The 72,089-nt window shown below is 38.6% G+C and overlaps 1 protein-coding gene across 4 annotated transcripts; it reads right to left on the reverse strand.

Moving 5' to 3' along the window:
- Positions 1-24,691: 24,691 nt before the first annotated feature.
- On the reverse strand, positions 24,692-46,852 carry Hnmt (histamine N-methyltransferase). Of its 4 annotated transcripts, none has more exons than XM_075985312.1 (7): positions 46,798-46,852; positions 46,392-46,538; positions 42,374-42,426; positions 34,059-34,166; positions 32,973-33,100; positions 29,958-30,051; positions 24,692-25,697 (listed from the first exon to the last, which is right to left on the reverse strand). In XM_075985312.1, exons 2-7 carry the CDS (start codon positions 46,526-46,528, stop codon positions 25,342-25,344), a joined length of 876 nt encoding a protein of 291 aa, XP_075841427.1. In that variant the 5' UTR covers positions 46,529-46,538; positions 46,798-46,852; the 3' UTR covers positions 24,692-25,341. The 4 variants fall into 4 exon arrangements, with proteins under 4 accessions (XP_075841427.1, XP_075841429.1, XP_075841428.1 ...); XM_075985314.1 differs by having other exon boundaries at positions 46,712-46,830; XM_075985313.1 differs by having other exon boundaries at positions 46,723-46,811.
- Positions 46,853-72,089: the final 25,237 nt, after the last annotated feature.

Here is a 72,089-nt window from a genome sequence, read left to right on the forward strand (position 1 = left end):
ATAGCCAAGAGGGTAACTATATGTTTTTCCTTTGGTTCACCTTCTTATTTGCTTCTTTAGGATCACCAATTGTAGACTCCGTGACCCTTATTTATGGCTAGAAACCAATTATGAGTGAGTACATCCCATATTCATCTTTTTGGGTCTGGGTTACCTCACTCAGAATAGCGTTTTCTATTTCCATCCATTTGCAAGCAAAATTTGAGAAGTCATTGTTTTTTACCGCAGCGTAGTACTCTAATGTGTAGATATTCCACACTTTCTTCATCCATTCTTCCATTGAGGGGCATCTAGGTTGTTTCCAGGTTCTGGCTATTACAAATAATACTGCTATGAACATCAGTCAGAACACATTGAACCTAATAGAAGAGAAAGTGGGAAGTACCCTACAACAGATGGGCACAGGAGATCGCTTCCTATGTGTAACCCCAACAGCACAGACATTAAGGGCAACATTGAATAAATGGGATCTACTGAAACTGAGAAGCTTCTGTAAAGCAAAGGACACTGTCACTAAGACAAAAAGGCAACCTACTGACTGGGAGAAGATCTTCACCAACCCTGCAACAGACAAAGGTCTGATCTCCAAAATATATAGAGAACTCAGGAAACTAGACTTTAAAATGCTAATTAACCCAATTAAAAAATGGGGCACTGAACTGAACAGAGAATTCTCAGCAGAGGAAGTTCAAATGGCCAAAAGACACTTAAGGTCGTGCTCAACCTCCTTAGCGATCAGGGAAATGCAAATCAAAACAACTTTGAGATATCATCTTACACCTGTCAGAATGGCTAAAATCAAAAACACCAATGATAGCCTTTGCTGGAGAGGCTGTGGAGGAAGGGGTACCCTCATCCATTGCTGGTGGGAATGCAATCTTGTGCAACCACTTTGGAAATCAGTGTTTCGGTTTCTCAGGAAATTCGGGATCAACCTACCCCTGGACCCACTCCTGGGAATATACCCAAGAGATGCCCTATCATATGACAAGAGCATTTGTAGGACTTCTTTTGAAGAGAAGGGGCTTAGTAGTATTGGTGATTGAACAAAAGCCTTGTACATGATAGACATGTGCTCTTTCACTGAGCTACAAATTATATCCCATCCCTTTGCTTGATTTTTATTTTTAAAATTATTTTATTTTCTTATTTTTTTTTTTTTTGAGACAGGGTCTCATGAAGTAGCTCCAGGTTAGCTTGGAACTTACTGTGTAGCCCAGGCCTGGACCTTGCAATTCACCTGCCTCAGTCTTGTAGTAATAGGGGCAGCGGCGGGGCTGCTGCTCCGGAGAGAAGAGCTGCGGAGTCTGACCTCACTTCCTCTTCCTCCCGGCATTCTGTTCTGTTTACTCCACCCACCTAAGGGTGGGCCTATCCAATGGGCCTAGCAGTTTCTTTATTGCTTAACCAATGAAATCAACAGATTGATATATGACACTCCCACATCACAGTCTCTTGAATAACTGAGATTATAGGTTTATGACACCAGGCCCAGCATTGACTTTTAACAAATGTTTATCCAGGACAACGCTATGGAACCTGACTTTTTTTCTGGTGAGTATTCACCTGTTTTCCCTGGTGAACTTGACCTGAATTACTGAGATTTGGAACTACGTCTTTTCTCCCAGTATACAGAGGACTCAGATACTTGGTGGTATACTTTCCTAGGAAGGACTTTGATAAAAATAGGCATGTAAGAATGTCCAGTCTACTGCATGTACTGGCTTTGTGGGAGCCTAGGCAGTTTGGATGCTCACCTTACTAGACCTGGATGGAGGTGGGTGGTCCTTGGACTTCCCACAGGGCAGGGAACCCTGATTGCTCTTTGGGCTGATGAGGGAGGGGGACTTGATTGGGGGAGGGGGAGGGAAATGGGAGGCGGTGGTGGGGAAGAGACAGAAATCTTTAATAAATAAATAAATTAAAAAAAAAAGAATTTCCAGTCTATGAGTACGTGTAATTGCTTTTCCACTAATATACAAGTCTTGTAAGCTCTGTCTAGACTGTGTTACTTACATGCAAAGTCAGTCTTCCAGGAATATTTCTAGCTTAAATATTTGCTTAAATACTATTTAAGATGGGGGACATGATAGCGACTTAGCTAACAATAGTAGTTTACTCATTTTTGTTTTCTTTAGCATTTTCAAAATGAGATCACATTGTATAGCCCAGGACTCTCTCCTTGGAGGGTCTTCGTTAATTCATCTTGAACTTGCTTTTGTCCCTAAAATGTAGAAATGGCACTTCTCTTTGTCTTCAAGCATACTTCAGAAATTTATTTCTCTAAGGAACTTACAGAAAGGTAGATGTTCATAATGAAAACATAAATACCTGAAATTCCAAAAGTCAACATAAAATATTAATATAGCAAGATATTTTTACTAGGCAATGTCTATAGTTTAGATTTTAGTGGTGGGTAGGTGTCAATACTTAACTTTTCTCTGTCTATTTGTAGCCTCATTTTCTGTAAGACTTGTGGTAATTAAGGAAAACAGTACCTCGATTCTGGCCACAGGAGATGGATATAGAGTTTAAATTTTTTCCTGATGGGCCCACCTCCTTATAGACTTATTGTCCATGGTACCTTCCATTCAGAAAATCTTTAGTATCTACTTTCTAACTTGTTTCTTCTTTACGTTAGGATTCTCAGTTCTTCCATGAACTTTAATCTCTTATATGTTACTTGATGGTTACGAAGATTTAAATGAAAGCACAGTCATTTTCTGAAATCTGTTTCTAAATAAATATGTAAAATCCAAACCTTTCATTCCCTTTTGGAAATAAACCAATATAGATAGAACTTTCTAGCATCTAGCGTTTAAACTAGCTTGAGATCATTAAACTCATTTTCATGGATGACCTCTACTTGAACTCATTTCTCTGGAAATAAAAGTTTAGTGGATTACTAATTCTACTTAGAAAGTAATTGGAAGACTTCAGCAAATGAGGAAAATTCTCATTTTATAGGGACTTGGGACTAATTCAAATGAAAAGAGCTCCATTGATGACATGAGTTAATTATGCAGCTAACATGAAATAACCTTACCTAGAATTGCAAAGACTCTTAAGACACCCTTTTGCAGGTATCAATGATTAAAAGATTCTTTAACAGAAAAACACATTTTTTGTACGTTCTCCAAGTTATATAATATAGAGACAATCAGGTCAAATACTTTATATAACCACATTTAGTAGAACCATGTTATAATCTCCAATGCTAGACATAAAGATGGGATTTCTTCAGATTTCAATCTGTCCCTTTATCTCACTCTTTTGATAATTCCTCTCTCTATTTTTACCAAATTATTACTTTATATCTTGAGAGCTCAGAGATCCCAAAGTTCCTATGAATCTACCTTATCCAGTTGCATATCTCCTTGGAGATTCTATCTGCCCCTCTTACTGCTAGTTGCATTCCTGTGCTACTGATACCCAAATTCTCCACCTCTCATGCACATCAGCATGACTGCTTACCATTACCACTTAGGTGTTTGCTTTCTCAAAAGAAAGAAAATAAGCAAACGAGAGATCTGGGGAAAGACCCAACTGTCTATATTAACATGGCTACACTAGAAATTATGGAATGCAAGTTGCATACCAAGTTGTCCCCATCTTGAGGACAGGTGGTTAGCTTTGTGTTTCCCTGTCAGACTTCTCTTTTCCAGGAGTGAAAAGTTTGAGGACATTCATCTTGGGCACTCCGAACCATTGCCCTATTGGTAAAATTCTCTATGGAAGATGGCTCTAGTGAGTAATTATAATTTATTTTCACACAGTTTGGAGAACATAAAATGACTAGATTAGTCAACAGAGAGGTGAGAAAAAGGCAACGATAAAATAAATCATAGAGTATTTAAAAGAAAAATAATTTTTACTCATACTTATTTTGAGGGTGGGCATGAAGGAAGCGTGAGTGATAAGACATGCCCATGGAGTTTAGAGGAAAAGTTACAGAAATTGGTTCTTGTAGGCAGAAACTGCTAGTTCGTTTCACAGTGAAAAAATTCAAAGAAAACACAATAATATACATAATCCAGACTCTCTGTGTATAGTCTATCTTAACATGGCTCATTTTTTACTCTATTTTTACCAGTTTAATACTTATTTTATTATCTTTACTCCTTTAATCTATGACTGTACTCTTTTCTACTATACCTGTCTATACTCCTTATTATAACTGTCTATACTCCTTTCTCTCTCTCTCTCTCTCTCTCTCTCTCTCTTTCTCTCTCTCAAGCTTATGTACATTTATCCAACACAGTGACCAATTTAGAGGTCGTTTTCATCTGAATTTGCCTTTTTTGTGTACCTATCTGTAATTATTTTCTGACCAGGAGTGCTTTTTTTTAAATGTTAAGTGGGCATTGCTAGGACCAACTCCATGGCCCTGCCTGTTGGCTCTTCCCAATCCAACATGGCAGATGCATGTTCACTGCCTATGAGAGCCATGCACATTGCCCCAGCTCCAAGGTCACAGTGGGTCTATGTCACCATTAAGCAATTTGTATCATGCTGCTCACAGACCCCATTTAAGTGTTTGGCCTCCTGAAAGAGACAGAGCTGTTTGTGCAGCTAGCATGAACCAGGAAACTCTCCCCTAGAGAAGCTGCACAGCCTTTGCTGCCAATGTTGAGTCAGGAAGCTCTCTCTTACAGGAGCTGGCAACCCTGCTTACTGCCAGCAAATAGAGCCCATCAGGAAAAAAAATGTAGCTACCAAGAAGCTGCGCTAAACTCTGTTCTTTTGTGTCTAGACTTTCTTTCCAAGCTCTCTCAGGTTTTATATGGACATAGTCACCCGATGTTGGCATGCCAATGTGTAGGCATAGGCTGCTTGTTTGTTTCCCAGTCACCCAGACCCAAAATAATCACACAGAAACTATATTAATTAAAACACTCTTGATCTATTAGCTTAGGCTTCTTATTAACTCTTACATATTAAATTAACTTATTTCAATTATTCTGTGTGTTGCCACAAGGTTGTAGCTTACCAGATAAAGTTGTAGTATCTGCCTTCTTCGGCAGCTACATGGTGTCTCTCTGACTCCACTTACTCTCTCTATATATATATTTTTCCAGTCTGACTATATGCTGCTCTGCTATAGGCCGAAGCAGTTTCTTTTATGAACCAATGGTAGTAAAACATATTCATGAGATACAGAGGGTAAACTCACATCAGATTCCTGCAGTGGTATTGGTAACCAGCAGGAAGCCAGAAACAAACTGACTGTCCATCCACCAAGAATGAAGTGAACCCCTTTTATTCATGCAAAAAGATGTGTGGGTGCTATTCAAAGAAACAGATCAGGGACAAAACAAACAAACACTTGATGGCCCTAATTCCTGTAAAAAGAAAGTTTTTACTCAGAATGACCTTTCCAATACTAAAATCTTCATGTTGTACTGTCACTATGAGAATTTTTCTTTAATAGTTACAGCACTTTCTATTTCGATTTGTGGTCTTTGATACACTGTAGTAATAAGGGGCGGTGGGGCTGCGTCCCCAACACCCCAGCCGCCTGCTCAGCTAGCTTATGCCCCGAAATAATTACACAGACACTGTATTCTTTTAATCACTGCTTGGCCCTTAGCTCTAGCCCTTACTGGCTAATTCTGATATCCCAATCAACCCATCTCTAACAATCTGTGAGCACCGGTCTTACCGGGAAGATTCTAGTTCAGAACTTCATCGCGTGTGTCTGCCCAGGAGCCTGGAGCATGGCGACTCTCCTGAGGCATCTGCTCCAGAGGAGAGCTGTCGAGTCTGAGCTCACTTCCTCTTCCTCCCAGCATTCTGTTCTGTTTACTCCGCCTACCTCTATGTTCTAACCAATGAGAGCCAAGCAGTTTCTTTATATTCAACCAATGACCTTCCTCCATCAATACACTTGGAGTCTTTTTTTATTTTTGCGGGGCCCAAGATGTAGGTCCAATTTTATTCTCCTATGAATGGACATCACCCAGTTTTCCAAGCACTATTTACGTGACTGATCTTTTCTAGTGTGTGCACATTTATTAATTATTGTGTTCTTTTGGGTCCTCTATTTCTTTGGTTAACTAGGTTGGTCTTGTTTGTCTGCCAGTCTTCTTTATCTTCTCTGTATTGTTTTCTTTGTTTCTATTTAATTAATTTCTAATTTTAGTGTTATTTCTTGACATCAGCTGAGTTTGGGTTTGGTTTGTTCTTGTTTTCCCAATTTCTTGAGCTTCATTATTGTATTAATTTGTGTTCTTTCTGATCTTTTATTGTAGGCACCTATGACTTTAAATGTCCCTCTTCAAACTGCTTTTACTGTACTCCAGATGTTCAATGTGTGTGTATGTGTGTGATTGTCTATGCATGAGTTTGCATGTGTGTGTGTGTGTTGTGTATTGTGTTTTCATTTTCACTTAACTACAGGAATATTTTTATTCCTTTCTTAACTTCATTGGCCCATTCATCATCCAGTGACGAGTTGTTTACTCTCTACATTTTTATGCAGTTACTAGAATTTTTATCATCCTTGATACTAAGTTTTATTACTAAATGATCAGATGTGATACATAGGATAATTCAACTTTTCTGTATGTTAAGGTTTTCTTTGTGTCCCAGCATGTTTTCTATTTTAAAGAAGTTTCCATATTCTGCATTTTCTGTATCTTTTGGTTGCAATATTATGTGTTGTGTGTGTGTGTGTGTGTGTGTGTCCAGTTGATATAAGGTGTTATTTAGCTCTGAGGTTTTTCTAATTATTTTTATCCAAATGAGTTAGCATTAATCTGGATCTTTACTTCCATTAGTGTTTGTGTGTGTGTGTGTGTACATGTGTGTGTAATTGAATACACCAGAGCTTGGCATATACATGTTTGTTATTGTGATAGTTCCTTGACTGATTGATTTTTTTATTAGTATGAAACACCTTTCTTGGTATTTTTCTGATTAACTTCAGTTTAAAGTCTATTTTGTCAGATAATAGGATGGAGCACCTGCTTGCTTCCTAATCCTGTTTGCATGGAATCATTTTTTTCCATTCTTTCACTTTAAAGCAATGTCTATCTTTAAGATAAGATATATTTAATGTAGAAAACAGATATATGGATTTTAATTTCGTATTTATGAGTCAGCTTTTGTCTTTTGATTAGATAATTGAAATTATTAATATTTGGAATTATTATTGAAAAGTGTGTATAGATTAAAATTGGTTTGTGTTGTTCCTGTGCTTTGCTTTTCATTAAATTATGACATTGTTAGTTTTCTTTCTAGAGTCTCTTGACTTGCTTATTCTTGTCTTCAGCTTAAAGCTTTGTCCCAGACATTCTTTTCCAGATTTTTATTTTATTTCTCATGTAAAATGTCTTTCTTCTTCAAGTATGGCAGATGATTCTGCCGAGTACACTAGTCTAGGTTGGTAATTCTGTTTTAATTTTAATGCCTTACTCCATGTTCTTCTTGTTTTCAGTTTCCATTGAGAAATCAGGTTTAATCTCGTGGGATTTCTCTTGCATGTGGCTTGTGTTTTTCTTCTCTTGCAGTTTTCAATATTTTTTTCTCTGGTCTGTATAATTAGTGTTTTAACTATGATGTGCTGTGGGGATTTTATTCCTTGGTCTTGTCTAGATAGGGTCCTATACACTTCTTGTATCTCTTATGGTTACATTATTCCTTAGCATTTGGGAAGTTACTTCTAAGATCTTATTAAAGATTTGATATATGTCATTGACCTTGGATTTTTTTCTCCGTTCTATGCTTGTGATTTAAATACTTGATCTTCTGGTGGTACACCACATTTCCTGAGTGTTCCTTGCCTCAACTTCTAAATTTTTCATATTCTTTGCTCATTTTATCTAGATCATCTACTTTCCCTTCAAATTCTGACATTCTATCTTTTCTTGATTCATTCTACTTTTAGGACTTTCCCTGAATTTTCTAATCTGAATACTGGCTTTTTCAATTCCATTTTCATTTTACTTGTGTTCTGTTATCATCAATGTTTTCATCTCTATCAAATTCCATTTTCAAATCCAAAATTATCTTTTCAGTCAAGTGTGTGTGTCTAGTTTTCTTGGATGTCGGTCACATGTTTATTGTCCTATTGAAGTTCAATGAAGTGTTCGTTCCTGTTATTTTTTAATTCCTTGAATTCTTTGGTAAAGCTTAGTGTTTCTTTTAAATTCTGTGTCCTGGAGTTCATCTAGGTTGTTCTTCTTAGGCACACACCTATAGTAACTAGTGGGTTTGTTGGGTGACATACTGACTTAGACATCCATATGTATTTTGCTATATTTTATTTTTTATGATTTAACTTAGACATGTTAATTTCTTTCTTTGGTTGGGTGTCTAATCTGATAATCTGGCCTCCCTTAGACTGAACATGAGATATGTGACGTAAGGTAAACCAGGTAAAATTGGTGAGCCAGCTGTTTAAGTGGATCAGGCAGAGATAGCTCCCAAACCAGAGGTCTGGAGACAAGCCTATGGGTGCATAGATGCCAGAGAAGGACAATAAAGGCGTAGAATGTCTCATCAGTCAAATGTGACTCTTGATTGTAGCAAGTTCAAAAGCCACCAATAAGGTGTGTAGAGACGATAGCAGGCAGAAGGAGGTTGGGAGAAATTGAGAAGGGATGAGAAAGGAAAGATGCAGCTTCCAGAGGTGGCTTGCAAATAGGAGAGTTATTGAGCAGGTGGCTTGAAACTAGATTTGTGAGGCTACAGATGGAGATAGTGAAGGGAGGAAAAGCCGATCTTGTGAGGCAGCCTTCTTGTCTACTTCTAAGTGGAGACAAGCTCTGCCTTCTGGGTCCTATTTCCTCTGGTGAGACTATTCTTGCCAGATCTCTGTGTGCTTGGCTCTTTCTTAGGCTCACATCTGTGGTTCAAGAGTATTTCTTAGAGAAGCCTCTTCTCCCTGATTTAGCTCGGTATCTTTAGCTTATTCTATTTACAACTGTAAGATTATTTTTTTTCCTTCGAAAAGCTACCAAATCATCCCAATTTGATGCATGAAAGCAGAATATCAGCATTCCATTAGCCCTGATATCTTGAATCATTTCCTTCCACAAGGAATAATCCTATAACTTCTCCAGCTCCTCTCAAGTGTTTAAGTTCTAATCCAGTAAACACTCTTACATTTTTTTAAATTTCTTTTACTTACACGCTTTGAAACATTTTAGCTCCCCAGCATGGCAGTTCTTTGGGTCAGAAGACTATATTAGACATTGAGAGAATGATCTTTGTAACTCCTTTTAGTTTCACTTGCTCTCCCGGCCACATGCAACTGCCCAAGCTTCACTTCTTGTCCCTTAGCCTGGAGCGAGGGCAGAAGAGGGTGACTGTAAACTGGCCGGTGCCTTCATAGGCTTAAAGCCCAAACTGCTCATTCTCTTTCAAGCAAGAAGATAGCCAACGTTCTGTTTTCTCACACAGCAATGTGTTATATGTGGGGTGATTACACGCTCTTACGTTGCACTCTTTTCTCCCACACGTGGTTTTGGGGATCACATCATCTAGGTACTAATGTGTATTCCTGAGATTGCATCTGGAACAGAGAAAATCATCCACCCTCTCACTGGTCACCTGGAGCACACAAGATCTGCTTGTGATATCTCTTGTGGCAGAGGTTTGGGAAGCTGTCAGCTATGAGAAAGATTATCAGTTCTTGGGTCTCCCAGACTTCTGCTCTCCATGGTTCAAATTTCTAAGCATGAAACAACTTGTTCCATGGTAATGGGATGCTCGTTGACAAAGTTCTGCCCATCATTCTTTTTTAAAAAATATTTATTTATTCTGTATACAATATTCTGTCTGTATGTCTGCAGGCCAGAAGAGGGCACCAGACCTCATTACAGATGGTTGTGAGCCACCATGTGGTTGCTGGGATTGAACTCAGGACCTTTGGAAGAGCAGGCAATGTTCTTTTTTTTTTTTGAAGTTTGCCTTGTTTTTTATTTATTTATTTATTTATTTATTTATTTATTTATTTATTAAGGATTTCTGCCTCCTCCCCGCAACCGCCTCCCATTTCCCTCCTCCTCCCCCGATCAAGTCCCCTCTCTCATCTGCTCCAAGAGCAATCAGGGTTCCCTGACCTGTGGGAAGCCCAAGGACCGCCCACCTCTATCCAGGTCTCCTAAGGTGAGCATCCAAACTGCCTAGGCTCCCCCAAAGCCAGTACGTGCAGTAGGATCAAAAACCCACTGCGATTGTTCTTGAGTTCTCAGTATTCCTCATTGTCCGCTATGTTCAGCTAGTCCAGATTTATCCCATGCTTTTTCAGACCCAGGCCAGCTGGCCTTGGTGAGTTCCCGATAGAACATCCCCATTGTCTCAGTGTGTGGGTAACCACTGAGCCATCTCTCCAGCCCCCTGCCCATCATTCTTTATCCCCACACCTGGCTTGATTTGCACACTTTATAGCTGCGGGTGGGGGGGGGGTACTTTGACATAAATGTCAAGAATAATTTTATTTTGTTTTCTTCCTTGTCTGATATAGAAGATCTCATACTCTCAAATTCAGAGCCACTTTATATCAACTGTTCTCATCTTTAGGGTCTCTGGTAAAATACAAAGACAATCAAATAAGAAAAGTGATTAACACCTTGTTATTCATTCCTTTTTTATATTTGCCTTACTAAAACACAATCTATGAAAGCTCTGATCTTTCCAGCTGGTTATTACAGCACACAGGATGACCTTGATAACTATTCACTGATAAATTATTGGTAGTATTTATGTAACTACTTTCATGTTTGTGTAACCCTGTGCTTGTAAGTTAGACTACTTTCCATCAGTAAGATAAGAGAAAATATTCAGCCTACAGAGAAAGGAATAGTGGACTTATATTTATGTAGCAATCTTTATGTAGGATCTGAAAAAATCTTAGAATCTAGTCACTTGAGAGATTCACAGCTCCAACCACTCATATTGATGACTCGTGGGGATTTTGTTTAAAATCTAGTAAACGTTTTAGTTACTTTATGTCATTCCAGGTCATGGCAAACCCATCTCAATTCATTCATCTCCCTTTATTTCTCATAAATATATCTACATAACATGGTATGTTTACACAGGGCCAGAAGAAACCATTTTTCAGACCAACTATAAATAGACTAGTCTATTCATTAGGCAGAAAACTAAGAGTTTTCTAAAAAAAAAAAATATGTATTACATGTAAGGATGACTATTGCATTCTTAGCTTCTCTGTATGGGGACAATCATTGTTGGACTAGTGAGATACTAGCCTCTAATCCCACTAATAAAGTATCTAATTAAGTACCTGGAACACACTCTCTAATTTGCTAACATCCACAGTTACTAAAGGTTCTTCTGTAAACATAGAGAGAACTATAAAGTCATGATATGAGCTATTCAGAACTTACTAAAATGAACGCATTTGGTTATCTGTTCCACCTCTTGTGGGGAACAAGGAATTCAGTGACTCTATACATAAGTTTTTGACAATTTGTGGGAAATAAGAAAAATAACAATAATATCTGGTTGCTTCTAGCATTTCTGGATAAACTGTTAAATGAGAAGTTGATACAGAGCAAAACGATACAGGGTGAAAGGAAAAAATAGGCTTGGTGATATTATCAACTGGCTCTGGATTCACATAATCTAAAGTGTGCCCCAGAAGGGAATCTTCTCTTCTGCAGCCACAGAGCTCAAACTGAGGGAAATCAAACCAAGTCCTCAGTATAATTTTAACTAAATTACAATGAAAGTTGAAGTCTGTTTCAGAGGACATCAGCTATAAAAACAAGGCCACTGATGTACAATAATAATTGATTTTAAAGAGAGACCTTAAATTTGAAGGAGAGTAGGGAACTGTAGGGCCCTGGTCTCCCTTATTCCTGTGGTGCATTTGTGGGGACAGTTTATGATCAACTTACTAAGCTTCCTGTGTGTTTCTGTGCTATGCCTGCCCCGCCTGGTGGTTAGCTGCAGGGCATTCACTCCATTGATAATATGGTAATTTCCCACCTGCCTGGGCGGAGATCCTTGTGCTGCAGTCAGGTAGATAAAAACTCCCCCAACGCTGAATAAAGTGGCATTCGGCTGATCTCCTTCCGAATGACCCTGGTCTCTCTGTGTCTTCTTTTCAATCTCCAGGCCCTTGCCCGACTCGCGTTCGGTACAGTGGCGCGCGAACTGTACCGAGGGTGTAACACCAAATCGGGTGTTACAGGGAACATTACATGCGACAGTCTGGAAGAAAGAGACACAATCTCTAAAACAAGTGAAAGTAAGGGTACTGATTGGTAAGGGTGAAATCCTGTAACTTGCAATGGTGATGGGTGGGAGGATCCCTCAGATTCTGAAGGGCTTATCTCACCTGAGGAAATAGGAAATGCATACACATCCTTACCTCTTACAATACTGTCCCCTCTCTCTTTGTGTATTTGTCATTCATTGTCTGACAAACTGGCAGTAACGTTCTCTGAAGGAAATGCCAAGAAAGAAATAGTGTTGCTTCTCAGGGCCCACCAATAGCTGCCCCTACATTTATTACCAAACTAAAACTGAGAATGTTCCTAGAGGGGAAGCCAAAAATGTAGGTCACGAGGAGGCACACTACATCATTAAAGAACTTAAGGAATTCACTAGCTCGTTCAAGCAGAACTCTGGGAGATAGGTGTGATAATGGATTTTAGGGGTTTGTAAGAACAGTGGAAAGAAAATAAAACTGGGTCAGGCTGAGTTTATCAATATGAGGTCACTGAATGGAGATCCTGTTTATGTAGACGCTCACACAGTTAGAAATGATATCAAAGTTTCATTGGTTGGATAAAACGTTTGTCAAAAGATCTCCTACCAAAACGGAACTGGAGGTACCTGATGTTGTTGAAGGAATTTTAAGGTTCATGGAAATTGAAAAGCTAGAATGAATATGCTGGGTAAAATCTTACTTCCAGTAGTGGTGCACGCCTTTAATCCCAGCACTTAGCAGTCAGAGACAAGCAGATCTCTATGAGTTCGAGGCCAGCCTGATCTACAGTGTGAGTTCCAGGATGGACCTAGCTGTCCTACACAGAGAAGCCCTGTCTCAAATAAAATAAAATAAACATCCACAATGGGAGCTCAAAAGACAAGCTGTTCACTAATCCTATAAGGCAGAAAGTGGTGAAAAGGTCACAAACCCAGAACAAACTCTGCCAGAGGGGAGAGTTTCTGTTCCTCTGTGGCTTGCTGAAATCCTCTGCGCTGTGTTGAAATTCTAGGCACTTCCCCTACCCTTCCCCTCACTGCCACTGCCTAACTCTATTGCCCACTATGACTGGCATCCTGACAGCTGGGACAAGGCAGTTTCTAAAGATATAATGGCCTTGTCTGGTCAAACGACTCCAAGAGGTAGTAGAGATTGCGTACTGCCCTGTAGCCCCCTGCAGCTGCATTTCACTTCTCCATTCGTTCCCCATCCCCTGTAGAAACTTCCTGTATCCCCTTCCATCCTCAGGCACTACCCTGGTCCCTCCAGAGTGTCTGCTCCCACTGTTTGAAATAAACAGCTTCTTCTGCCGCCGTGAGACTGGTCTCTTCATGCCTCTTGTCTCTCAACACTACCTCAGAAACCTAAATCACCAGCACATCTGGAGGCCTCTGTCATTTCTCTTTTCCTTGAGCCAGACCTTAGGGTTGGAAACACAGCTGCTCCATTGGATGAATCAATTGTGATGGGTTAAACTGGGCCCTAGGGTAGGAGGGCAGGTGGTAACAGTGAATCGCCAAGTTTGCCATAACTGTCATCATGGGTAGCACGAACAAGGAAATGTCTACAATGGTCTGACCCATAGCAGGTAGCACAGGAAAGGGAGTTTTATGGAGGAAGGACTGCTATAGACCTTTGGTACTGGCTAATCAATCACAGCATTTCCAGGAATGAAACAGACAAGCCTACTACGTTTTTGTTCAATTTGCATATGCAGAAAAAGAATCTCAAAGAGTGAAAGAGATATTACCTTTGGGGGATCTCAGGCCCTGAACCAATTTCCAGACATGACCCAGTTTTCAGACACAGAATCCCCTGAATGTAGGAGTGACCTCGTGGAAAAGGACCAAATGGTTTTAATGCAGATCTTTCTTGCATTTTCCCCAGGGGAACGTATTGCCTTTTCCAAGGGTGACCATGCACTGAGATAAAGGAAACAATCAGACTCTCCAGGGTCTATCGGATTCTGGTTCTGAACTGACATTGATTCTGGGTAACCCCAAGAAGCATCATGGCCCTTTAGTTAAAACAGGGGCTTATCGAGAGCTGGTGTTTAGTGGGTTTTTGACAGAAGTCTGACTCACAGTGCCTCCAGTGGATCTCTGAACGCATTCTCTAATTATTTACCTAGTTCCAGAATGCATAACTGGAATAAATATACAAAGAAATTGGCAAAATTTCCACATTGTTTCTCTAATGTGTGGAGTGTGAGAAATATTGGAAGCTTTTAGAATTTTTCTCTACCAGGGAAAATAGTGAACTAAAATCAGTAGTATATCCTTGGTTGGTTGCAGAAATTAGTTTCATCATCAAGGACTTGAAAGATGCAAACACTACCTTTCCTTTTAACTCTTCTATCTGGCCAATGTAGAAGACTGATGGATCATGGAAAATGCAAATTTACTGTCAAGAACTTAATCTTCCCTACCAGATGTGGTGTTCTTACTTGAGCAAATTAACATATCACCCAGTACATTTTATATACAGCAATCAATCTAGCAAATTTCTTTTCTTAGTACCTGTCCAGAAGAACCACCAGAAGCAATTTGCTTTCAGGTAGCAAGGCCAACAGTGCACCTTTACTGTTTTACCTCAAAATTGCACTAACTCCCCAGTCCTGTCTTATAATTTAATTCCAATGATCATCTATTTCCCACAAAATATCACACTGGTTCACACCATTGATGACTTTATGTTGATTGGGCGAAGAGAGAGGAGGCAGCAATCACCTCAGCCATACTGATAAGGGCATGTGATCATCAAATGGTGGGAAATAAATGCAACAAGAATTTAAAGATCTTTTACTCCTACCTCAGTAAAGTTTCTAACAGTCAAGTGCTATGAGGCAAGCAGAGATAGTCCTTCAAAGGTGAGGGATACATATTGCACATGGATGCTCCCACCACCAAGAAAGAAGCACAGTGCTTAGAGGCCATATTTGGATTCTGGAGACAGCACATTCCTGACTCAGAAGACCTCAAGCTTTGAGTGAAGCCTGGAGCAGGAAAAAGCTCTTCGATATGTGCATCTGGTATGCAGGCTGTTTTACCACTTGGACCACATGATCTAGCAGATCCAATAGTACTTGAGATGTCAGTGGCAGATTGGGATGCTGTTTGGAGCCTTTAGCCATCCCCTGTAGGTGAATCATAGAGGAAATGTTTGGGATTTTGGAGCAAGGTTCTAACATCATCTGCAGACAACAATTCTCCCTTTAAGAGACAGCTCTTAGACTGCTATGTGGGCCTTAATAGAAATGAATGTTTGACAATGGGCCACCAAATTACCTTGTTACTTAAGCTACCCATCATTAGCTAGGTATTATCTGACATGCACAGCAGCAATCCATTGTGAAATGAAAGTGGTATAGACATCATAGGGCATACACAGGTCCTGAGTGCACCAGTGAGTTACTTGAAGAAGTAAATTACCCAGATTTCTATGATTTCTACTCCTTGACAATTCCTTATGGTCCCAAGCATATATCTATAGCCTCTTGGTGAGTGTCTTAGTTAGAGTTGTCATGGTTATGATGAAACACCACAACCAAAGAAAGTTGGAGAAGAATGGGTTTATTTGACTTATACTTCCAAATTATTATTCATCATTGAAAGAAATCATGATAGGAACTCAAATGGGGCAGAAACCTAGAGGTCAGAGCTGATGTAGAAGCCAGGGGGGAGTGCTGCTCACTGGTTTGCTCCTCATGGCTTGCTCAGCCTGCTTTGTTATAGCACCCAACACAAACAGCCCAGGGATGACCCCACACACTAAGGACTGGACCCTCCCACACAAATCACTAATTAATATAATGTTCTACAGGCTTGCCTACAGCCTGATATCATGGAGGCATTTTCTCAAGGATACCCCCTTCTCTCTGATGATTCTATGTTGTATTAACTTGTCATAAAACTAGCCAGCCCAGTGAGTGTTCTAAAACTTGCTGGCTCAGGAAGAGATGACTTGGGCATGGTTTTCTGGTGTTTGTGCATGCTATTCAGGTACCACTAAGATGTGGCTGTTCCAGCATTACAGGGATAATCCAGAAAGACAGGAGATAAAGGCAAGTCTTCAAATTTGGTAGAACTTGAGCTATACACATGTTTGTATATTTGGCTTGGAAGGAGAAATGGTCAGCCATGATATTGTTTTCTGACTAATAGCCTGTAGCTAATGGACTGGCTGAATTGTCAGCGACTGGGAAAGGACATGATTGGAAAATAGTTGAGAAAGACTATTTGGGGAAGAAATGTGTGCGTAGATCTCTCTAAATGGGCAAAGGATGTGAAGATACTTGTGTTCCTTGTAAATGTTCACACAAAGATAACTTGAGCAGAGGAGGAGTTTATTTATCAAGGAAATAAAATGATCTATTCTGTAGCAGCCAGTTTCTTTCCCCAGCCATCTCTACCATTCCTCTAGTGGGCTCATGAACAAAAAGGTTATGGTGACAGAGCTGGGGGTTATGCATGAGCTCAATAACTCTGTTCCTCAAAAGAATCCTAACAACTCCACTTGGGTTGTGGCCATTCTGAGCATCGAAACCATTCTTTTTTTTTTTTTTTTTTTGGTTTTTCGAGACAGGGTTTCTCTGTGGCTTTGGAGCCTGTCCTGGAACTAGCTCTGTAGACCAGGCTGGTCTCGAACTCACAGAGATCCGCCTACCTCTGCCTCCCGAGTGCTGGGATTAAAGGCGTGAGCCACCACCGCCTGGCTATCAAAACCATTCTTATTCTTCTTTTTAATTTCCCTGAACTTGATATCTGACAGTCTGTCTAACCTGTGTTCAAAGAAATTTAGCTTCTTATCATTAAATTCCCTTGAGAGAAACCTGGGCGTTCTCATCATTTTTAATATCTGTATATAAATGTACATCCTTAATGCGGCAACTGGGGAGGCTATTTGTAACTGTTATTATTTACAACTCTATTTAGAGGTATGTAAGTAGGACTAAAGAATGTGGAATCAGCTTGCCACAAAAAGCTGAAAGGACATTTTAACTCTTTCACACACACACACACACAAATCACAGATTGCTGAAGTTTGCTTCCAAGCCAAAGGCACTTCTATGCACACAGTTGAGGCTATTTCTATTTCAAAACGACATGGCTTCTCAAACATTCCTTTTCTTTCGCTGTAATATTTCCTCACTTCTCCGCAAATTCAGGAAATTGTCATGGTATTCCCTACATACAATGGGGTGGGGGGAACACTTGACAGATATAGTTACCTTTAATGCCTGACATTTATATCAAGTTCTCATTCTGAACATTAAATTTGAAGGCACAAAAATGAGACTGCTGCAAACCCTGGTTGTACGTGGTTGCTCTGGTCTATACCTAAATATATTTTGTTCTTAGTGGAGACTAATTATATCTCACAGATCCCTCCAATATGACTTAAGATATCAGACTTTTGTTATTCCTTGGTGGAAATGTAAATCATACTTAGAAGGGGTTTGTTGTTTATTGGTTGATAATTTTGTTTTTGTCCTTGGGAACAAAGATGCAGCTCAAAATTGTTGAGGTATTAGAAAGAAAGAAAAAGAAAGAAAGAAAGAAAAAAAGAAAGAAAAAAGAAAGAAAGAAAGAAAGAAAGAAAGAAAGAAAGAAAGAAAGAAAGGAAAAAAGCAGGAATTGAAGATGGAAGCCCTGACAAATGGAGCCAGAGCAGCACAAAGGGTACCCTGGTAATTTATAGTCTACAAGCGGCCCTGGAGTTCATTATCATGGTGACAAATGCATTGTCATTGTTAATAGAATATTTCCTGGAGAGGACTTCTTGTTATGCAAGTCAGGTTTGGCATGCCATACAGCATTATAGCAATAAAGTCTACAAGAATTTTCAGTGAACTTCAATTAGTAATACATCACAGTTAATGGGAAATATGTGCACTAAAGATATGGGTTTTTATATGTGCCTTCTGGTATTCTATGAGTCAATGATTTATACTATTATTTATGTTAACATTTTTCAGCATGAAATAGCATGGTTTGGTAGAAAACCACTTCATTGATAATATGTATTTAAGGTAGCTTTGCATACAATAAAAAATAAAGATACAGCATTAGATATTAATCTATTTATAGTATTTTATTTTTATTGAACACAATAGTACTCTTGGTTAAAAATTTTTACTATAAAACAATATTATAAAAGATAATGTCTTTAAATTGAATCTAAAATCTTTTGTGTTCATTTGTTTGTTTAACTCCATTCTGTTATTAAGAATCCCATTAACATTTGCTGTATATTGATGTCTTGTTTGCTTTCAAGTATTATTAAATTAAGAAAATGGATAAGCATATTTACTAAATTAAGATGAGCTTGTAATTCACAACCTTTTGCTATAAAGACCAAAGCTGAGTGACCTGTGCGTCAGACACTCAAATGTCATATTGTGATGGTTAGTTCTTGTTAATCTGACAGAAACTAGAATCATTTTGGAAAAGGGAACCTTTATTGAAGAACTGCCTGCCTCGTAGTGTCTATGGGGAGTTTTCTTGATTGCTGTAAAAGAACACATCCCACTGATGAAGGCACTATCCCTGGGAGGGTGAGCCAAACCTGTTTAAGAAAGGTAGCAAGTCAGTAAGATTCCATCTGTGATCTCTGCTTCAGTGCTGTTGCAGGGTATTCATTAGAAAACAGTGCTCAAACATGGGTTTAAGTCAATAGAAAATCTTAATTAACCAGTCAGTGCTTACACTGGGTGTTTGGGATCCTAGTATATCCCTGAGTAAAGGGTGAGCTCTTTTATTTATTTATTTATTTATTTATTTTATTTATTTATTTATTAAGGATTTCTGCCCCCCCCTCATCCGCCTCCCATTTCCCTCCCCCTCCCCCGATCAAGTCACCCTCCCTCATCTGCTCGAAGAGCAATCAGGGTTCCCTGACCTGTGGGAAGCCCAAGGACCGCCCACCTCTATCCAGGTCTCCAAAGGTGAGCATCCAAACTGCCTAGGCTCCCCCAAAGCCAGTACGTGCAGTAGGATCAAAAACCCACTGTGAATGTTCCTGAGTTCAACCCAAAGACAAACACATAGTCATCCTCATGAATATTAACCTTCATCAGGTGATGAAAGGAGACAGAGACAGAGGAGCACGGGACAGAAATCTCAAGGTCCAAATCAGGAGCAGAAGGAGACGGAGCACGAGCAAGGTCCTCAGGACCTCGAGGGGCGCACCCACACACTGAGACAATGGGGATGTTCTATCGGGAACTCACCAAGGGTGAGCTCTTAAGCACAAAAACTATGTTCTGGGCTGACATCCTTCAGTTAACAAGAACAGTTAGCCAGAAGCATAACTACAGAAGCTAAAAAGAAAGGTTAATACATTTTGAGATTTTCCCGACTTTGACGGATTAGGCTTTTGTTTTGGTTTTGGCAGGCACTGCCCAGTACAGTTCAAATTATTTATTATTTTTATAATCTTAGCATTTATTTTCTATGTTTGTTTTCTAAATTTTTCAAAGGCAAACTCTCACTCTGTAGTTCAAGCCAATCTGGAACTCACTATGTAGCCCCAGGTTACACACTCATGGGGAGTCTCCAACCTCAGTCTCCTAAGTACTTAGATTATAGGTCCAAACTATTGAATTTAACTTCATATTTCTTATTATTAAAATTTACTTACAATACTCCACAATAGTATTGTTCAATAATGATACTCTGTTAGGTTTGATCCAGAAACAAATCTTCTGATTTATATGTAAAAATAAGTTTCTAAAGTCTATACATGTAGCAATAGGATATTATGTTCTTTGGACTCTTTTGGGGGGCCCACCACCCAACTCCCAAATCAATCACACATGGAGTCATATTCTCATTTATAAACATCTAGCCTTAACTTGGCTTGTTTCTTGCCTGCTTTTTTTTTTAAACTTATACACCCTGTCTACCCTTTGGCCTCTGTGTTTTTCCCATTCTCTTACTTCTTTAAATCTTATTCTTTCTCCGTGGATTGCTGTGTAGCTGGATGGCTGCCCCCTGATGCCATCCTCCTTTTCTGGCTACTTCTCCAGAAACCCTTCTCCCAGTTTTCTCTTCTATATAATCTTTCTGCCTGCCATCCCCAGTTTTCCTTTCTCCTGCCTCACTATTGGCCATTTGGATCATCAGGTGGTTGAGATGGGCAAAGTATTACAGCTTCACAGTGTTAAACAAATGCAACATAAACAAAAGCAACACACCTTAAAATAATATTCCCAACGTAGACATGCTTTAAATTTCAGATGGAACTAGACAATCTGCACCTCTTCCGTATCGTTTATTTTAAGAGAAGTTAAATGAATACCTCAAAAGCACTAGACGGACAATGTTTACAGAATCTCTCAATGGTAATATCTCTCTGATTTAAAATGGAACTAAAGACCATGATGAATAACTATGTCTTCTATTCAGTGGCTATTCACCATTATACAAATTAAGCATATGCAATAATCCAGGTAAGTGATAAAACAGCTGTACTTCTTATCCAAAACTTGTGACCCTATTTTAACAAAAAAAAAGTTTCTACTCAACAAACAGTAAGAAACAGTAGTCAACTATCCCAGCCACACTGCAACCTGTATTTAATTTTCCAATGTTTTATTTCAGCAATTAATGTTTATTATATTGTTTTATTTGAGAAATTCTTATGTTATTATACTGTATTTTGATCAGATCCACCTGATTGCCCAACCCTCCTATTCCTATTCTGTCTCCTCACCATGTATAAAGTCAGTTCTTTTCAAGTAGTTTCCCTCCAGATTTCATGTACTGCCTTTAAAAATAAAATAAAAACAAAGTCTACTTAGTGCTACGTATATTTATGTGGACATACGACTCTCTACTAGAGCATTCAGTCTACAGCTCTGAAGAAAACTTACTCTTGCTTCCCTAGCAGCCATGACCTGCTAATAGCTTCTTAGCTAGATGAGCTCCTCATTTATCCATGCTAAAATTTCAGCTGACGTGATCATATGGAGGTCTAAGGTGTGCAGTCCCAGCCTCTGTCAGCTCACCTTTGCAGGACTAACAGGACTATATATAAAAATTGTTTAAATAACAATTTATTATGCAGTAATATAATAATATTATTATCATACTTATTATAATAATAATATTAAACATTTAAAAGTATTAAATTGAATTGTTAATCCCACCGATCAAGAAGAAGACCACTGCCACAATTTAAAGCCAAATTTGAATCAAGCTTTTATTAAATACTGGCCAGGTTAAGGACTCTAACCAGAAAGGAAATGGCCCCAACACATTTAAGTTTGCAGAGGCTTGAAAAGGCCAAACCCACAATTCACTGTATTTCCCACCAGATCCAATCAGGGGCAAGCATTTGTCCTGATGGATTTCCTGCCTCCTGCCCATATGTGATCAAACATATCTGGTGTAGCTAGCCAAACAAACTAGTTTAGGGAAGTGAAAACTTGTGGCTTGTTATCTCCCATAAACAACAGACTCCAGCATTTCACGAAATATTGATCCTTGGGCAAGGAGATTACAGGTTAGATTCACTCTTGTTTCATGAATCTCTTCCATATGCTTTTAATTCAGCATTCAGGAGGCAGGAGGATCTCTGTGAGTTCAAGGCCAACCTGATCTACAGAGCCAGTTTCAAGACTGTCTCCATGACTACTGAGAAACTATCTCAAAAAACAAACCAAAAAAATTAAATATAATTTTGGCTCTCACAGGTTCTGCATGGTTTATTTTAGACTATGAACATTAATTCTCCATGAATTTTCCATCTCATTTTATGAATGTGGGAATCATTTAATTTTCCTTGGTTCAGGGTAAAAGTGTCAATTATTGGCTGCAAATTTTTATAAGAAATTATCAGGCCTTCAAATACTGTGTAGCACACTATATTTTCTCTTGCATTCGACAATAACCTCTAAGAGCAAGTACCTGAGAGAGTCTGTAGTTTAAATTTATGCTAATTCTAGGGGAAATGACTCAATTTGGGTAGAGGGTATTATTTCTTTTTAAAATATTTCTATTTTTCTTGTTTCTTTTTTGGTTTGCTGTTTGTTTGTTTGTTTGTTTGTTTGTTTGTGTTAGGGATCAAACTCGGGGCCTCAAGTATGCCTTGCAATTGTTCTAGCATCTGCTTAATATCTTGAGCCATATTTCCAATAATAACTAGACACATAAAATATAAGCAGAGGGTTCAAAAGAAAAGGATTTGTCAGCCATCCTGTATCATCTACCGTTTGCAAGGCATAACACTACACTAAGAGATTTATAATGATGCACAAAATAGTATTCCTATTTTATCTTGTGCTGTTTTTTCATCTTAATCATAAAAGCAAACTTGGAAAGTCAATATATGACTACCCCATATCCTTTGTAATATCAGGTGATACAGGAAGAAGTCAATACTTGCGTCCACTGAAACTGTATGGCCTATTGTGACTCGGCAAGACAATACAAGGGTTGTTCCATATTCTATTTTTGTTAAGGCCATTTCAGGTATAACTAGAATTTGATCTCCTTGATGGAGAATCCCATAAAAAATTTCCCGACTCCATTCTAGTTCAGGATGTCCTAGCTAATTTGTCTTAAGCCTGTTTGTGCTTAAGAATCCCCTATAGCTGGTGACTTAATTTAGCTGCTTCTGCAAAGTCAAACCCTCAAACCCTTTGTAGCTACTGACTGAGGTGTCAAGATATGGTCTTTACCTTTAAAAAATTTGTGCTCAGGACACTCGGAGCCAAACCCAGGACACCCAAATGCCAGAGTGCAACCCCAGCCAGCTGGTATAAAGACTTTCAATTGGCTGTGAACTTTGTCTGAGAGGCCATCTCTGGTGGCTACCTGTAACCCTGACACTAAGTTATATCCATGTATGGAGATGGTTTTCTGTTTAAAACAGTATCTAGTAAGCCAGGCATGATGGCTTACCCTTCTAATCTCAGGAGGCTGATACGTCAGGTTTACACAGTTAAAGACAGTCTGGTTTATAAAATGAGTGTCTTATAAACACAAAATAATACAATTTTTTAAAAAAAAAAAGGAAACAAAGAAGGCTTGTATAAAAGTTACAAATCACCATGCTTTACTTTATTTATTTACTTGTTTGTTTGTTTACTTAATGTGCACTGGTATTTGGTCTGTATGTGTGTCCCAGTGAAGGCATCGGATCCTTGGAACTGGAGTTTTACAGACAGTTGTGAACTGTCATGTGGGTGCTAGAAATTGAACACAGATCCTCTAGAAGAGCAGCCAGTGAGTACCCTTAACCTCCTAGCCATTTCACCATGCTTTATTAAGCGTATCAAGAGTTTATTGAGTCCCCTGAGTTGTCTAGCCAGCTGGCCAAAAGCAGGCCAGGGTGTCTTTACAAATGTAATCTTTGATTTGTACAATGTGTCAAAAAGCCAAGCCTCCAGAGGAATTGGGTGTTTTTATATCTCAGGACCTTTTCTCAGCAGGGAAGGAGGGCCCTTTGGGTGTCGTCAAACACTTTGTAAGATGAATGAAAAGTCATTCGTTTTATTTGAAAGCAAATGGGGCTCCCAAAGGGAGAAGGGATGGTCAGGGCAATTTGACCTTTCAGAAGCTATTTCACCGTATATTGTCATTATATTAAACTAAAGTAGATAAAAATTTATTTATCCTTGCATTTTCTAGGAAAGGCCTACAGGAATGAGAAAATAGTCATATTTATACAACACAATCTGTGAGCATATCCATTTCTATCATTAAATAGCATGCCCATACTTTTTCTACAAAAGGCCAGACGTTCTACAGTCTTGAATTCTACCTGTCTGTTGAAGTTGCCCCACCCCCATCAATCATCTGTAAATCACTGATTTACTATGATCATTCAGTGGTCTGTTTCAGGAATCTGACTAGGTAACTATCATTTATTTATTGTATTTTATAATTTAAAAAAATTGATGGAGCTGTCCAAGAAAATACATCACTGTATGTCAGTTTTATGATTACAAACAAAGCTTGATTATTTGTCAATAAAAACATGTTCCAAGCCACAGAGAAAAGACGGGGCACAAATTCTTCAAAGCTGTCTATCGTACAACATAAAGTGCTAATGCTCTCACGAGAATGACAAAACACCACCCATGAATTAAGGCTTCTACACTGTAAAAGTCACAGTTCCCCAAGCTAGTAAGATTCATCTTTTACTCTGCTTTAATTGCAAGTATCATTTTCTTATTATAGAAAGTACTTATGAATTATTACTTATTTACTAACTTAAGATATATTTTTCTTTTAAGAATAACAGAGGATTACCTAAAACAATACCTAATAAGTCTCCCCAAATTCTCTAAAATCCATCCAAAGGTAACTTTGGAACAAAGTCATGAAATTAGTATAAAATATTAGAAGATCTCTTAAAATGTTTCAGAAACTAAAACTTAAGAAATGAAAAAGTAAACTAAATTGATTTGCACAAAATAAAAGCTTCAGTATATCAGAAAGGAAAAAGATGATTATATCTTAGATAATGTAGAAGAGTCACATGACAAAAAGACAATTTTGTAATCTTTTTAAAGATTTATTTAATTCTTAATTATGTGTGTGGGAGGGGTATGTGCACACAATTGTTGATGCCTCCAGAGATCAGAATACAGCATCAGATTCTCTAAAGCTGGCCTTACAGTCGGTTGTGAGGCGTAAGACATGCATGCTGAACACTGATCCCAGGTCCTCTGGAGCAACCATCCACCAACCTCTAACTTTGTGATGATATTAATAAAAGGCAGGATAAAAACCACAATAGAAAAAATTAGCAAGACAAACCCGTCTTTAAAAGTGGAGACATATCTACTTTCTGTGGTGAAATAATCAATAAATGTCACTTTGCTATTATTCAAAGTATAGAGGCACATTTTTATTACTATTCCAAGAATTTCCAGAACAATGAGAAAATGAAAAGAATTTTATTAGTAATAATCCAATGAAACTCAAGCCATATCTTTCCAGTTAGGTAGCTGTGCAGCCTGAATGTTATCTTTCAAGGACAAGATATAACTCGAAGTAGCCCACATGATTCTGGTGGAAACCAAGAATGTCTCCAAAATTTGTAGATTTCATTTATAAGAGATAAGATTATATTCTTATTGTAAGATTAGTTTGAACCAATAATTACGCAAAATGTAAATTCTGAATACTCGTGATTTATAGTTATGCCTCAACCACTATAAAACTCAGATTATTATTAAAAAGTACCTTCCCCTCTTTCTTAACACTAAATTCAGGTTCTTGAAGATCTTTCATAATTTCTGCTCTGAGATCCGGTGGTGCTGTTTTGCTAAAGTTGCAAGTTTCTGTCAAAAAATCCCATAGCAGGTCTCCATTTTCGTTACCATCAGTAAAACAGTCTGTGATGTCCATGGTGGACAAAAGGTCATAACACTCATACTTAATCCCCAGGCCATCCAGTATCTGAGTGAGATCAGAGGATGTGACGTACTGGCAGAGGTCATCCCTGGGTAGGCGGGATCCATACTTTTTCCATAGCTTGTCCCAGCCACTAGTTCCTATAGGAAAGAACAAAGTTCATGTTTTCTTTCTTTTCTCTTTCTTTTAGCTTCTTCCAGTCATTATACTATACATGTAGAATATAGCAGTCAACAAAATAATATTCAGATCCTTTGTGGAGCTTAATTCAAGTAGCATAACAAAAGTTGGGAGAAAATTAAAATAAATAACTAAGTGTGTATCTATGATGTAACGAGTACATGAGAAGCAATCAGAGTAAGGGATGAGGATGGTCAGAGACATTAAGGCACCTCTGTTTTACCTATGGTGATCACGGAGTCTGTTTAGTATGGTGACATTTGAGCAACCATAGCTAGACATCACAGGGAAGATTACTCCAGAGGGAGGGAGCAGCTACAAAGGCTGTAAAGCCAAGGCAAGGTCGGCTCAGTTAAGAACTGACCAGGAAGCCAAGAAAATTGGAGTTGAATGAGCAACGAGGAGAAGCAAAAACACATTAATGAAATATTTTAGTATGCAATACTCTTCATTTAAAACAAAATTCACATATTTTGTACTTATTTCTCTTCTTTTGCATTTCATTTTTCATATTGAAAATCAAAGAGTTCTGTTAGTTACCACTAAGTGAATACTTACTGAGTTGGAATTGCTCTGTAACAGAAGCATAGCAACGCAGAAGAAAATATAAGATCAATTATAGTATTCTGACCAGTAAATGACCCGACTTTATTCTGATTTCAACCTTTCTTGTCCTAATTTTACTTGTTTATCGTATATAATTTTGTCTGAATATCAGCATATCCAGCATATATGCCCATAAGAATGTATGTTTGTATTTCACCGAGCCTTTTATTTCAGCATAAATACATGTGCAAACAGAGTTTCTGTGTTTTATTCGTAGACATTCTTAGATGAATCATATTCTCCTTTTTTTGGGTGGACTTTTAGAACCTTGTAGTTCTGTCATCACAAAACACAAATAACAACTGCTCCACTGAATCCAAACGTTTGTTGAGCATTTTCTGTGCACCCAACGTTTCCCAACGGTGCAGCAATAGACTGAGAGGCAAAGGTACTGATCTTCACTCTCCTGAGTTCCTAAGGGTTTCTGACGTGAAACAGCAGGAGAGCGCCAAGGCAGTGATGGGAGATGGGCTACACAAGACGCTTGGGGTAAAAACTATAGCCATTTACTCTGCATTTGTCATCGTTATGTGTGAGAGAGTGTAACTTGAAAAACTAGAAACAACCTAGTTGACTAACTGAACTGATAGAAAAATGACTAACATATTTGGCAGTACTATTTCTTCAGGTTGAATATCTTATTTAACTGCAAACCAAACTATTAGAAAAGGTGTAAAGTATTTCAATTTCTATTTAATTAATCTATTTAATATTTCTGACAAATTTAGGCAAATTTCTGGAATATCTTTTCTTACTTTACTCAGTGCTTTAAGAAGAAATTAATGTGATCTTTCTTCTCTGTGGTAAAACCTCCTCCAAGAAGTAGCCTCTATGGTAACAGGAGGACCTCACCCGAGTTCCAGGTTAATAAACTGAACACTCTTAGGCATTCATTCTCGGTTCTAGGAACTATATTGATTATAAACGCTTACCTCTTTCAGACAACACCCTCCTATTCTTCAGTCAGGATAAGAGCGTGTAAACTACTTATTAAAAAAAAAAAGTGAAAACCATTTCCACCATCTGGCGCTCACTTATGAAATAATTTCCGGTTCAAAATTAATCTTTTTTTAAAAAAAAAAGTTAATTGTCTTTACTGTCTTTTTGGTTCCATATAAAGATATACAGTTGCTCACCTGGATCCCATGCATGGATACATGGGCCTGGCTACCCAGCAAATAGACTAAAATTAACTAAGGCTACACATGTAGAAAGCACACTAGCATTCATGCCCCATGTGTCCTCATACCTTTCCCTGGGCCTGTTTTGTCCTCACATTTCTTGATGTCAATAAGCATGGGTTATAATAACTCTCCATGTTGCAGCCATCAGACTACTGTATCTATAAAGGTGCTAGGCCAACTCTAAATTGCACACAGAATACTTATATCACATTTTAAAAGATATAATGCCTTTTTCTTATTGGCAAATACATAGCATTCAAATATTGATCTGCTCAAAATGTCAGATCCACTAGTAGAACGGTTATTAATATGAAGCATGACAATTCCAGATAAATTTCTGTTCAGAACAATGTTTCTGTTTTATTGATGCAGATCATAAAAGTAAGTTTCCACAACATGGAAAACCAAGTTCCCTTTTGTAATACAAAGCACTTCTTAGTAAGTGTCCTAATTTAGACATAGGTTGGCAAAAAGATTCAATTTACATAATCCCTTCAAAATGAAAAACAAGACCTTTCCCACATAAATGAGTCATTTTAACTAACTAGAGGTAAAAATGGTATATCAGAATGTTTGCTTGGTGGTATGGGAAGTCCTTCTGTATATGTGTTGCTTTTATTAGTTAATGAATAAAGCTGTTTTGGCCAATGACTTAGCAGAATAGAGCTAGGCAGAAAAACCAACTGAATGCTGGGAGAAAGAAGGCAGTGTCAATGAGAAGCCATGTAGCCACTGCAGAAGACAGCCACCCCCAGGAGCTCGCAGGAACATTGCCAGTAGGCTATGACCTTGTGGTAATACATTAATGGAGCTGTGTTAGTTTATGATATAAGAACTAGCTAGAAGTATGCTTAAGCTATTGGCCAAGCAGCGATTTAATTAATACAGTTTCTGAGTGATTACTTCAGGTCTGAACAGGAATGAATGAACAGGCTCCGCTTACAGCTTGGGGAGTCAGTTATATGCAAGAGTTCCTGGCTCTTAACCCTTACAGGAAGTAAAGCCCAGGGTTATAACTGCATCTGCCATTTTAAAATTTATTCCTCATATGTGAAGACAAATTTTGTGGCACAGTTTCAGTGCGTGGAACTGTTGTCTGGTGATGCTGATAAGGACTGCGGTGTATTTAGAAACCGCCACCTAACAACAAGTAAACAACACATGAGATCCAACAAAGAACTACTAAAGAAAGAGATAGGGCATGGTGGCAGGTGCCCATAATACTCCAGTAATTCTGAATCCAATCTACGCTACTTAGCAAAATCTTATGAATGACCTTAATGTCAATGTTTTCTAGGTAAAACTATGTGGCATGATCCTGGAAGCAACACACTAATCAAATGCCCTCTCTGAAAAATAAAACTAAACCACAAAGTAAAACAAATGGATCATTTTAACAGTTTATAAAGGAAGCTATAATGAACTGTGTTACTGGTGGCTTTAGAAATGCAAAGTAATTGCATCCAAATATTCAAAATTTTATTTACTTATTAGCAAATCTCAAAGAAGGGAGAAAGCCATTCAAGTGATATAAGATTGGTAAACGTAATCACTGTATTTATTTGTTCTCATGCTAAAAATACTATCCCTTGGACTTTCTGTTCTATAAAACAGATGCAGTGCCGCTCGGTTTCAGACAGCTTGACACAAGTCTGGACACACCTTCGGAGAGGGATTCCCAACTGAGGAATTTCCTTCATGAGGTGAGCCTGTGGGCATGTCCACAGGGCACATTTTTTTTATTGTGAATAAAGTAGGCGGGTCCAGTGTGAACAGTGCCTTCAGTAGGAGGGGGGACCTGGAAGCAAGCCAGTAAGCAGCATTCCTCCACCGTCCCTGCTTCATTTCCTACTTCTTGCTTTGAGTTCTTGCTTTGACTTCCCTCAATGATGGGCTGTAAACTGTGAGCCAAATAACCCCTTTTCTCCCCACGTTGGTTTGGATCAATGCTTTATCACAGTCACAGAAAATAACCAGAGCAGATGCATATGCATAAGGCAAAAAATTTTTCTTCTTTTCTTTTTCGTAAGGTTCTATTAGAGTTTATTTTAAATTGTGTGTGTGCGTGTACGTGTGCGCGTGCATGTGCACATGCATTAAGCTAGAATTACAGGTGGTCGTGAGCTGCCTGAAGTAGGTGCTAGAAAGCAAATTCCAGTCCTCTACAAAAATAATGTGTGCTCTTAACCATTGAGCCATCTCTCTAATCTCTATAAGGATATTATTCCGAATAGATGGAAACAAAAATATTTTGATTCCACTAGGTTCTTTAAATTGAGCATTGTTGTGAATGACATTTCTACTAGTCTAAAAATTAATTTAAAATTAAATTCATAACAAACACAAAATATACTAACTTTATCTAAACACATGAATCCATGTATATGTTCAAACTGCTATTTTAAAACCCAGCTGACTGAAATAGCTTACCTGAGACAAGGATAATAAGAATCTTAGCGTTGGCAGCTAAGAGACCATGGAAGAATCTCAGAGTAGCTGGGATATCCTTTACATAATACAGCATCTAGGTGGGAGGGGAGAAAGAAATGAGATGTTTCTCTATGCTGCTTTGGACTACACAGTTTGTATGTTTGAACTACATACTCAGTGGAAGCTTTGATTTTTCACACTAAGTAAATTTTTACCAGGAAAAAAATCTTTAAATGTTTAAAGGTCAGAGAGTCAAAGGTCAGAGAGTTAGAATAATAAGACATTTAGGGAAGGGCAAATATGCCATCTGCCCACCTATAGGCAAACAGCTTTTGTTGCTTTTTTCCTCCACTCCTGGGGGTAGAACCTAGGGCCTTGCACATACCAGGCATGCACTTTGCACCCACGCTTCATCCTCAGTCAGCAAAACATCTTTAAACTTACTTTCATCTTTCCATAACACAGACCTTACACACCTGTAACTAAAGGTGTTTCAAATTTATTCTTACAAGTGGAAAACAGAACTGTGCCTATTCTCGTTTTGTGAGTTTTGCACTTATATGAGAAAACGGTGTTAGCAAAAAGAAAGCAAACCCCGTTTCTAGAATATTGCTTTAAAATCCAGCCTTTGGACAAGATTCTCCATAACCTCACATACACATTTTCTTTTTCTTAATCACATGCACACACACACACACACACACACACACACACACACACACAAAGTGACAAGCTATGACATGGACAGAACCTCTAGGACAGTGGAAAATATAAAGCATAAAATTATGGTTATCATCACAGGATATTAGGGACTAGCCAAACCAGTTTTAAAAATTCTAGACCATTCCTAGTCAAGCGCAGCTTATTCTAGCCTTAACGACATGTATCCTTTAGCCACTATAGAATCTACCTAACAGAAACCTTTTATATCTCATGCTTATCTCTCTTGGACATGTGGTATGACCAGAATAGAATTCACAGAAAAATAAGGGTCAAATAATTTAGCTATGACTTTTCCCACAAGAATGAATGAAATAAAATGACCCTTCATATGGCCCATAAACTTCAGGAGCCATGATTCAAGTCTCTCCATGTAGTTTACCGTAGACACCCAGATCACCAAATTCATGGCTATTGGTCACAACAGATGTTTTATCTAAAACACACTGGGACTTTTTAGGTTGACAGTAAATGCCAAACTGAAAGCAAGTCATCAGAATGTTTGGATAAATATACGCTAAATAGCAATGAAGAGACATAACCTAGACACATGTAAAGTACATAAGAAGGGAAAAGAGAATAGACTTTTGCTTTAAGAAAGAAAGAAAACAAATGTGGAAGTTCTAAGAGAAATATGTAAATCTCCAGGGCTATAGCACTGTACACTAGGGAGGAGAGTAGGCTATAAGGCCGAAGCAGAAGAAATGGCTTTTGATAAGCAGTGAAGAGACACAGGGACAAAGTGCACAGGTACTGGGTTGTAAATTCAGAGGGTGTGGTGGTTTCCGACAAGAATGGCCCCATAGACTGATAGGTTTGAATGCTTAGGGAGTGGCAATATTTGTTCCAGTAGATATGGTCCTGTTGGAGGAAATGTCACTGGTGCTGGGCTTTAAGGCCAAGTGTCTTTCTGCTGCCTGAGGATCCAGATATAGAACTATCAAGCTATTTCTCTCCACCATGTCTGCTTGCATGCCACCATACTTCCCACCGTGATAATGGACCAAACCTCTGAGACTGACAGCTAGCCCCAGTTAAATGCTCCCCTTTATAGAAGTTGTAATGGTCATGGTGTCTTTTCACAGCAAGTGAACTAAGACAGAAGTTGGTACCAGGAAATGGGTAATGCTATGGCAGGACTGAGCATGCTGCTTGTTGAAAGAATGTGAACTCAGGGACTCTGGATTAGGAAAGCAGTTGAATGCTTTAGCGTGACTTAATGGGCCAAACTAGTAGAAGCATGGAAGACAGTGGTACTGAAATCAATGTAGATTATGAGAGCTCGGGTCAAGAAGCTTCAGAGGAGATGAATATTAAGTGGCCAAGACTGTTCTTGTGATATGTTTGGTAATGAATGTGGCCAAATAATCTGTCCAAGGCTAAATTGAAGTGTTTTGGATTAACAGCATTGGCAGAGGAGATTTCAAGACAACCTGGTATTGATCAATTAGGAGTGACTGACTGGTCAGGGCAGGTTGCAGGACAAGTAAGGGAAGAAGACTAGGAAACAGTTTCCTGAAGATGGAACACACATCTAGAGAAATATCATATGATTTCTGGACATGCTAAATACTTTGACAGATAAGAGATTTGTTTTCTAAGGAATTAAAAGCTTGGACTGCTTAAATACATTAACTTTAGACTCAACATTTTCTTTGGCTTCTTATTATTGTACATCTTTGAAAGTCACTGTGATTATGGACCACAAGAAGAAAGAGTTCTGTTGTCAATTAAGCGCTCTACACAAAATAAAAGCATTGCCTAATACTAACCAACTTCCAATACGGATATATTCTTTACTATCCAGAAGTTTCAGTGATGCCTAGAACTGACATCTTATGCCATGTATGCAATCATCATTGCTTATCAGTCCATTGCTGTTGAAACATGAAAATAAAGACCTCCTAAATGACTGGCTAATATGAGTAACACACTGTTGATCTAATATTATAAAACATGTCCCTTCTATTATATACATACTATCGAAGATGCCTACCAACAGAAAAACCGAGAGGATTCAGAAAAAAGTCTGGAACATTTACATATATGCTAGTCATCTAAACCAAGAGAGCCATTGAAAACTCGCTAGAATATATAATCACTCTGCAGTTCTAAACAACTTTATCTGTCAAAGAGAGTCTCTGTATTTAACAACACCTTTTTAAGGCAGAAAGTGTTCGCCTCTAAAACGAGAAACCAAAAGATTTCATTTTAAACATTAAAATAAAGTGTATTTTATACGAAATTGTGAAAAATATCTTTTTGGCAGCATCTTATTATAAGACTATTTTTTACCTGAATCATATGAATAAAGTCCCACTTTTGAGGTTCTTCTTCCAACATCCGTTTTTGATATTCAGATGATGTCTCCTTGTGCCAAGCAAATTTTACATTCTCCATGTTTGATGTGTTGGCTACACGCTCTAAAATACCCAGAAAAAGTAGCCTATTATCAATTTTAATTTAATTATATATGGAACCCATTTTTATTTAGAATTTTAATGCAATAAATATTATAGGACAGTGATAACTAACTTGGTTTCCAGCTTGACTACTTCTGGAATCAACTAACACCCAAGAAGCTAGGCACACCTGTTGGGGTGGGGGGTTGAAGATTAGCCCTAGATTTGAACCATTTGATGTCAGAAGACATCAACGTATGGGACATTCATTCTGGTGGCAGTTCACATAAACAGATGTGGAAAAGGGAGCTTTTTTCTTTCTGCCTCTTTTGTCTTCACTCCTGCTTCTAAAGAATTCCTTTACTTTTATAGCTTTATAAGTATTATAACATATTTTGTTGGGATTCCAGCACAGACTGAAGACCATCTGAGCCATTCAGTCTTATGAACTGAACAACTATTGAATTATTGGCCTTTGCATTCAGAAGTCATTGTTGAACTAGCAAGACCACAGCCTGTTGGTTCTGTTCTATTAGAGACCCTAATACAGGAGAACAAAAATAAAAGACACATATTTTTCTTTATTATCTAGCTCAGAAAATCAGAAGGTTTGTCCAGATATTTGTTTTCTAGTACTTAAAAAAAATTGGAGGAAAAAGAAGGAAATTTGAAAATATAGTTAAATATAGGCTATACTATCTTAGTATAAAGATTAAACAAACTGCAGAATTTTATGAATAGAAATTTAATATAAAACAGATTAATACATGAAGTCAATAAAGGAATTCAAGTATTCACTCTTAGTAGTTTCGAGTGTTTATCCTTGCCTGCCAAGAATTAATTAGGTTTTTCTCCAAATAAACTTACCAAATACATAGTAGTCAGTGTGCTATTAACCAACTGAAGCACACAAAAGAAACCCACAAGCAAACAAACAAAACGGGAAGATAAGCTTCTGGAGGTAGAATTTAGTACATACCTTTGTACTTGACAATTTGCTCAGCACTTGGCTCAACAACTTCATTACTGATACAGATTCCTGGGTATTGAGCCTGGACTTTGGAGAGAATCTGCAGGTCAATCTCACCTAGAAGAGAAATAAATAGAGCAGGTTACACTGAATGCAGTAATTAAGAACAACTTGGACTGATTTACTTTCTGACTTACATTTAAAAAGACTTGCAAGAAGATTAACGCTCAACTGTTGCATTGCCTAAATATCCCTGAAGCACAAACATTATATTCAGAGTAGAAATAATAATTTGATATGAAGAGGGGTGTGAATAAAGTTCATTTATTAATTCTTTCATTCACACAATCTTCATTCATATGTCTACTGCTGTGCTTTGACTTACAAAGTTGTCACGAACTATAGAAGCAATCAGTAAGTTTTGTTGTAGTCAAGTACGATTTTAATTATTTATCATTTGAAAGACATACTTAACCCAAAGTTGTTAAAATATGAGGAAAACACAATTTAGAACTAATAACTAATCTAGTCCAGAAGAATACTTAAAAACTTTTTAAAGTAAAAAGGTAAGTCATGTACATACATACAGAATACAACATGTCAGATATTTCTTTTTAACGTGCATCTTTCTCAGCAAAATGAAAAGAGATAGTTCAAATCTTCCCTTGTACTGTAGGTTTGATGGGGCTGGAGAGATGGTGCATCCGTTAAGATCCTTTGCACTGGTTTTTTCAGGCTCTAAAATTTGGCCTGACATTCTGTAGTGTTCAATGTACAGAATTAAATTTGTTAGGCAAATGCAAGTGTGTGGTTCCTCTTGAGGCTCCACACAGCCAGCGTCTGTACTGGGCGCTGGACTCAGACTCCTCTATGTCTCTAGCTATAGACTGCAGACCAGTCACTGTCATCACCACGTGAATGGACCTGCTATTTCTTTACATATGAATTCTGGCAATTCTCTTACTAGGACACTTTCACTAGTATGCCTTTACATCACAAGCCTGCAAAAACTGAAACTTTAACAAAATGGGTCCAGATTGATTAGGGTTCTTTTTTATATTCACATGTCTACCCTAAAGCAGGTAAAACCAGATGGAACAGCTAATATTAAGAAGTTAGTGTTCAATTTAATGACACTATTTACATCCCCATATTGATGACCTTTTAAATACTAGAACTGCTAAAGGTAACTGAGCTCAACGAGAAGAAAAATTCCCCCAACCTACTTTTTTGTTGTTGTTTTCCTAATGCCCAGTTATAAATTATTCCTTGTTAGAAACAGCTCTAGGAATCTACAAACAAAGCTTGCAGATCATTTCTGCCCATACACTTGCCTCTCCATTCTTTTTCCCAGCCTTGAAAGCCCAAAACTACTTCCTTCCTTTGTTCTCTCATCTCCTTACGAATCAACTGTCCTTTGTTGAAGATTCTTTACACACAGAAATATCAAGCCACAGCTTTGAGCTACTTCTCAATGGAAGTTTCTCTTCTCTTATTAATCTGTCTTTCTCTATGAGGGTCCACACAGCTAAGAACTCAAGGGAGGTAAAGGAAGGCAATATTTACATTCCCTACAATGCAGTATCACATAAAATACACAACAGTATTTTTTAAAAAATATGTACAAATGGGCAATGGGACACTTTCACACATCAAATGCAATAAATTATTACAACACCTTACAAAGTTCTGCAGGGCCAATGATGAAAGTACAAAGGCTCAGTTATAACCAATAAGGAAGCGAGCAAGCATGCAGAGGGGTGCAGGGAACACTGTGGAAGAGAAGACCCTTGGCACAACCTATGTTTTAATGTTAACTCTCTTCTGGGTTTTAAACCGCTGCACTAGAAGTCCGACATTATTCTGAAGAACTGGTAGGATTCTACATGATGCTTACGGCTGAGATTCCCTTTAATAAACAGAATTACTAAAGGCAATTAAGGCTTTAAGGAAAATTAGACTTGAGTTTGTATTTCAGCCCTCAACTCTGCCACCTCCTACTGGATGATAAATATCTTAAACCCTTGAAGATCACAGGCATCTGACCATGAGCTTCTTCAGTTTGAAATGAAGCCCCCCAAGAGATATCAGAAGAGTAGTAACACCTGGCAAGTGTCGGGTCACGTTCTGACAGAATGACAAACCTCTAAGAGTTCAACTCCCTGTCATTTCTCTTCTGAAAATAAAGTGCATATACAACCACTACAGAATATGAAGAAGGAGAAAACATCTAAGAATGTCTTGGTTACTAGTCAAGATGCTGAGGCACCAGGATCATGAGTTCAAGACCAGACTGAACTACAGAATGACATCTCATCCAAAACAAAAACAGAAACAAAGAAAAAACTCAAGATAGCAACTGCATCGAAAAAATCTGAAAAGCTGCCTTGCTATAACAAGTCCAAAAGCATATTTGTTGATCTTCTATATCATATTTCATATCTACAAATTAGGCCCAATATAGCCTATGTTAAAGGATTACTATAAATATTACAATATATAAAGATAAATGTTTATACTTAAATATATACAATAGTTATTGAATAAATTATAGCTATTATATATTAATTCAATAATTTAACATTTTTAAGACTTATTTGTTTGCCTTTACTTTTGTGAGCACACATTCATACATGTGCCTGTGCGTACCATCTGTAGACAAGTGGCCACAGAGGCCAGAAGAGCACATTGGATCCTTTGGAGCTGGAGTTATGGGATGCTATAAGCGCCCTGACAATGGATACATTTAACTAAATGCCAGTCTTCAGCAAGAACAAGAAATGCTCTTTACCTGAGCCATTTCCCCTCCCTAGTGTCTGTGTTCTAAAGTATACTGTATTATTTAATAGCAAAAGTCATGCAGAACCCCATTCTCCAATGAAGAGACTACATCACAACAGAGCCAAAAATCTGTAAGATGCAAATCTATATTTCAGGAAAATTGCAAAACCACATCATGACATACTGTGTGTGTGTGTGTGTGTGTGTGTGTGTGTGTGTGTGTGTGTGTGTGTATCAGACCATTGTTCAATTCTCATTAATTCTATGGCTACACTATTGAACATATATGCATTTCAAAGTATATAATCTTTTTAATTTTTAAAATTAGTTTGTGTAGGTGTGCCTGTCTGTATATCTATGAAGCATATATGTACCATGCCCTCAGAGGCCAAAATAGGACACTGGATCCCGTGGGACTGGAGATACTGATGATTGTGAGCTTCCATGTGGGTGCTAGGAATCCAGCCAAATCAGCTGGAAGAGCAGCAGTGGTTCATAGCCACTAAACCAACACTACATCTCATAAATAGTCTTTCAATTTACAAATGATAGTACTTTTGTCTGCACTTTGCAAATTATCACATTTTACTCTTTCAATGTAGTAATAGGAGCAGCGGGGCTGCGTCTCCAGCACCCTGGCTGCCTCGCTAGCTTATGCCCCAAAATAACAACACACAGATTGTATTCATTTAAACACTGCTTGGCCCATTAGCTCTAGCCTTTACTGGCTAGTCCTGATATCCTGATCAACCCATTTCTAATAAACTGTGTAGCACCAGTCTTACCGGGAAGATTCTAGCCTACGTCCATCCTGGGTCGGAGCTTCATCAATCACATCTGCCTCAGAGAGCAGAGCTATCGCATTTGCCCGGGAGAGGGGAGCATGGCGTCTCTGCTCCAGAGAGCAGAGCTGTCCAGTCTGAGCTCACTTCCTCTTCCTTCCAGCATTCTGTTCTGTTTACTCCACCCACCTATGTTCTAACCTATCAGGGCAAGCAGTTTCTTTATTTAATTAACCAATGACCTTCCTCCATCATTTCAATATTTTTTAAATGATCTCAATGAATCCTGTCCGCTCTGCTTTTACAATAGCTCCAATGTCATGTACCCCTGTGTTTCATCTCCAATGTCCTGTACTCCTGTGTTCCATCTCTAATGCCCTATGCCCTGTGTTCCATCATCTCTTTCCTTCACATAATATAATAACTGCTATTTTGCCATATATTAATAATTCAAAATTTAGCCATTTTAAGTTACAAGTAGTTAAGACCTTGACTAAAGTTTCAGTGCATATCTAGAAGACCACGGAAGAAGAAAAAAATATGATCTAAATGTATTAAATGGAAAAAAAAGTTAAATTTTTTACATTTTCAACAGAACCAAACACTGTGACAGCCCTGTGAATCTCGGAGAGCCAATTTTCTAGAAGGGTACACACAAAGCCATAGAATTTTAGACTATAAGTAATTCTAATGGCCCACACATTCAAAATACTAGTGCTTACGCCCTTTTCTAACACATCTGGAACTAACAGTCCGGTAACTAGCTCTTGTAGATCAAGCTGGCCTCAAACTCACAAAGATCTGCCTTCCTCTGCCTCCTGAGTACTGGGATTAAAGGCGTGCACCATCACCGCCCCACTGGCAAATTCTTATAAGTAAACTAAAAATTCACTCTCTTGGGCTTTCAATTTCTGAGAACAAATATTTTGTGGGTTTTTCAACAGTAACTATCTTGAGACAGCAATAAGTATATTCAACTTAATTTCTCTTGCTCTCTCATCCCCAAATCTCTGTTTCCCATCATTCTCAATTTATTGATCCTGATAGCTAAACATTTCTTTCCTGCCGTCTCCTAGTGAAGGAAGAAACGGAAGTAATACACTGATGTTACAAAGGATTTACCAATAAACTTGCTTTCAAAACTAAGTTATACAAAAGTAAAATTTAGCTAAAAGAGCATGCCTCAGCCAGGCAGTTTAAGAGGTCACAAGTTTGGCCAGCAGCCACTAATTAGGTCCTATGCGTCTTTTAGAAAAAAAACTATTACACCAGGCAGGCAGGCATGATGACCCTGGTTAACAGGCATTCAGGAAAAGCAACCACGCTCTGTCTAAAGATAACTATACCAGTATTATTAAATTGTAAATCCACCCATGTATTCAAACAACCAAACTTTGGGGTTTCTATCTCTCTAAAACAATTGCCCAAAGGGTAACCTAGCACCATGAGCCTGTACAATCTAGGGTTTCTTCTGCTTAGGGCTGGTCCCCTGTTGCTGCATTAGTCGGAACAGGTCACACACTATTATTCCTTGAAAGGCACAGGGCCACCATTACACTGCTTTCTAAGCTTAAAAGACACTCAGCTCATTTGTCCCCACTCTAATTATATTTGTCCTGCCGCTATCCTAAATTACGAGACATGCCGGCCCACTTGCTTACCTAACAGCTAGAACCAATAAACATCTGTGTTCTCTTAACATTTTATTTGAGAAAGGAGCTGAAAATAAAATTTGCTAGGATCATATTTTCTCTTTTGCAACCTTATAACAAATGTACTTTTTATTTCATGTGCATTGGTGTTTTGCCTGCATGTATGTCTGTGTGAAGGTGTCAAATCCCTTAGAACTGGAGTTATAGACAGTGATGATCGGTGATGTGGGTGCTGGGAATTGAACATAGATCCTTTGGAAAAGCAGCCATCTCTTAACCGCTGAGCCATCTCTCCAGCCCCAAGGATCATATTTTCAAATATTTGGCCACTTATAAATTTCATTATTATCAAGTTAATAATTTTATATCCATTTTGTTGGACCCTTGGCTTTCTTCTACCTAATAATGCTCAAGTTACTTATTTGTAAAATGAGAGTGAATTAAAAGTTTTCCCATTTTTTATCCTGTATAGAAATACTGGTGTCTATGTGTTTCATAACAAAAATTCATTTAACCCAAGTGCTCTCAACTGATAACAGTTAAAATTACTACCAAAATATTATGAAACAGTTCATACCACCTGCACATAACAGAATAGGTTAATGGGAATTCAAATAAAAAGCTGGATAGGATTAGATTATTGAATTTAGTTCTGTCTAACTTTTGTATTACTCATGGTAAGTAGCAATTTATTTATGGAGTTTTTTAGTTTGTTTGCTTTGGGTATGTGTTGCTCAGTTGTGCTGGGAGAAACGGTGTCACTGCTATGAATGGAAAGAACTTGTTCACCAGAGGGACGTAGATGATCAGCTGGAGTTGCCTACGCGTCTGAGAACAGAACACACAGATGATGAAAGCAGAGCCCAGTCCGGTGAGCTAAGACTGCTGAGATGCTGTGAAGCATTGTGGGAACTGAACACAAAGTACAGATCAGGATCAAAGGCTGTACTTGCAAGAGATTAGAGTTCAGAGACCGATTCAGAAGTACAATCAAGCTCAAGGATGATATAAACCTCCTAACTGAAGACGGTAAAAATATGACAGGTCCTGATTCTCTAAGGTAAGGATATGAGTCCTCAATGGACGGAGCTTGCCTTTAGGTTGCCAGATGCATTCCCTAGCTGCAATACGAAAATTCAAATGACATGAAATACCGTTCATTCATAACAAGAGCACTTTGTCCAAGCAGCTATTAAATGTACTATTTGTTTATTTCATTTGGTTAATGAAAGCTAAGTAAAGAATTTGAATTTTTCTTCAAGTTCTTCTTCAGTTTGTTAGGAAGAATGATCTTAAAGGTATTTCATATTCTCTCCAAGGTAGAGCCTGATATCAATACAATGTTCAGCCTCCAGTGAAAGGACTCAAAGTATTCTCCCCTTTATTTTGATGAATCCTATTAGCACCTATGTGCATGTTAATGTAAACAGTCAGTGTATAGGCTGGATATTCTTTATAAGATAGCTCATAAGAATGTGGATACATAGATAGGCATAGTAGTGCCTGCCTTTAAACCCAGCACTCACTTGGGAGGCAGAGGCAGGCAGGTCTCTGAATTTCAGGCCAGCCTGGTCTACAGAGTGAATTCCAGGACAGCCAGGGTACACAGAGAAGCCCTGTCTCTAAAAAACAAAAACAAACAAATAACACCAAAAGAGAAAGTATGTGGATACATTTGTATTAGAAATTCAATTAACTTTATATTAAAAGACAATTAACTAAAGGGTGATAGAGATTGTTTTTAATTATTGTCGTGTAGTGCTTTTCATATCTCTGAGCGCATTTGACACTATGAAGTTACAGTCCTCCTACTTAGAGACTAACTAAACTCATACGCAAAGACACTGAAAATTATTCTACCAGTAAGTGAATTAACAGGGACACCCGTTGAGTAATCCATCACCATTCCAATCCTTGTCCTTTAGTATCAGTAGGCAAAACCACAGTATCATAGCTTAAACATTCTCTAGAGCGTGATGAACAACAGTACTCTTCTTGATTTGTCTTTGCTACTCTCTCGGTCTGTGCGGTTAAAGATAACAGAGCAAATGGATTTTTAGGATTAGCCCTAATTACATTATAGCACACTGAATTTTATGAAAACAGGACAAATAATGCCACCATAAACTAGCTATTCTTCTTCACTGAAGGGCTCTTGATTTCCTTTGTGTTTATATGGGCTCCAATCCATCTCATTCACGTGGCACCGTACATTTGTATTTAACAGAATCAAAGATACCAAGTAATAAGTGCCAGCATAGTTCCACTTGGTCAGCATGTTTCATGTTAACATATTAAGTCAAAGATATCTAATACCATAAAAATAAAGTTTTAAGACAAAACTTGTTATTTTAGTGTTTTGGAGACAAAAAACCTTTGTCTTACAGGGCGAATAGCATATGTTAAGCTCCTTATAAATGCTTTCTTATTATAATCCTATAGATAAGACACAGGGCTTCCATTTTACTGATGAGAAAAATCTCAGCTGACATTATCAGTCAAAGCTATACAATTCACTCGGGGTAGTTACCAATGATACCTTCATCAATCTGCTTTCCCAGAGTTAGGATTTTTCTCCTAGAATAAAAACTCTTCAGAATAATAAAACCAAGTGATGCTAATAAACCACAGATAAGGAAGTGCTTTGAATGATTAAAAACCACTTTTAGAATTAATTCAGAAGAAGAGAGTAGCGAGGCCCAATTCATTTTAGAAAGCGTATACAATAATGTAAATTAACTACGATATTAAGTACATGAACAACTCCTTAAAGGGCTCAAGTGCAAGAGCTTCTGAAACTTCCTTCTACTATATGTATGTAAATAACTTTGGATAAGAAATAATCTTCAAAGTTATCCCAGTTTTTCCACTTACAAAAACAATAAGAAAATTTTATTTCTTATCTGTCCTACAAACTATAATGAAGGCTAATGCCTAAAGCCTATAATCTATTGTGGGCAATTAATTAGAATTGAATGATGTTGTTAGTATTATAAGGTGATCTTTTACAAAAGTAAAACACAGTGGCTTTCTAGAGTATGAACAATGTGGCTATCAAATACCATGATGCCCACAGCAGAATATTAAATTTTACATGTATTATTCATACCTGCACCTCCACCTATGCTCAGAATCTTAATTTCTTCTTTGGTTTCTCCAATCCTGAAAGGCAAACAAACAAACAAAGTTATAAAATTTAAGAAAAACATAAAAGGTGCTTTGCCAATTCTTCCTGTCAAGTCCACTGAAGAGCAAAGACTAAATCGATGATCGAACAAGAAGCCGACATGAAAGTGGCCAGTCAGGTCTGTGATTTTTTTATTTTTATTGCTCTTTTTAGAGTATCTGAAAACATGGGCTCTATTCCTTTCTTGAACTCAGGGACACAGAAACATTACTATAAACACCTCACATGTAAAACGTGGCATTTCTCTGGAGACTAGAACACAAGGACCCATAGTTCTGTGGGCCTCTGTGGGCCTTTAACACTGATGATAGAAAGCCTGGGCCTGGGCCTGGGCCTGGGCCTGGGCAGGCACTTGGTAGTCCGGCTACCTCTAAGTCTTTTTCCTCTTCTTTCCCCCTTTTTGTCCTTTAGTAAACACATACTTATGTGTTTTTGTTATGTGTTTATTGTATCCTTATCCTAGGAACCAACATTTCAAAAAACTGAGTAAGACAGTACTTTCAACTTAAAATCAGAGTGCATTGCCCCACGGCACGGGGAGGAAATTCTTAGGGCTTCTTTCAGATGCAGTTTTAGGAAGGGTCAGGAAGATGTCTGAGTGCACAACCGCTGCCCTGGATGAAGGGGCGAAGAGAAGGTTTTAAAAAGAGGCAGCAAGGTAGACTGACAAAAGTTTGCATTTAATTTATCAAGGTTTTTTTTTAAAAAAAAAATTAATTCAACAAATATCTGTAAAAGAAGAATTTAAGAAAAACATCCTGTTCAAGGATGAATTCCTGACAGTTATCATAGTAAGTTCAATATTCTAAAACTTTCAAAACTGAGTAAACAAAGCAAAAAAGACAAACAAGAAAACAAAAAAATCGCACCTCAAGAATGTAGCAAAATTGAAGGAAACATGTAATTATTCAGCTACAAATAAGGTTGTACTTCCGGGTTCTAGAGCAATGCACGTGCAGACAAGCCCTCAGGCAGAAGTGCCTGAATGTTAAAGGGCTCATGAGGCCCACGCGTGAGCATGTGTGGTTACACCCACGTATGACTCAGCTAAGACCTTGCGTGCATGTGTGAGCCCTGCCATCTGCGTATGACGTAGTCACGCCAACCCCCTGTGCGCATGCCCTAAGCAGCTTTTAAAAGCTGGACCACCATCTTTCTCTCTCTCTCTCTGCACACTGATTCCCCAAGCCAGTTCATGCCCCCTCTAATAAACTCCTAAGCGGGTTTGTTGCGAGTTTTGTGGTTCCTTCTCACTAGCTTCAGGTAATTTCAAAACATACCTTTTTAAAGTTATAGGAAAAAAACAACTTTATAAGAAACTAAAGATTTTGATATAGACAAAAAATTAGTTAAAGTAGCTACCTTTAGAGAGTGGAATTCATAGACAAAGTATTCGGGACAATGAATCACTCACTGTTTGCTGTTGTTATCTGCTTTTTAAAATCATTTGGATTTTTAAAATACAAACACATTTTATTTTTTAAAAAATTACATATGCAATTGCCATACCCAACCTCCCACTTCAGCAACTCTCCCTTAAAGACACAGGGAGGTTTGGAAGTATTTTGTAGCACCACACAGCTCTTAAAACTACTTCAAGCAAAAAGGTTCAGAGCTCCTGAAGCAGAATCTAATTTCAGGAAGAAAATATATTAAATATGTCCTATTTTTCTTTTTCTCTTTCTTCCTTCCTTCCTTTCTTTTTCTTTTTTTTTCCTTTGTTTTCTTTTTTTGAAACAGAGTCTCACATTTTGGCCCATCCTGGTCTGGAACTCATGGCAACTATGTCTCCTAAATGCTGGAATTAAAGCATAAGTCCCATGTCTAGAAAACTTGCTTCCTTAATAATGACATTTGGAGTCAGATATTCATAACTGTCTATATTACCATCACAGCATGAATTTTGTTATGACAACAATCTCCTGAGTCACATATTCTACAGTCAACAGTCCATCTAGACTGGACACATTCAAAAGACAGGGAAGGGTCATTGTTGCTTAAAACACATCCATCTTCAGAGTAAGCTGTGAGGATGAAGAAAATCAAGGATCTGGTTAAGCTAAGGGATGAGTGTGCATTCTCCAAACTGAGAAAGCATTGAGGAAGTAACCCATAACCTGTATTTTTAGGAATGAGTAGAAAGTACCAAAGAAGTAAATTATAATTTCAGATAAAATCTGCCTACTTTAATACTCCAAATTTTTTCAGCTTGAAAATGTCATACATATACATAATAGGTTTTGATCAAATTCATCCAGTGTTCCTTCTGAAGGGGCACTAGCCTATGCTAGTCTGTGGCTCTGGCAGGCTTGCCCTTCTCCCCAGTTCCCTCTGCCTTGCTAAAAACTGTGAGATTACTTTCCTAAAGCTGGCCCACGAGGTCTACTCCCTTGTTTGGCCACTTCCTCCTCCTGAGGCTGACTACCAAGGTCCAGCTATCAAAGTATTGAAGTCCAACAATCAAAAGCCCCGTTTGGTTCGCCTAATTAACATGCCCAATCAAAACATACCACCACATCTTAGCCCATCCTAACACAGGCCTCCTTTTGTACTCCCCGCAAAAATCACACCTGCAAGGTCATTTGCTGATGTTTTTCTGGCTGAGCAGCCACTTCAACTTTTCTTCTTAGCTCAATAAAGGAAGTTTCTGTAGAAACAGGTGTTGGGGTATCGTTTGTGCCTACTCTGGGGTCTCACAGGAAGCCTCCACTCTGTGGGGAATCTCCTTTATCTTCCCCTCCAATTTCTCCTTTATCTTCCCACCACTCCCAACTTCTTGTGCTGTTGATTGTAAATCCTAAATCCACTTATACTTAGTGGAACCTATGTGTGCTGTGCATAGGGTGTGGTGTAGAGTCCATGATTCAGATTTTATAGCATTTATCCTATTATACGTCAATTCATAAACCTTGTTGAGACAGAAAATACAAGGCTGGGGAAATGGCTCAGCTGTTTAAGTGCTTGACAAGAGAAGAAGGAGGAGGAGAAGGAAAAGAGAAGAAAAAGAAGCACAGAATTCTAGATTTGTCCCGCAAGTCTGCTCTGGTTTAGCAGAGGAACTATCACAGGAAACTAACACCGCAGAGAAATTCAGAGAGCAAAAGATACAATACCAGATTTCTTTGTTGTTTGTAAATGAGGTCCACAGTCAGTCGTTTCTTAACTAGTTTTCCATAGTTACTTCTTAAAACAGAAGGAGTCAAAACGATTTATCCCCAGATCAGTGACTTGATTATCTTTAGCCTGTGGAATCTGTTACCTCAATAAGGCTTATCAGCTTTGGGACAAATTGAACACATTAATCAAAAATAAATGATAAATAAGGCGGTCTGTGAGAAGGACAGAACCCAGCTTCTGATAATGGTAAAATCATTCTGTTTTAAGATCATATTGATAACATTAACTTGAAAGGAAATGACAGCTTTTGGGAGAATGATTATAATTACAGACAAAGGAAATGAATTTAAATCAGTATTATTTGAATCGAGAAGCACTAATTCTATGCCCTGGGGCAAGCAATATTTCGCAATTTACCTATATTTGATTCTAAGGACAAGAAAAGCAGAATCTCTTTGGGATTTTTTTTTTGTTATTAACATAAAATTTGAAAGGAGGTTAGAAAAAAAAATCTGAAGTTAATGATTTGTTTTTTTTTTTAACCCAAATACAGTTGGGCTTGTGCCTGTGAAGCCTTCAAATGGTTAACACTTATCCTGCGGCCACCAGCTCCGCAGCACAAATCAGTCTCCCGGTATGTAAAGCAAACACGGAGCTGCATAGCAAGGCCACTCGGTTTAGGCAGAGCTGGCAGCAGCAGGCAGCTGTGATCAGCTCTGACTCTAATTCCTGGGTTTCCTCCACCTCTGCCTACCCCTCGGGCTGGGTTCCACCTATCTTTGGCCCACAGGTTAGCCCCCTGACAGAAATGCCTTTTTGTTACCTTGCTATTATGCCTGGCAGCTTCTTGTCCATGAATTCCTGCATGCATTGGTGTTCCGTGGAATTATTTAGAAACCTCCGGAAAGATTCCACGTATCTGCTGTGGTCAGAGAACAAGCTCCTCATGCAAGATGCCATATTGGGTTCCCTAAATAAAGACAGGGAGGGGAGCTACGTTTAACTTCCTCTCCTAGTTCCTCGTTCCTAGTTCCTTTCTTTTCCCTCTTTCCCTCCCCTCCCCCACTAGTTTCAATAATCCAGCCGGTCCCCAAACCCGGGCAAATAAGGGCAAAAATAATACATGAATAAGAAATCAATTACAGCACTTAAACCTGCTTTGCATTTGACATGCACCCGACTAGCAAGCAGAGCTCAATGAGGTAGGAGGCTTTCTGTGGGTGCTTTACCCCTGCACAGCTGAGCGAGGCAGTAAAGCAGCCGAGGTCCAGAAAGGCTGTGAAAGCATTCCAATCACTTCCTGTTTTTTCAGCAGCTGTCACAAGTAAGTTCCAACTGGGAAAGAGAGCTGTGTTTTCGTTTTTTTTTTTTTAGGCAAAACACAACACTGACCAGGATTGCTACAAGACCACAGTTGCGAGAATCTAGGGCAACCAGCAGCTGGTCCTGTGTGTCTGTTGTCCAAGAATTCCCTGCCTTCATGTGTCTTGACTTTTGAATCTTAAGCTCAACGGTTGATGTGTTGGAGTCAAATCCGGATTCTTTTTTTTTTTTTAAGTCAAGGAGGAGCGTGAGCATTTTCAGCTAAATTTAAAGCAGCCTGAAGCTTTCCATATTCCCATAAAAGGATTAGCACGCTTATTCCTAATTTCTGAGCCTCTTGAAGCTGAAAACTTCACCACAGGTATTTAGCGCTCCGCTAAGTCCCACTTTCATCTCTAGGTGGTCCTTCGCTAAGAAAGACAGGAGCAGAGGCATAACTGCTTTCCAGGCAAGTCTCACGTAGGCTTTTGTTACTTTGAAGGGTTAAAAAATGTGCTCATGCATTGACACTAGCGCCTACCGGGTTGAGTCTTCCCACTGGCGAGGTTCTGTGCCGGTTACATGTTCTCCGTCTTTTTCCCAGCAGGTAGATCTAAGCGGTACTAATAGCAGACCTAATTCCACTGAGTTCTGATGCATCAGAAGTAGCGTAACTCTTCCAAAACCTAGTTTAAGGATTACTTTTTGCTGTTCCTCCAGGGGTTTTCGCCCTGGACTCATGAGGAGTCTGAGATTCTAAGAGGTGGAATACTTCTTCCCTCAAAGCATGACAGAGGAATGGGGAAGGCCTGGGGAATGTTTTAAGGGTGGTAAGCCATAACTCCCACCCACGCGTTCATAAAAGTCTTAATATTCAATCCAAACTGTATGGGTAGAAGCCTCACCGTAGCCACTGGCATCTGGATGTTTGGGTAGAAGCGTCACCCCAGCCACTGGCATCCATATATCCAAAGAACCTGGAATGTTCTGGTGGAAGTTCCATACCAAGCTCCTTCTTCTCGACATTTCCTCAGTCCAGACAGCCAGCCAACCGATGACCCCTCCCCAGAGATGCAAAAGACCACCCCCACAGGGTATTTAAATAGCACCCCAGAGAACAAATACATTGTTTTCCAGTCTTCCTTCCGAGGAGCTGGGAAGTCATCAGGGAGCATTGGTATCCATTAAACCTGGGCTTTTTCTAATTCGGTTTGATTTGGTCTGATCTGAATTATTGCCTCGGTGGAGAGGCTTATGGGGTGCAGAAACTTTTCACAGACCTTGGACAGCCTAGATAGCACTCCCATCACAGTATGCTAAACTAAAGAAACCACATAAAAATAATCTCAAAAAATACTAAATTCAATCTCTCTCTCTCTCTCTCTCTCTCTCTCTCTCTCTCTCTCTCTCTCTCTCTCACACACACACACACACACACACACACACACACACACACAGCATGAGGAGAAATGCTTTTACACCTAAAACTCAGGGATAACTTCTGATTATCAGTCTAAAAGGGTGCTGTTTCCTTAGAAACAGAATTGCTGGTTTTGAACATTGTTGAGACTTTTAAACCAAATCATTAATTTAACCCCCAGATTCTTTGTCCACTCCCAGTAATGATACAGGAACGTGCTTTTAATACACAGAAAATACCATGCTTGTCTATGACTGTGCAAATTCGTTGTTGTATAATACTTGTAAATATTAATTTTCGTTCCATTTTGTTGACGATAAGTGACAGAGAATCTGGCCATTCTGTTAGAACTTCCATTCAGTCCTTCCGCTCTCATTTCAACTGAATCCTGGTGCTTTCTTCATGCGTGTGCCCTTTATAAACTAAGTATGTTAATCCTTATAACATTTTAACAAGCATTTTTCTTTTTTTAAAATATTTATTTATTATGTATACACTATTCTGTCTGTGTGTATGTCTGCAGGCCAGAAGAGGGCACCAGACCTCATTACAGATGGTTGTGAGCCACCATGTGGTTGCTGGGAATTGAACTCAGGACCTTTGGAAGAGCAGGCAATGCTCTTAACCACTGAGCCATCTCTCCAGCCCCCGCATTTTTCTTTAACTTTGGGAAAATAAAACCCAGTCATTAAACAACCTGAAATCAAGACTTAGGACAACATTGCTCATTTCATAAGGTATTATATTTTTATATAATTTGCTTCTCAATTCTCTTTGGTTGGCAAGACTCTGTGTTCCAGAAGAAGAAGAAGAAGAAGAAGAAGAAGAAGAAGAAGAAGAAGAAGAAGAAGAAGAAGAAGAAGAAGAAGAAGAAGAAGAAGAAGAAGAACAACAACAACAACAACAACAACAACAACAACAACAACAACAACTGTGGCCAGTGGTGGCACACGTCTTTAATTCCAGCACTTGGGAGGCAGGCATAGGTGGATCTCTGTGAGTACAAGGTCAGCCTGGTCTACAGAACTAGTTCTAGGACAGATAAGGCTGTTACACAGAGAAACCCTTGAGAAAACCAAAGACACTTATAAATAAGCACAGGATGCCGAGAGTTCTGTATTCATGGAAACGACCACTGGGACTAGTGTGTTATTTCACAATGTTCTGCATACTCCAAGATCTTCAAGATTTCATCAAACGCTCTACAGAATATAGATTATGTAGTCGAGTAACTTATAAAGGATGCTTATTTGGGTATTCTAAATATATACTAGCATATCAAAATCTTATATAACCATTTTCACATACTCTTGAAATATTTACTTGTCACTGGCATTTTTCTGATTGGTTTTGCATACAAAATTCTTTTTTAAAAGAGGAAATATTGTTGCTTTCAGCGTGGCTTGAATTTTATTAAGTGCTGGTTTCAGCAACCACAACTTTCTTTTAACACGTCATATAAAATATTTTTCCAATCTTTAAGTCAAATATCAAGCTGGCTGGCTGGAATGGCCAAATCTGGAGAATTCTTCTTTCTCTCCCTTTGGAATACCAGACCACACACTACAACATCTATCACTGCAATAACATCTCAGTGGTAATAAAACCATTATTATCTTTAAAAGTATTTTCAGCACATGAGGATGTAATTCTAAGACAATTTTAAAATGAATTTAAGATTCTTACGTATTGTCTAACCAAACTGGAGTACCCATTCCATGAGCTACCATTGATTAAGTTTTATCACATCAAAGTTCCTTGCACCCATTATGTCATTTAATACCCCAACCTCCTAGGTATGGAGTTATTGATATTAGTAGGATTCAGATCCCCTAATTTATAAAAGCTCATAAGACACCTAAAAGAATAAATTAATGTCTCATACAAGAGTTATTATCTTTCTTAGATTACTCCATACTACTTCCTATTCTGAACAATTTCAATATGAAGAATACTTAGGTTATTATTTTCCTAATTACACTTAGAGCACTAAGTAATGGAGTAAAGTAGCCTTGTATTCCTCCTATGTTTATTCCGAGGATACCCTCTGTGCTACACATAAAATCCCTTCTTCCAATGTATGCTGTGCCTAAAGAGCAAGCAAATGAAAGGGAGACAAAACAATAGGAAAATCCAGAATATCCATTTGTTGTAAACAATGTTCTTCACTTTATCTACATTGACTCTGACTTAATATGAGGAACTGTGTTCTTACTTCTATAACTTCTTATCCTTAACTCTATATCCAGTTTCTCTAGTTCCTGGCTATCTGGGCAGTGTAGAACAAAGGTTCCCTCTCGTGGCATGAGACTCAAACCAGTGACCACTCCCACAGGTTCTGCACCACCATTGCCCTAGCACAACTCGCAGGCAGGATAGATTGTTGGTCAGTGTTTGTAACAGTGTTGGTGTTTGCAGTTCTCTTTTGGTAGCCTACAAATTACTTTCTCACAGCAAAGAGACTAAAACTTAGGAGCAATGGCTCCATGCAAAGCACAAGTTTCACCTCTCCACATTTAGTGAGCTGTGGGAACGTTGTCCTCAGCAATGGGGCTAAACTGTCACTTTGCAGAGAGCAACCTTCTATTCTAACATCAGCTTGGGGAATTTTGAGATCTCCATTGGACCCACTTGGCCTACAACTCAATTGAAAGCAACTGGAAGCCATGTCTGGCTATAAGAGATGGCCAATTGAAACTCCATATCCCCAGTTACTAAAAGTCTTCGTAAGATCACCCTCATTGATTCCAGGAAGTTTCCGTGGCACTAGGTTTTCATGCTGCACTCCCAATGCCTCCCAATTCCAGCCATCGCTCCCTACATTGTCTCCCTCCATCTAACCCCCTCCTACCTGACCCCTTCTGCTCCTATCACCCCCACATCCCAGTCTACCCACAAATCTTATTGTATTTCCCCTTCCCATGGAGATCCATACATCATCCCTAGACACCTGCTCTTTACTTAACCTCTTTGGGTCCAAGGGTTGTAGCTTGGTTATTATTTGCTTAATAGGTAATATCCACTTATAAGTGAATACACACTATATTTGTCTCTTTTGGGCTGGGTTACTTCACTCAGTTTCATTCATTTACCTGCAAAATTTCATGAGGTCATTGTTTTTAACAGCTGAGTAATACTCCATAGTGTAAATGTAGCACATTTTGTTATCTCTTCTGTTGAGGGACATCTAGGCTGTTTCCTGATGAGCCTGAGGGATTGGGTCTGGGTGAACAGAGAGTGGAGCCTCTTCATGGACAGTCTGCCTGGTTTTTCTATTTTATTTCTTTTCTTTATTTGTTTTCTGTTGTTTGTTTGTTTGTTTGTTTGCTTTTTCAAGTTTGGGCTTCTCTGTGTAACAGTCCTGGCTGTCCTGGAACTCACTTTGTAAATCCAGGTTGACCTCAAACAACTCACTGAGATCCATCTGCCTCTGCCTCCCAAGTGCTGGGATTAAAGGTATGTGCCCTTGTAGCGCCTACGTTATGGGACCTGGCAAGGGGCTGGAGATTAAGAAACACAAGAGACTTGGGTCATTTGTGAAAAGGGAATGCAGAATACCATTTATTCAAGCTTAGAGAAAGCCTTGTATACCTAAATTCTGCACAATAGAAATCCCCCAGACAGGTGGGAAATTACCAGGCTCAAGATAGAGCAAACAACTCCCCTGTAGCCACCAGGGTGGGCCGAGGGAGCACAGGAACAAACAAGATGTTTTGCCAGAAACTACAATAAGATGTTTTGTTATCCTCAATATGGACCCTGGGAGGAGGAGGAGATCTGTGGGCCCTACATGCCACCACTGCCTGACTTATTTTCTTGATCAGAATAAAAGGACAGGTATTGATTAATTGATTGATTTACTTATTATTATTTTAGTTCTTACTAATAAAACTGGTTTTTCTATTGTGTCTAATTTAGACAACTTCAGACTTATGCTCGGTAAAAACAAAAGGAGGTGCTGAGATTAAGGGTTTTGGCACATTTGTACTGAGGTTATTGCTCCAGTCTCCTGTTGCTCATGTGCTGGCATTTTCCTATGATATCCATCTTCTGGGAAGATCTTCTATGGAAAGCTACATGTGAGCAGGGAGGGGGTCAACTTGGAGCAGACAGCAACCTTCAATCCTGTCCTTTATTCCAACTTGTAAAGGCAAATACTCAGGCATATCCTCAGCTTGTTGGCCACTTGTAAATATTAGCTTTATTACCAAAGTATGGGTACAGCATCACAGACAATTCTCTTCATGGTTGCGGTACTGGGAGCCAGTGATTGGATCTATGTCCTAGGAGGTGATTGGATTTGTCCACATCAATCAATGCTGATTGACTTTAAATAAAACTTTTTAAAAAATTCAATGTGCTATACCTGGAATCAAAAATTAGTTCATTCATTAGATGAAATGTTCTTCCTTTTCACAGATTAACTCTGAGTCACCAATTATATATCAGTGTTGTATTCGGGAAAGAAACGAAAGAAAATCCCCTTGGAGTCATTTAAACATCACAAGTCCAGATCTGAATTCTCTCTTTCATGCTGCCCGTATCTTCCTTTCTCTGTCTCTTGTGTGAGCCTGCTTTGTGAATCTGCCCCTGTGTTTGTGTGTGTCTCTGTGAGTTTATCTGTGAGCTGTAGATATCTCCATAACACAGAGCTCTGCTTTCCTTTTTATTGAAGAGCACAGAAAGCATCACTTGGGAAGGAATGGGATATTTGACAATATTTGACCAAAAGCAACTTGAGGATAAAAGGGTTTATTTGCCTTACACATCCTGATCATATTACATCACTGAGGTAAATCAGGGTAGGACTGCAAGACAGGATCCTGGAGACAGGAGCGGAAGTAGAGACACAGAAGTATGCTGTTTACTGGATTGCTTTCACTGGCTTGCTGATCCTATTTTATAAACACACACACACACACACACAGACAGACAGACAGATATATATATATATATATATATATATATATATATATATATATATACTTATAAAATTCAAGACCACCTCCCCAAAGAATGACACTGCCCACAGTGGGCTGGGCCCTCTCATATCACTCATTAATCAAGAAGATGTGCCACCAGGTTTGCCTACAGTCTGATCTAACAACATTTAGGTGACACTAGCTTTTGTCAATTTGACAAACTAACCATCACAGTTGACATTTTTGTCAACTTACCCACATGCCATTATTTTTTAAATGAAATTCAACTTCTTTAATTTTTTTAAGATTTATTTATTTATTATGTACACAATGTTCCTCCTGCCTGCACACCTCCATGCCACCAGATCTCATTACAGATGGTTGTGAGTCACCATCTGTTTGCTGGGAATTGAACTCAGGACCTCTAGAAGAGCAGTCTTAACCTCTGAGCCATCTCTCCAACCCCCCCCCAACACCCCCACATTATTAAACCATATTGCTTTCTTTCTCATTCATGCCTACGAACTCATGTTACTATCACAATATGGAACACAGAATAACTTTAAAAGTTCCAGTCCTTTAAAATTTCAACATTTTAAAAGTCCAGTCTCTGTAAAATATCCAACATCTCTTTAAAAGTCTACACTTTCTCAACTTTAAAATTAAAAACAAGTCAAATACTTCTTCCAAGAGGGGAAAAATAGAACACAACTAGAATCAAATTCAAAGCAAAACCAACACCTAGAAATATCAATCGAACGCTTTAGTTTAGTTCAGTTTAGTTCATCTGAAGCTCATGATCCTGTGGACAGCAAACTGTCCGGGCAGCTGCGCGTCTCTGATTCTGCCATCTGAATCACACAGAGTGTAGCTTTGGGAGGCCGCAGTGCAGCGCCCGTTGTCCTTGGCAGTCATCCCCCTGCAGTGGCATCTCCAGTATTCTAGGTTCTCCACTCTGACAAAAACTGCACCCCGTCACTGATAACCTCTCCTGGCATCTCTTCAGCTAGTCATGTGGTACTGAGGCTCAGATTCTCTCAAAGTCCCCTTTATCCCTGGAATTTCCACTGCAGCCAGAGCTGCACCTTGAGCAACTGCTCTGGGCCTCTCACTGTGCTAAACTTCAGCCGTTCTCCATGACCCTTTCAACCCTGCTGTTTCTGTAGTACTAAAACCAGTACCGTGTAGGGAACTTTACCTAGTCAGCTGCCAACTTAAGATGAGGCCTTGGCTTCCTCTGAAACACAGCTCTCTGTGCTAACCCTGATAAAACACCCTCAGAAAGCTATACCCCAAGAATGCTTACCTCATCTTCATCACAGCCAAGAAACATCAATTATCCCAGTAAAGCAAAGGTTTCACTTCAGTAGAACTTGACTCTGAGTCTTCAGCTCACCAGAAGCCACTGATCCTTAAGACAAAATATCTCACTTGTCAACACAAGAACAAAACCACAGCTCTCAAATGAAAGAGAATAGGAGATATTTAATTCTGGAGCCGTTTTGAGAGACCATTTCCCAGAAACTCATATTTCAGTTACCCCAAATTCCACATTCCAATGTGAAAGCAGTTTCAGGGAGTTTTTAGAATAAGGAAATTTTTAAATCAAGGCAAGCTTAAAATGCCTTGGTGGGTACATCTTAAAGGAGAGTACAATGAGAAGGGAGATGCTATCTGATGAGACTCCATTCTTAGCATTTTAATTGATGGAAGCTAGTGGTTAGTGGTCCGCTAAGTCAGGAGAGTCTAAAAAGTATTATTATTATTTTTACCTACTACATAAGTCATAAGATTCTAATTCTGACACAGAGGTGGGCAAGGAGCTGGACAGGGAGCTAGAACTAGCTCAAAATAAGGTAATCAACCTTTTGTACGTGCAACATTCCAATTTCTCCATAGCACTAAAATTCTAATTGACCAATCAGTTTCTGCCAAACACGGCTTCTTTTTAGGAGGCTTTGTTCACACTCGAATAGCCCCGATAGTCTTTTAAGGACTCCCCCTGAACTATAATAAGCAAGACTTCATCATCTGCATTGCTCTCAACATTCTTTTCTTTCAAGATCCCACAATAGCCAATTAAGCTTTGAAAACTCAACAGCTTGTCTAATCCAAAGTTCCAAATGCCTCCCACAATCCTCCTGAAAGTAACAAGGTCAGGTTGTCGTCGTAGCGATACTCTACAAACCTGCTAATAATATCTGCCCGAGTTTGCTTGATGTTGCTGTGGGAAACAGTGTACCCAAAAGAAACGTGAGGATGAAAGGGTTTGCCGTCTTACAATTATTGAGGAAATTTAAGGCAAGGACCTAGAGGGAGGAAGGAGCTCAGCTCAGAAGACCTACAGAGGAGTGCTACTTACTGGCTTGCTCCCACTGACTTTGTCAGCCTGCTCTCTTAGAAGCCAGCACCACCTGCTGGCTGGATGACACTGCCCACAGTGGCTGGGACCATCTCACATCAATAACTAGTAATCAAAATTATGCCCCTAGGCATGCCTCCAGTTCAGAGGGAGGAGTTTTCAAAACTGGGCTTCTCTCTTCCCAGATAACTCTCGCTTGTGTCAAACTGACAAAAAGTTAACCAGCACACAGGTCAAAGAGATCAAGGTTGCAGCTGAAAGCAGGAGGAGGAAGATAACAGAGATAACAGAGATAGTTTAGTCAGGCTTGCTTACCTGCCTCTGCCTCCCAAGGGCTGGAAATAAAGGTGAGTGCCACCACTGCCCCATGAGGGCCATTCTTATTCAAACCACCACATTCCACTTCCTGGACCTCCATAGGCTTATCATATTGCAAAACACATTCTTTACAACTTCGAAAGTCCCAGAGTATTGCAGTTTCAAAACTGTCTAAAAGTTCAAAGTCTCTTCTGAGACTCAAGGCAATCTCTTAACCCCCTGTAGAATCAAAATAAAAAAGTAGGTCAAATACTTCTAACAAATAATGACATAGAATATACATTACCACTCCAAATGTGAGGGAAGAGATCATAGTGAGGAAATACTGGATGAAAGGAAGACCAAAAACCAGCTAGGCAAATTCCAAACTGCATCTCCAAGACTGATATCAAAGTTCGTCACTTTCTGGTGTTCCTTTTCCCCTGAAACTGTACATTTTGCATTTCTCTATATCCAGCTTGCTTCATTTCAATATAGATCTGCATAAGAGTGATTACTAATAACCACAGGGCACATTCAATAGTAGGCTCTCTTGAAGTCTCCTCTGCCAACACCATTAATCTAAGACTTCAATTTCTCCTCAGGCAGAATTTTGTAACAAAGGCAAAAAGCAGTCACATTCTTTAATAAAATATTCCAATAATGATATCTAGGTCACTTACTAATATTCTTCCCCTCTGAAACCTCTTGAGGTGGGTATATATAATTTACATTGCTATCAGCATTGCTGTCTTCCATGCTCCTACTAGAATGGCCCAGTAAATTCTACTTAAAACATTCAACTGCTTTTTTTATTACAAAGTCTCCCTTATTCATCTAACAAACAGCATACTTAGGCATATAAAAACAATCCCCATTCCTGGTATGAACCTCTATCTTAGTCATTATTCTATTGCTGTGAAGAGACACCATGATCATGACAATTCTTATTAAAAAAAGAAAACATTTAATTAGGAGCTTGTTGACAGTTTCAGAGAGGATTATCTTAGTGTCAGAAAGCAGGCAGCAAAATTGGTACTGTGGAAAGATGATGGACCTGGTGTGGGATTTTTGACACCTCAAAGTCCACCCCCAGTGACATATTTCCTCCAACAAGGCCACAACTTCAAATACTTCTGTTCCTTCTCAAGTAGGGCCACTCCCTGGTGACTAAGTATTTAAATATATGAGCCTTTAGGGGGCCATTTTTATTTTTACTCTAAGAAAAATGCCTATCTTTAAAGTAAAGATGTGTTTCTTATAGATAATAAACACACACACACACACACACATATATATATATAATCAGCCTTATCTTTTGATTGGAGAACTGAGGCCATTGATATTTAAAGTTGTTATTGAAATGTGTGTGTTAATTGTGATTACTATATTCTTGATTTTTGGTGTTGTAGTTTTAATAACTATAGCTTTGTATTTCTATCCATAGTCTCTCTGCTATGTACAATCCTCTCTTCGACCCTAAATATTGCTTTCTGTATTTTCTTTAGGTTTATTTTGCTTGATATAATTTATTTTAGACTGTTAAGTCTTGGAATGTTTTTCTTTCTCCTTCAATTATGACAGATAGTTTTGCTATATATAATACTCTAGGCTAGCTATATAATCCTTTAGAACGTTGAACACACTGTTCCAGGTTCTTTTGGCTTTCAAAGTTTCTATTGAAAACTTCTGTTATTCTAATAAGTTTTTCTTTATATGTGATTTGCATTTTTCTCTTGCTATTTTCAAAAGTATTTTTAGTATACTTAGTGCTATGATATTCTTGGGACCTTCTTTTCTGGTCTTGTCTATCTTTGTTCTGTGTGCTTCTTATATCTTTATAAGTGTGTGTTTTCTTTGGGAAAGTTTTCTTAATGATCTTGTTGAATATCTGTCTATGCCATTGACTTGCTATTCTTCTCCCTCATCTACGCCTATAATTCTAATGTTTGATTTTTGCATGGTATCTGGGAAGAGTATTACTTAGCTGTTAAAATGACATCATGAAATTTGCAGATAAATGCTTGGAACTAGAATAAATCAGCATGAGTGAAATATACCAGACTTGAAAGACAATGTGGTATGCATTTTCTTATATGCATATATTAGCAGTTAAGTCAATAATAACCAAGCTACAATCTATAAGAACCACGGCAGTTCTAGAGGACTAGAGATAAGCAATAGATCTTGTTAGGAAAGTGAAGTAGAATGTATAATTATGGATGAATGGAGGGGTATCTGAAATGTAGACATCTAAAATTAAGGGCTCCTTGAGGGGTAGTATGGAAACACAATAGAGTAAAAGCTCCCTAAAATATATACATATATGAAGGCAATCTAAATAAAATCACCAAATAATGGGGGAGACAGAGTCCCAACTAGCTATCTCTTAACAGCAAATAAAGCCTCCAGTACTGGAATTGGGTTGAGTTGTTTGTCACAGAGTTCCCATGGGAATCCCCAAACCACTCAGGCTGTTGTCAAGACTATAGGTTGCTCCTGCAAACTGACAGCTAGGCCCCATTGCTGAAGAGATCATCTACATTGAAAATGGAGAAATCCAGCTGGTGCCTATATAGAACTTTCACCACTACATTCTAGTGTCTTTGGTACAGGAATTCATTCTGCAAATGACCAAAGAGGAAACATAAACACCAGTGCAGACACCAATCATTTAACTAAAAATTTTAAAATGAAAACATAAGTAAAATGAAATTGAATTTAAAAAAATTCAAGAAGAGGCTGCCCTGCCTTGCAACAGGTAGCAGAAGCCAGCCAGGCAGCCCTGCCTTATGACATGGGTGGTGTGTACTACTAAGATGTATAAATATGGGATGGAGAGATGGAAAAGTTGTGCTGCAGAGAGAGGTGGGACAGGAGATTGTAACATGAGGTCCTGTTTTGGGGGGTTTCTGTCCTTCCCAATTCCCACAGCTGGTAAATACAAAAGAAAATCACACAGAGAGTCTATATTAATGATAAACTGATTGGCCCATTAGCTCAGGCTTCGTATTACTCTTATAACTTATATTAACCCATTATTCTTATCTATGTTAGACACATGGTTCAGTATCTTTTTCAGTGGGGCAGGTCACATCCTGCTTCTTCAGTGATCTGGGCAGAACTGCAGAGGAATGGGCTTCCTCCTTCCCAGCATTCTCCTGTTCTCATTGTCCCACCTTTACTTCCTGTCTGGTTGTCCCACCTATACTTCCTACCTGGCCAATCAGCATTTATTTAAAACATGATTGACAGAATACAATTCTCCCACACCAGGAGATGAGACAGAACTGACAAGATGTGAGAGAGGCCTGAGCTTGACATATTGTCATTGCCTGATAGGGTCGGCAAGGTGGTGTACAGCAGCACCTGAACAGGCCAGGGGATCACCCTGGCTCTGGGCCACGTCAGAGGCTCAAGGTGAGGAATGGTTCACTTTCTGGATTGGACCTCCGCAAATGAACACCATGGGCCTTGATGCCACCAGAGGTCATGTTAGTGTCTGTGGTCCCAGGCTGTGAGGAAGCACGAGATCTATTGGATGTACACTGCCTGTACTGCCGACTGAAACCTTGGTGATGGCCTCAGGCTTTGCTGCCTGGGGGACCATGTGAATGTGAGCGACCTGAGACTATGTTAAAGCACAAGGACCACACTGCAGGCCAGGGTCCATGTTGAAGTATGTAGCCCTTACAGCTGCTTGGGGTTGTGTTGATGTCCCTAGTTGGTGCTGCAGCTGGGAGCATTGTGTGTGTCCATCGACCTGATGTGGCTGAGGGGCTGAGTTGATGGCTGTTTCCCATGATAACAGCTATAGCCTAAAACCATGTTGGTGGCCATGAGTCATTCTGCCACCAAGGGCCATGTCTGGGCCTGTAATCCTACTGCAGCCGGGATCTTTGTTGATGTCTGTGGCTCACATTACCACCGAAGGTCATGCAGATAGATGTCCATGATTTGTGCTGCAGCCTGAAGACATGTTAATGTCTGTTGGCCAGACTGCTGTTTTGTCTGGGTCCATGGTTTCATTGCAGCCCACAAGTTCATGGCCTATGCTGTTACCAGAAACCATTCGGAAGCCTTGCTCCTGCTGACAGTAAAGAGCAAGGAAGCTACTTTTGCAGTATTGATCTGCAGGTGCACAGCTGAGAAAGGGAGACATGGAAAGCTTCTGTAACAACCCCTACTTCCGCCCCAAACCTCTCCCCAAGATAACAACCTAAACAGGAAACCATTGCAAAGATCTCTGAAAAACTGTGATAAAGATGCTGATATTAGCTCTCCACAATTGATGGCTTTTGGCCAAGGTATGGGAGGGGAAGGATTCAGTTCTATTTAAAATGCAGGCCACTAAGAGTTTGACCATGTGCCAGTGAACATATAGATAACACTAATTGAACTTGTTTCTCAGGGGTCACAAGAGTTGGGGACAGATATGGAAAGACTGGGAATTAAGTGTGATTGGGGTACAAAATGTAAAATTCCCAAAGAATCAATAAAAATAATATGTTTTTTAAAAGTTAAAAACAAAAACAAAATTCAAAGGCTATAATGGTCTCTATTCATGCTAGCCAAAACCAACTTACAGATGTACATCCAATCATTTTTGTATTTACAAACTTTATTGTTTTAGTTCTTTAGAGAGACTGAGTTGTATATGAAACTTTGATATTTTTTTAAAAAAAGTACACTATAAAAGAATCAGGAAAATCAGGTTGTCAGTCTCAATTAACTGTAGAAGAATGAATGATCCTATAGACTATTCAAACAAACAGATCCAAGAAATCTGACAGAAAACCTCAATAAGACAATCTCTTAGGTAAAGGAAACAGCAGGTAAGTTGGAAGCAAAGTTCCAAAACATAGAATCAAATATTTTACCAATGACATGTGACTACTGAAAAAGAACTACACAGAATTCAAATAATGGAGTTGATCAGTCATATAAACAGACACACACACAACAAGCAAGACAATGCAGAATAATAAAGCTCAAGGATGGTGAACAGAGTAAAGACAATACCAGAGACAGTCATAAATGAAGGGAAAATTTTAAGGGGCAAGAACAATATTACCAAAAAGTTTGAGATGCATTCCAGATGCCAAACCTGGGGTACCATGGTGTAGAAGAAAGATCAGAGACAAAATTAAATGGAATAAACAAACCAACAAAATTATAGCAGAAAATTCTTCAGACTTAAAAGAAATACATAGCCATATGCAGGAGGTATATACAACTCTAAATAGGCATGACTATAGAAGAGAGTCTCCATAACCAATACTGCAAACATGTCAAACATACAGAGTGAAGAAGTAACCCAATAAGCAGCATAAGAAAAATTTAACTCAAATACAAAGACACAAATATCAGAACTACCTAGAATTTTCATCAACAACTAACTGTGAAAGCCCAGGAGAGCATTGCATGAAAAACCATCAGCTCTGAGAATAGATAACTATAAATCAAGATTAATATACCTTACAAATAATGTTTCAGAACTGATAGAGATATAAGAGCATTTTAAGAAAAAAAAACAGATTAAGACAATTAATGATAACCAGGCTAAAAATACACATAATTCTTTTTTATATTTTTATTTTTTAAAATGTTCTTTTCTCTCCCTTCCCCCAACTCCTCACAGATTTCCCCAACTTCACGTTCTTTCTCCCTCTTAAAGACAAAAACAAAAACAAACAAAAACAGGTTTTTGTTTTTGTTTTTGTTTTTAAAGCACAGAAACATACTGAGGTTGTTTTATGCTGGCCAACTACTCCTGAGCATCACTCTGTTGGAGAAAGTTATTTTTCCTTTCCTAGCAAATACAAATCAGAAACAGCTTGTTGATTAGGGGTAGGTCTTTGTTCCCACTTCCCTTCTCCATGCTGAGATTTTGGGCAGTTTGAACTTCTATAGGTCTCCTACATTCTCTATGAATGTATATGAGCATCTGTTGTGTCAGCATAATATTTTCTTTGAGTTGCCCACCACCAGTGGTTCTTACAATATTTCTGCCTACTCCCTCTCTTTGATCCTGAGCTTTGAGGAGAGGGGGATTTTTGTGTGTATGAGTATAACTGTAGCATGAATAGTAAGAACCTAGAGACAGATATTGGGGTTTAAGCTGAAGATCAGAAAAACAAAGCAGCCAACCATTACAGAGATCTTTTACTTCTACCAAATCTTCAGATCTAAAGGGCAAGATTCTATCTCCACAAATCCTCAGACTCCACACTCCACTGAGCTCCTGTCCCTTCCCCTTTAAATTCCTCTCTTTGCCCAGCCATATCACTCCTGTCTCTACCTCCCTAGTGCTGGGATTAAAGGTGTGTGCCACTACTTCCTGGCCTCTAGTGAGATAGCTTTGCATTCTGATCCTCAGGCAAGCTTTATTTATTAAAATGAAAATAAACTATCACTACATACAAATAATATTTAATGTACTTTATTCCTTAAACAAGAATCTTAGCTAGTAAAGTACTAGAGTGTGTAGATTTTTAGACTTGTGTTTAAAATAATCATAATTTTTCGAGAATCCCTGGGAATTGCTGATTTATCACCTCTGAATATCATCTAAAAACACCGAGAAACTGTTAATTTTTAAATTCTATGTTATAATTCTAAATTGTATCATTATTTATGCATGAATGTATTTTGTTTATACTCTTTTTTTAAAAGATGGTGAACAGTCCATGGGTGCAATAGTATGCAATACAAGACATTGCACTGAAATTGATTTTTCCAGTTTTTAAATAAATTTCTTTCTTTGTGGATCTAAAGGCTCTAATGAATCTCTTCATAAACCGACACCTCTACCCACAGCAAGAACGCTGTCAGTATGGCAGTGTCTGTGGCCTTTGTTCCAGATCATGTTGCTCGTTTTCCATATGCCATTATTCATTCATCTTTGTTAGCCTCTCTGCAACTTACACCAATGGAATCTTCCTTGGATTCTTCATCTCAAGCATAAATTGAAAGGCAGCAACTTTGGCAACAGCCTATTTTCATGTTTCAAAGCAGTCATTTTCAGCAAACTGTGTCAGAAGCCAATACATCTGCATTTGATAATATAAATACAATGACAAACGAAGACGATAAAAATGCTCACTCTGAAAGTACACATAAGTGCATTATGTAGGAAGAAAACAAACGGTGAAGGCATTTTTCTGCTTTCAGGAAATAAAATATTAGAATAACACTTTGACTCTTTCTGGATTGCGAGGAAACAAAGCTCATTTACATTTTCACTCTTCCGAGAAAGGGAAAGTCATGGGGTTGAATTCTCCTGAGATAATTAACTGAGGAGAGAAAACAGCTTATGTGTTGTTTTTATTGTGTGTGTATCAATGTTTGGCCTCTCTGCGTGTACGGCTGCGCTCCACAGGCTTGTCTGCTGCCCACAGAGGGAAGAAAAGGCCATCAGATGCAATAGGAGTTAGAGGAGGCTGTGAGATACTCTGTGGAAACTGGATTCCAAGCTTTGTCCTGTGAAAGAGCAGCCAGGACTCTTAGTTAGTGAGCAATCTCTCTGCCCCAGGAAATGTGTTCTTAGAAACTTGCTGCATTAGAATCAATGGTACATGCTGTGTTCCTCACACCAAGTGCAGCGATTTAAATGAGAAATGTCCCCCAGAGACTCAAGTATTTAAACACTCAGTTCCTGGTTGATGGTGCCTTTTTGGGAAGGTTATGGAATCGATAGGAGGTACATTTCTGAAGGGACTAGATTTTAGCCTCTTTCCACATCCAGTTCACTCTCTGCTTTTTCTGGGGGTTGAGGGTGTGATCTCCCAGATTCCTGCTGTGGCACCTAGTGACATATCTCTTTTACTATTGTGGACTTTACATTTAGAACCATAAGTCTGAATAAAGGTTTTCTAAGTTGCTTTTGCTCATGGCCTTTTTATCACAGCAAAAAGAGTAACTAATCCAACAAGATACATCAGCCTCAACTCTGGGTTGTGAGATTGGGACTGCAATGTGATTTTAGGAACCCTGGGAGTGCTGGAAACATAAACCAAAGTGTCTAAGACAAGACCTGTGCTCATGGTCTACATGGGATTTCCTAGAAAGATAGGAAATGGGGGAGGAAAAATAACTGTGCTTTTCCAACGCACTTTTCTAGAACCCAGTGCCAGTTTGCCTGTTTTTCATTCCTACAATGACAAAGCATGGAGAACAGCTGGACATCCTCCCTGTGCAAACAGTGATCATTAGCCAATTCTGCGGTTCTGAATGAGCAATGACAAAGTCTCAAGACCCCTTAAACACTCACTGTGGAGAAAGGTAGTCTTCAATCTCCGCAGATTCGTATTATTCATCAATATATGCAATAGTTTTCTTTTATCCTTCAGGACCAAGCTAGAAGCTATGAGACTTTGTACTCTTTTCTCTTTAACTGAACAAGCTACCTATGTCCTGTCTGGGTTATACTGCTTATTTACACAACAGACTATTTTTCAGGTGTTAATCCTCCAGAATTTGATGGTGATACCCTATTGACAGAGGCCATAGAATGTAGAGTCATGGGACATGGAGCAATCAAGCTGATATTCACCTGGAATCTTCATCCCTTCTGGCTAGCTTTCATAGCATCAGAGAAGCAATGGCTATGAAGAGATAGATCTTCACTAAGCTTCCTTTTGCTCCCACCTCAGGCATTCTGAAGTCAACATTTCCAAAATTCTCTTGAACTTTTGAGGCATCTTGGTGTATATGGCCAGAGGAACATAGGTGGAAGTAATTGATGCCCCTGACTCAATATGCAGACTCCTCTTTCTCATCTGTTACTACATATTAGCTCATGGTGATCACTAAGCCTTCAGATAAGGGTGAAAGCAGTAGATCCAATTTTTAACCTCATTCTTGGGAAGACTGTACAAGCCATTGCTAGGAAATGCACTGTGACCTTAAGGTATAGAAAGACCTTTTGTCAATTTGACACAATCTAGAGTCATCAGAGAGGAAGGAACCTCAATTAAGGAAATGCCTCCATAAGAGTAAGCTGTCAGAAAGCTTATAAGAGCATTTTTTTTTTTAAATTGGTTATTGATGTTGGAGGATCCAACCCATCATGAGCTTTGCCACTCCTGGGCTGGTGGTGCTGGGTTCTATAAGAAAGCAGGCTAAGCAAGATATGAGGAGCAAGCCAGTAAACAGTGCCCCTCCATGGACTCTGCATCAGCTCCTGCCTCCAGGTCCAGGTTCCTGGGTTTGAGTTCCTTTTCGGACTTCCTCAATAATGAATAGTAATGTGGAAGTGTAAGCCAAATAAACCCTTTCCTCCTCAAGTTGGTTTTGGTCATGGTGTTTCACCATAGCAATAATAACCCTAAGACAAAGACCGTAACATTTTCCTTTCTCCCCTCTGCTTCTCATCCCTGCCTAACTATTAACACCAGAATAAGAAAGATGCCTTCTATAAGCCAGAAAGATGGCTTTCACAAAAATCATGGTATCTTGAACTTAGACTTTCAGCTTTTAGAACTTTTTAAAAAAATATATGTGCTTCTGTTTAAGCCAAACATCCTGTTGTATTGTTTTGGCAGCCTAGGTGATTCATGGACCCCCACCCTCACCTACCTCTACTTTCCTATAAACTAAACTACTGTCGATTAAAATTCACATGATGAAAAAGAAGCCTCTATTTCTGTTAAACTTTATCTTTAGCTGATGCTTACATTTGTAAAAAAAGCAGGCAGTGCTAATCAAGTTGTGCAATGTCTACTCTTGATTTGTATTTCCTAGAATTTTTTAAGATGCTATTTCCTTTTAAAGTAAGGAATGAGATGTATTCTTGGTAAAGGAACAGCCTGACCCAAAAAGCAAAGACCCAGAAGATTATCACAAATTTTGGACTTTTGAATCAGGTACAGTAATCTTCCTTCCTTCATATTCTCTCTCCCCCCTCCCCCATATATGAAGTGTATACACAATAAGCAGTGCCTATAGAGGCCAGAAGAGGGAGTTGAGGCAGAGTCCCTGAAACTGGACTTACAGACAGTTGTGAGCTGCCAGATGTGGATGCTAGGAACTGAACCTTAGTCCACTGGGAGAATAGCAAGTGCCCTTAACCACTAAGCCATCTCTCCAGCCCCGAATTTTCTAGATTTTATTGTGCAATAGGTTACAGCTATATACACAAAATAAGCTAATGCCTCATGAGCAATGTGTACCAAATGGCAATGTGCTAATGCCCCTTAGATATTTTTAAACCAACTAATATGTTCAAAAACTTTATGAATTATTATAACTCCGTCATCATGCCTTTTATTTATTAAAAATATTTTTCAGACAATACATTCTGCTCATGAGTTCCCTTCCACCATCTCCTCCCAGAGCCTCCCCATCTCTGTACCCATCCAACTCCATGCCATATTCCTCTCTCTCTCTATTTAGAAAACAGACAAATAAAATAAAAAACAAACAGACTAGAAATTTAAAAAAGTAAAAAGCATAAGAAGCACATACACACAGAGACACACATACACACAAGCAAAAAAACCCACAAAAAAATGGAAAACATAATATACAACCAAAAGACTGGTAAAGTTAAAAAAATAAAAGCCAAACCAAGCAATAAGAGACAAAAAGCCAGGTGATGGTGGTTCATGCCTTTAATCCCAGCACTTGGGAGGCAGAGGCAGGTGGGTCTCTGTGAGTTCAAGGCCAGCCTGGTCTACAAAAGCTGGTTCCAAGACAGCCAGGGCTATTGTTACACAGAGGTTACACAGAGAAACCCTGTATCAAAAAACCAAGAGAGATAGAGAGAGGGGGAGAAAGAGGAAGAGACAGAGAAAAAGTCTCCAAAACCACAACTCAGTTCATTAGGTCTTAGCCTGTGGTTTATAGACCCAATAGGAATCCACTGAAGAAAACTATTTTTTCCTTTGCAAATGGCTTTGGATTGGAGATATGTTCTTGGTTAGGGATGGGAGCCCATGCCCATTTTCCCCTTTTGGTGTTGGAAACCCATCTGACTTGGACTTGGGCAGACATTGTGCATGCTGTCACAGTGTCTAGGAGCTCATATGTGCAACAGTCCTGTGGTGTCTGGAAGACACTTTTTGTCATGTTTTGTTTTTATTTTGTTTGTTTGTTTTTGAATCATCTGGCCCCTCGACTCTTATGGTATTCTCACCTCATTTTCTGTATAGCTCCCAGACCCCTAACAGGAGGAGTTTAGTGAAGACATCCCATTGAGGGCTAAGTGTTCCAAAGTCTCTCTCTCTCTACACATTGTCCACTTGTGGGTTTCTGGCTTGGTCTTCATCTACAGTAAGAAGAAGCCTCCTTGATGATGACGTAACAAGACACTAACCAATGAGTATAATAGCAGAGTGTCGTTAGGAGTCATTTTATTATTACAGATGCTCTTTTTAAAATTTGAGCTATAAGACTTTAATATTTAGTGTTGGGAAAGTTGGTAAGATAAACAACAACCATGAGATATATCAGGAACTGTCTGTCACGCTACAATCAAGGTCTTAAAGGTGGTTTGACATAACTATAGCCTATTCCTTGAATCATAGTAGGACCTGGAGCTGGGACAAAAGAGCTGCCCAGAAAATGCTGAGGTTGTCAGGCTGGTAGATTAAATAATTGCAAATGAGTTATGATCCTGAATCTACTTTCTCTATTCTTTGATGATTTTACTCCAGTACTTGCACGTTTTCTACACTAAGCACACTTTACTTTATACAAAGCTTATAAATCACAGAAATAAGTAAAGAAAAAAGATTGGAAATGTTGAATCTCATGAAAGGATTCAGTGCCTAACACAATTACAAATAACAAAGTTCATAAATGCTAGTTTTTCAATTGTCATGTAAAATATGTATCTGCATAATACCTGTGATACAGTGAGAGCTATTGGAATGGTGTATTTTAATGAAAATAGATTTTAAAAAAAGAAATATCTACTACAAGCCATCACAAGAAATGGATAAATAGGGGAAAAAGCACAAGAATATTCAGCAGAGCTTTTGAGCCAAAGTAATTATATTTTAGGCAAATATGTGGTTCATAATTTCAGTCCTTTATTATACAAAAGCGTCAGTTCAATTTACAAAGCAAAGAAATATTTGACACGGTTATCAAATTATATCCACTGTTCTGTGAACATACTAAAAGATGCAGTATCTTGAAAGAGTCTGTTCAAATTACCTCCGAGCACATTCTTAGATCTTCACTGGTAAATTATAGTTAAACAAGGAAGGAACAGAAAAATAAAACTAAATACTAACAAAATCTACAAATTGATAGAAATTCATGCATATCCTTTATTAATAACTCTGAATAAAAAGTGATCTCCCTTCTCCAATCTAAAGACAGTCTAGACGCAGTGATAGGAAGCATATACTTGTTTGCTCCACTAAGCACAGCTCACAATTAAAGCAAGATAGTGTTTTAGGATGAAAGCAAGGGAAAGGCACTCCAAGGAAATGGAGCTAGGAAACATGTAGACATCACTGTTCTAGAAAAGAACAGCATACACTAACGTTGGATTAAAAAATAGGATCTATCTTTTTCCTCCAAGAAATACACCTGTCAGCCGGGCAGTGGTGGTGCACGCCTTTAATCCCAGCACTTGGCAGGCAGAGGCAGGCGGATCTCTGTGAGTTCGAGACCAGCCTGGTCTACAGAGCTAGTTCCAGGACAGGCTCCAAAAACCACAGAGAAACCCTGTCTCGAAAAACCAAAAAAACAAAGAAGAAGAAGAAATACACCTGTCAAGGACAGACACTGCCTGAGGATAAAAGGATATAAAAAGATATTCTAATCAAATTGAACTGAGAAACAAGCAAGCATTCTAATATCTCACAAAATAGTCTTCAAACCAAAACTAATCAGAAGAGATAGGGAAGAACACTATGTATCCATTAAAGGAAACACTCACCAAGAGGATATTATATTTCTAAACTTTTTTTTTTACAAAACACAGGGGTACCCAATTTTATAAGAGAAGGGATATTCAATCTAAAATCAAAGACTCCAGTACAGTGTTAGTGGTGACTTCAATACCCTACTCCTACCCACAGACAGATCATGCAGACAAAAACTAAACTGGAATTAAATAACATCCATAGAACATTGCATCCAAACACTAAAGAATAAATTTTCATCTCAGAGAGCTTGTATTTGACAAGGGAATAAAGCCAATTGCCAACAATCAGAAACAACATGAACTATACAAACTCACGAAAGTATAAAACACACTACTGAATGGAAAAAGTAGGGACTATGGAAATCAAGAAGAAAATTTAAAATTATACTTGAATTGAATGAAAATGAAAACACAACATACCCAAATATAAGGGGTTCAATGAAGGAGGTCCTAAGAGGAACATTCATAGCTCTAAGTGACTACAACAAAAAACGAAGAGATCTTATTTTTATGCACATGAATGCTTTGGATACACAAGAACAAAAACATCCAGAAAAAAGTATGCAGGAAGAAATAACCAAACTCGTGGCTGAAATTAATATAGATAAGAAAAAATAAGAGTAAATTTTTTAAAAGTGGACTCTTTAAAAATAATAAGATTGATAAACCTGTAGTCAAATTAACCAGAAGAAAGGGAGAAGATAAAAATTAATAAAGATATAGGTTACAGGAAGATATTGCAACAGACACTGAGTAAACTCGGAGAATCATAAAGTCCCACTTAAAATATCTGTATCCCAGAAAACTGGAAAACCAAAGGAAATCAATGAGTTTCTACATTGATATAAACTATTAATGTTAAACCAAGATGTGAATGATTTATATAGGCACATAACAACCAAGATTTAAAAAAAACTTAAAGTATCCCAACCTTAAAAAGTTCATAGCAATGGGGTCAGGTGGTGATGGTGCACGCCTTTAATCCCACCACTCGGGAGGCAAGGGCAGGCAAATCTCTATGAGTTCGAAGAAAGAGAGAGAGAGAGAGAGAGAGAGAGAGAGAGAGAGAGAGAGAGAAGAGGGGAAAAGGCTTGGGGAATTCCAAGCCTCAGGGCTTGTGATTGACTGTCCCCAAGTGGGGTGAGAGGAATTTCAGACTTCCAGGCTTGGGATTGGCTGTCCCCTATGATGTAAAGTGGTGTAGGAGAGTCTTCTGTCTATGTGTAAATGACAAAAAAATATGAGAAAATTACAATTTCCCCCTAATGAATTTAACAATATTTTGCACAAATTCCTTATTTGACTGACATGATAGTCTGCTCTATAACAATGGTTTCCAGCCTGTGGGATGTGACCCCTTTGTAGGGTCTAACAACTCTTTATAGGAGTTGTCTAAGACTATGGGGAACACAGGTATTAAATTATAACAGTAGCAAAATTACAGTTATGAAGTAGCAATACAAATAATTTTATGCTTGTGGATCACTACAGCATGAGGAACTGAATTAAAGGGTCACAGCATTAAAAATGTTGAGAAACCACTGTTCTTCAGAGGTTAAGAGTACTGGCTGCTCTTCCAGAGGTCCTGAGTTCAATTCCCAGCAACCACATCGTGGCTCACAACCATCTATACCTGGCACCTGCTCTGGCGTGCGGGCGTACATCGAGGCAGAATGTTGTATACATAATAAATAAATAAATATTTAAAAAAAAAGAATGTATACCCTAGGAGAGCTTCTCTCTCTTACAATTTATACCAATCTGTAGCATAGCTAGTCTGTGACATCTCAGCAAATGACTCTTACTCTCTTCTTCCCTAAGTGAGTTGCCCTGGATTCTCATGAAAATAGGATTTCAGTCACCTTAACTGACAACATCTAAATTGAGTATCAGTTCTTTATTTTACTCTTACTGATTATCAAGAGCCATGTGTTCTGGAGAGACAAAATTTTCTTAGCTGATCACAGTGTCTGTTGGAGCAAGTATAAGGGACTCTTGGGTATTAAGTACAATACAACCCCCCAAAATGAGCATGAACCTTCAAAAACAGGGTTACCTTTCATTTGTGTTTATGGGAAAAATGGCTTATGTCAATGTCATGAGTTCCTGCTATGACTACTCAAAAACATCTAGATCATTCATTACTCCACGTTATAAAGGTTGGTATGGATTTTACATTTGCAATGATCTGAATAAGAATAGCCCCTATAAGTTCATATTTTTAAATGCTTAGTTATCAGGGAGTGGAACTGTTTGGGAAGGATTAGAAAGACAAGGATGTATAACCTTGTTGGAATAGTTGTGGCCTTGTTGGAGGAAGTGTGTCACTGGGAATGGGCTTTGAGGTTTAAAAACTCCACACCAGGTTCAGTCTTTCTCTCAGCCTACTGATCAGAATGTAACAGTTACTTCTCTAGCACTATGCCTGACTGCCACCATCCTCCCTGATGCCATGATCTCTGCCATGATGAAAATGGACTAAATCTCTGAAGTTGTAAGCAAGTCTCAAGTTAATGCTTCCCTTTATAAGAGTTGCTGTATTCATGGTGTCTCTTCACAGCAATAGAACAACTAAGCAAACACTCATGAAACTTTTGCCATGAAAGAATTAAGTCAGGGATTCCTTAAGACAGTCTAGAGAAATGTGAGGATTGTATTGATTACTCTACAATTAATAGACAAGTAATAGAAACTTCACCAAGTCCTGTTGCTACTCTCTCTGATGCTTAAACCAGCCCTATAATAGTGAGGACAATTTTGAAATAATCATGGAAATAATTTATCTAGCAAATCAAATCTAGTTTTCCTCAAATTTAATGAAGATTTTTAAGACCCAAGTTATATATTTTCCTAAGCAAATATATGAAAGCCAAGGTGAAGGGAGGGTTCAGAGACAGTGAAGAACATGGGGTACTTCCATGCAAATACCACACTCTTACCCAGACTCAAGCAATCACCATAAGGGCTAATTTCAGTTCTGCTTAGGAAGTAATAGCAATGCAAAATTAGTTCGTTAGTTTACTTTAACATCAGTTTAGTCGTTTGCAAAACATGTAAATCAACTCTACAATTCTTTATATAATCTAATAAAAACCCTCCTCAAATACTAGTATATTTGTAAGGAACTATATAAGTATAAAATTCTATTATGGTAGATTATAGGCTATAATTCCATCACTCATTTTTTTTATTTTCTTCCTTACCAAGAAGCTTTGATGAATTATACTTCTCTCTTATTTACGAATACATTGAAATTCAAGATATATCTTGGAAACTGGTTCACAAATCTAGTTGTGCTATAATACATTTGAGGGGAGCTGGTTGTATAGTTGAGA

Source organism: Microtus pennsylvanicus, chromosome 9, assembly GCF_037038515.1.
Source record: "Microtus pennsylvanicus isolate mMicPen1 chromosome 9, mMicPen1.hap1, whole genome shotgun sequence".
NCBI lineage: Eukaryota > Metazoa > Chordata > Mammalia > Rodentia > Cricetidae > Microtus > Microtus pennsylvanicus.

What these genes read in the sequence shown, in the direction of transcription:
- Hnmt (XM_075985313.1), bottom strand. An exon ending in GAGCATAGGTGGAGGTGCAG is followed by an intron (nt 34,167 to 42,373) that starts GTATGAATAATA and finishes TTTCTCTTCTAG; the next exon opens with GTGAGATTGACCTGCAGATT. An exon ending in GCAAATTGTCAAGTACAAAG is followed by an intron (nt 33,101 to 34,058) that starts GTATGTACTAAA and finishes TGGGTATTTTAG; the next exon opens with AGCGTGTAGCCAACACATCA.